The sequence below is a fragment of the Arachis hypogaea genome, chromosome 13 (assembly GCF_003086295.3).
Source record: "Arachis hypogaea cultivar Tifrunner chromosome 13, arahy.Tifrunner.gnm2.J5K5, whole genome shotgun sequence".
Taxonomy (NCBI): domain Eukaryota; kingdom Viridiplantae; phylum Streptophyta; class Magnoliopsida; order Fabales; family Fabaceae; genus Arachis; species Arachis hypogaea.
Window position 1 is genome coordinate 140,308,953 of NC_092048.1, and position 72,089 is coordinate 140,381,041.

The following is a 72,089-nucleotide window of genomic DNA, read 5'->3' on the forward strand; positions in this document are numbered from 1 at the left end:
GCAAGAAAACATACTAAAATAAAAATAAGCTGTAGCTAAGATACTTACCAAATGTGGTTAGATTTGGTGAGGTTATCTTGAGCTTTTCATGCTCAAAAATGGACATTGAAGATTCGGCCAAGAGAAGAGATCTTGGAGGCATGGCTTGTCTTTGATTCTGCTCAACCACCACAGGAAGTAGCTAGAGTGGCGAAGTGATGGAAGAGGCAGAGATTGAAGCAGATGAAGCCATCATCATCATGAAGCATCAAGGGCCAGAAATCCATCTTGGAGAGGAAGCCAAGGATGGAGCGCTCGGATTAATGAAGAGTGATGACCAAGGAAGGACTAGAGGTATTTGCATGTTGGTTTTTGCATGAGTTACCTCTTCTCTCTTTGTGGCCGAACCGGTTTTGTTGTGAAGGAAAAGAAGCTGAGCTCGGGTTTGTGTTTCAACTGTGAAGGCTTCACTTCTCTATAAAAGGGGTGAACAGTCATGGTTTGATTCAAGGAGTAAGATTTGAGAGTGCAAGGCACAGAGTTCTCAGAGCTACCTAAGCTAGCAGTTCTTCTTCTCCTTCAATGTTTTCTGTTTAATATTTTTTTGTTTAATTTTGTCATGTCTTGAGTCTCATGGAAAAAGGCAAACAGTGAGGTTTGTAAGAAAAAGCCATAGAGCGGAAAAAGGCAGAGAGTGCAAAATTAAAAGAAAAAGCCATAGATGTCTTAGAGTTCCTTTATACATCTATGTTGTGTTTCACGATTCTGTGGGAATCCCCTTGTAAGTTGGGTTAGCACTTTACAATTTGTAATCTGGATGATTATAGTGAAATTCCATCATTGTTGTGATGGAAACTGGATGTAGGCTGCACTGCACTTAGCAGCTGAACCAGGATATATCTGGGTGTAATCTTCTCTCTCTCTTCATACTTCAATTCTGTTTTTACTGTTCAGATGAAAAATCAAAAATGTCTCGTGTCAAGTGACGAGACAAAATGAAAATGTCTCGTGGCTAGGGACGAGGTAAAAACAGAAAAGTTTCTTCTAAGTCCAGCAAGTGTTAGCAAGCAAAAATGGGCTAAGATTCAACCCCCATTCTCTTAGCCACTGAAACCATCATTAAACAATTAAAATCATCTAATTTTTTTCCACTAGAGGATCACTTCTTTTATATGGAGGTAGAAAAGAAAGAAATAACGAAAGAACGATGTTAACTTTTTTTTGGCAAAGTTGGAAACTAAAATTGATCATAACTGTAATATGATAATAACTGTTCAATCCGTACAACAATTTGGAGTTAAAGAACATAGTAGAATCCTCCCTTCTGACATGGCTTGCACATGTGACATGTTACATCAATCATGTTCTGTTCCTCTTGTATTTAGCAGCTACACAAAAATAAGGCCAATTCAAAGAAAACAAGGCAATTTTCATTGTAAACAAGTGATCCTTTGTTTAAATCGACGCACGTTAATTCTTATCAATATCATACATGTGCTTTGTTAATAATATATACACACGCATGTTATTCAAACACAAAGTGAAATAATTTGAACATGAGCAAGCTTCTTGATCCCTCAACAGAAAGCCACATAGGCATTACTGAGGGAGAAGGTATAACAATGACATGGGAGAACTTGTGGGTCACTGTTTCTGATGGAAAGAAAACGAAACCAATTCTGGAAGGTCTTACCGGTTATGCACAACCAGGGAGGCTTTTGGCTATAATGGGACCTTCTGGTTGTGGCAAATCCACTCTTCTTGATGCCTTATCAGGTGATCATGCATGCCCCCATGCACTTCTTGTAATAATAATAGTAAAAAGACAAACTTTAATTGTTGAAAATTTGACTTATTTCTATCAGGAAGATTGAGCCCAAACATAAAGCATAAAGGGAAGATTCTAATAAATGGGCACAAACAAGAACTGGCTTATGGAATATCAGTAAGAAATATGTCCCAAAAGTTCTCAATCCTAAGAAAGAAGAACGGAACATTTAAGAAATGATTGATGAGTTTTGTTGTGATATCAGGGATATGTAACACAAGATGATGCTTTGCTTTCAACTTTAACAGCTCAGGAGACTTTATACTACTCAGCTCAGCTTCAGTTCTCTGATTCCATGCCCATATCAGAGAAGAAGGAAAGAGCTGATGTAACTCTCAGGGAAATGGGTCTGCAAAATGCCATTAACACAAGGGTTGGAGGATGGGGTTCTAAGGGACTCAGTGGGGGACAGAAGAGGAGACTAAGCATCTGCATTGAGATCTTAACACATCCAAGACTCTTGTTTCTTGATGAACCAACAAGTGGACTTGATAGTGCAGCTTCTTATTATGTCATGAGAAGAATTGCTAACCTTGTTCAGAAAGATGGCATTCAAAGGACTATTGTTGCATCTATTCATCAACCTAGTAGTGAAATTTTTGAACTCTTCCATCACCTTTGTCTTCTGTCTTCTGGTAAAACTGTATATTTTGGTCCTGCCTTTGATGCTAATCAGGTTTGGAACTAAAACTTCCTATGAAGCAACAAGCATACATTGATTGTATGCTTAACAATTAATACTTTCTTGTTTTGCTGCACAGTTTTTTGCTTCAAATGGTTTTCCTTGTCCAACACTCCATAACCCTTCTGATCATTACTTGAGGATCATAAACAAAGATTTTGAACAGGTATGCAGAATTTGTGAGTTCAGTGCAACATGTTAAATCTTGTGCTTAAGAAAATGAACTTGTACACTTTGTGAATTTGTATCATTGTTTTCATCAGGATGCTGAAGAAGGCTTTGGTAGTGGAATAACGGCAGAGGAAGCTATTAATATTCTTGTGAAGTCTTATAGCTTGTCTCAGATTAAAAACAAAGTCAATACAGAAGTGGCAAACATAAACCAAAGTGTAATGTTTAGTCAAATCCCAAAGAAGAAGAATTTTCCAAACAGAATCAAAAGACTAATATAACAATAACTTTTAATTTTTCATTCTTGTCTCTAGGATTCTGGAGCAGTAGAGAAGAAGAGGGTCCATGCTGCCTTCCTGACTCAGTGCCTTGTTCTTATAAGAAGATCTGCACTGAATTATTTCCGCGACTTGAGCAATTACTGGCTGCGCCTTGCTGTGTTTATTGCAATAGCTCTAAGCTTGGGCTCTATCTACTATGATATTGGCTTTGGTGCTGGATCTATTCAGGTTAACAAACATAGGAAATTAAGATATTCATTAATTATAGCTTTCAATAATCAAGGTTGATTAGTAACAGTCTTGTCATGCACTTGCTTCAGGCTAGAGGATCTCTGCTTACTTTTTTCATTTCCCTTTTGTCTTTCATGACACTTGTTGGTGGATTTGCTCCAATGCTAGAGGAAATCAAGGTAAATTGTTTAAGTATCCTTATCCTTTATTTCAATGTTAATTGAACTTTTTCCAAGTTTATTTCACTACATCATATGCAATATAACACTAATTGTGTACATAACAAGGTTGTCTGAGCCTTAAAATAGTTGACACTAATAGGACTCCAAATGTATCAGGTATTTGAAAGAGAGAGATTGAATGGACACTATGGAGTTACAGCATTTCTCACAGGGAACACATTTTCTGCTGTTCCATACATGCTAATAGTAACCATGGTTCCGGGAGTAATATCCTATTACCTTTGTGGACTCCACAAAGGACTATTCCACAATGGAGCAGAACACTTGATATACTTTGTATCAGTGCTATTTGCCATAGTTATGTGGGTTGAGAGCCTCATGCTTGTTGTAGGAAGTGTGTCCCCTAACTATGTTATAGGCATGTTCATTGCTGGTGGAGTCCAAGGAATCATGATCCTAGTTTGTGGATTCTATAGGTTACCAAATGATATTCCAAAACCTTTATGGAAATACCCTTTGTATTATCTGTCTTTTCAGAAGTATGCACTCCAAGGGTATTTCAAGAATGAATTTGAAGGCTTAACATTTGTGATTGGTCATAACATGAACATTAGTGGTAGGGAAATACTAAGAGAGACATGGCATGTGGAAATGGGACACTCTAAGTGGCTTGATCTTGGAATCTTGTTTGTAATGATTGTTGTGTACAGAATGCTGTTCTTAGCAATCACTAAGAGCAAGGAGAAGTTGAAGCCTGTTTTTGCTGCTATTACTGCTAGATGTTAGAAAATTAAATCAAGAATATTCAAGAAAGTAGTACAACTACAATATACTAGCACATTGAAGAAGTTCAAAATCAAATTGAATTGGAATTGAATGGAAGTTGCACTCATAACCTCCATACTAGAAGAATCATGAAGTGCATTCGAAGCTTCAAGATTGATGACTAAGCTTAATAAAAAATTTCAAGTATGTTCAAAGTTAAACAAGACTATATATTCTGGAAGCAAACATTTTTTTTATTTTCTGTTATTATTCAAGGATCATAGACAAATTTTGGTCACTTTTAAAATATTTAAATGCAAATAAACTTCATTTTGTGTGTATAATGAGTAAACTTATCAAATAATATGATTAGATAGTTACACCTTTAAGTTAGTGTGTAAAAAAAAAAAAAAACAGAAGTGTGTCTGTAAACTACAATCAAATTAATGATGATAAATTAGATATACAGAAATAAAATATTTTAAGTGTACAAATAATATTACATGTTTTGGCATGACTCATTTACACATGTATTCTATATAAAACCCAAAATTGAGTCAATTTTTTTATTGGGCTATATATTTTGTGGAACCTAAGCCCATCACACATAATGATTACGTTAACGTATACACAAAAAAAAAAAAGCACGTCTCATAATCTTTTATTATTCCATACCAAGCATGATACTCACACAAATTGAATAATCAATAGCAGCATTATCATTTTATATTTATGCATGTTTTTGTCATGTCAATAGAAGAAAAGTTTTTGTGGTGAATTATCAAATTGATTCAAGTTAAGCAACAACCTTTTTAACAAGCAAGTGGTCGTCCTCAACGATCATTCTCCGGGCATTTATTAGCACACTATTTTAATAACAAAAGATAATAAATAAAAGGATTGAGCTGTCTTAAGGCATATATTAAGGTTGTTAACTTGTTATTAATTAAACATTTTAAATTTTTTATTTTTATAATGCATAATAAATACATTAGAAATTCAATTTTATATCTTTCTCTATAAATTTATTTTCAATTAATAACTTCAACTTGTGTTTTTAGGCTACGTTTGAAAGAGAGATTAGGACAGAGAAATAAAAATCGAAAAACAAAGATTAAGGTAGCGTTTGTTTTGAGGTATTGAGACAGAGACTGAGAGACTCAGTATTGTGTTTGTTAGTTTAGAGATTGGTACTAAAATTTCTGTCTTTGTCTTTAAAATTTCAGTATTTCAGTATCTCCAAAAAGTAGAGACATAGGAGACTGAAATTTTTAGAGATGGAGACTAAAATTTTAATAACATTTTATACCTAAAATAATTTTATTCAATTAATTAATTCCAATTTTACCCTTTGTGCAAATTAAATTAGAGTTTCATTCTTGTTTCAATTCTTGTCTCCCATTTTGCACCAAACAGAATACTGAGATTTATTTCAATCCCTGTCTTTTAGTCTCTGTCTCTCAGTCTTAGTCTTTTCGTCTCTGTCTCTCCACCAAACACTATCTAAGAGACAGAAATTAAATTAAGTCTTTATATTATATTTGGTGTAAAATATATAAGAATAAATTATATCTCAATATCATATTTAGTTTAAGATAAATCTAGAGATTGAATGATAGATTTAGAATTTAAAAAGTTAAATGAGAGAATTTTTGAAAATAAATGTTATTAAAATTTCAGTTTACGTTACTAAAAATTTCAGTCTCATATATTCTCATTTTTTGAAAGTATTAAAAATACTGAAATTTTGTGTTTTAATATTAAAATTTTAGTTCTAACTTCTTATCACCAAATAAAATACTCAATCTCAATTTTTCAATTCTAATTTCAGACTTAGAAAACAAACACAATCTTAAAGTATATGTTAGCTAAATCTTAAATAAAATTATATTATTATTCTTTTATTATATTCACAAACATCAGTCACATACTTAAATAATATATATGTATGCAAAAATTCAACCACAAAATTAATAATTATATTTATTTGAACCTAGAATTTTCATAAAATAAGGTTAAGCAAAATTTTAAAGCTTTTATTTGGAAATTAAATCAAACATTAAAAATCGTTGGAATAAGAATTACCTATTTTAAAGCTTTTATTTAGGAATAAGAATTAAAGTTCACACTTAATTCTCTCTGATTTCTCCCATTTTTTCTCCTCTTTTAAATCAAACTTTTGAACACATTCCAAATCAAATAGTTGATAATTTCAAATTTTGGTTTAAGAAAAGGAATAAAAAAAGATTCTTGCTTTGCGTGTACTATAAAAATTTAGACATGGATAATACACATATATAAGTATTGTCTTATATTATTTTTTGGTTGCAGACGATATTTTTTAGATAGATGGAATAATAATTAATTTATTGTAAATTAGAGTTTTTTATTTAAGAGTTTGTTATTGATCAATGAATTATTGTATATACAAGACAAAATTTAAATTTTCATATTTATTTAAGTAAATTAGTGAGTTAACTTTTGTTATAAAATTACTCATCCCAAAATTTAAATTAATAGAAAGAGATAACATAAATAGTTATATCTTTAATACACTCTCTCAAACAAAAACTTATTTTGAATTTGTTTAATTTTTGTTAGGTCTTCTTTTCTTTTTTTTATACTATTTTTTTATTTTTTGAATTCACTAATAACCAAATTTTAAATTTTTTGAAGATAAAATTTTAATACTATATCATAAAATTATTTATTCATTCCAAAAATTTCAATTAATAGAAGAAGGCAATACCAATAATTACATCTATAATAATTTTTTACATTGGCTAATAAGTTGCCTTATATTGTGATTTAAAGTTAATTCGACAAATGTTTCAAATATTTTAATATGCATACTCTAATAAGATTTTATTCTAACAATCTCGAAAGAAAATAAAATAAAAGGACAGATGATCTATATGAAGATTTGAACTGAGGGTCGAGGTTATAACTTATGAGTTATGATAATGAATTGATGAGATAGACATTATTTGAATGAATAATTGAAAAGAAGAATGAAAATAATATTTTACTTACCCTTACCACCTTTCGAATACGAGGAATGCTAGAGCGACCAATTATTTTTGACTTTTTGGATCTAAAATTTTAATACTATATTATGATATCACTCATTTTAAAATTAAAGCTTAAACTGATGAAAAAATGTAACACTAATAATTATATCTTTAATATTGAATCGGACATCACTAAACCTCCATTGTATATATTGTATAGATATTTTATTGGCTCCCTATACTTTTTCTATTTTTAATGGTGTGAGATTTCATCCAACGGTGTAAAATTATTCACTTTTCTTTTACTAATTATATACTGGTCAAAATTTAATAAAGTTGTTGGTCCGCTAAACTTTTTCTCCGAATATTTTTTGAGTTTTTTTTTATTTTTTTAAAAGGCCATTCATTAATCATTATATTAAATATCTCATTATATTATATACGTATATAAACAAGATTGTATTATCCTATATATAGAGAGAGGTGTATTCTCCTTTTGTCAAGAGACAGTGTTATAGTAATCTCCTTGTGTTAGAGAAAAATTGTAATTCTCAAAAAAAATTATTCACTTATTTTTATATTTTATACAAATATCTAATTTTTTATTTTTATATTGTGCTGCATCATTTGTCTAGTGTCTAACAGGCACAACCGTAAAATGTCAAGTTTGAAACAGAGGCCACACTCCCCAAATTTAGGCCATACGTTGCACGGCTACATGAGGCAGTCCCCGTACCAAATGGGCTATCTTCAATGCTTCACTAGTCCTTCTTAATCATTCATTAATCTCTCCAACTTCAAGTATTTTGTTGGCGTAAGATTGAAGTTTTAAACTCATGATTTCAATTAAGCAAGGCACCAAGTTTTAAATTTCAATTACAAAAAAGATTGTTAGCTAATTAAGAGTCATTAAGGCTTAATTAATTAGGTTGGGTTTGATTTAGTTTTTTTTATTAGTTTGAATTCTGAAGTAGTTTTTAGGGTTAGTATAAATAGGACAGGAGCCACACACGTGAGTAAAATCTTTTTCTTTCTCTGTTGTTGCTTCTTTTTTTTTTTTTGCTTCTTTGCCAGTTTTGACCATTTATAATTTTTAGATTTTCTCTTGAAGCATGAGCCACTAATTTCTTTGATTAAGGTTAGGAGCTCTGATGATTTCTATAGATTAATATTCTAACTTTTCTACCTTTGATTAGTACATTAATATTTTTTTATGAAAAAATTTTCATTCTTCATTCAAAGAATTTGAATGTGTTGAAAAATAATTCTTCTCTTACTTGAATTTTTTTTAATATCTTGAAAAAAGTTAATTAATTGAATTAAACTTAAAATTTTTTTCTCACAATTCTTAAGTTTGAAAACTAAACTTGATAAGTGACATCGAATCAACTAGGAATAATTCTTGTAAATTGTGTGGTTCTTAAATCAGTGAAAGCGTTTCACCTCTTTTCTTAAATAATTGACTAAGAGATTAGCGATTACAACAACAATAACAACAACAAAGCCTTGTCCCACTAAGTGGGGTCGGCTACATGAATCAAACGACGCCATTGTGCTCTGTCATGTATCATGTCTACAGAGAGACCGTTTATATGTAGATCTCGTTTGACCACCTCATGGATGGTCTTCTTAGGTCTTCCTCTACCTTTCGCCCTTTGTCCATCTTCCATCTCATCCACCCTCCTGACTGGATGTTCTATCGGTCTTCTTCTCACATGTCCAAACCACCTGAGACGCAATTCAACCATCTTTTCCACAATGGGTACTACTCCAACTCTCTCCCTTATATCTTCATTCCTTATTTTATCCAATCGCGTATGACCACTCATCCATCTCAACATCTTCATCTCTGCCACACTCAGCTTATGTTTGTGCTCCCCTTTAGCCGCCCAACACTCCGTACCATACAGCATAGCCGGTCTTATAGCGGTGCGATAGAATTTACCTTTAAGTTTTAAAGGCACTTTTTTGTCGCATATAAAACCAGATGCACTCCGCCATTTTGACCAACCTGCTTGGATCCTATGATTTACATCATGTTCAATCTCTCCATTATCCTGTATGATGCACCCAAGATACTTAAAACTTTTAACTTTTCGTAGGATGTTCTCTCCAATTTTCACCTCTATATTGGAGTTTTCCCTTCTTAGACTAAACTTACATTCCATATATTCCGTCTTGCTATGGCTTATGCGCAGACCATACACTTCTAGAGATTCTCTCCATAACTCCAACTTCTTATTTAGGTCTTCCCTTGACTCTCCCATAAGGACGATATCATCGGCAAAAAGCATGCACCATGGCACAGGCTCTTGGATGTGCTCTGTGAGTACTTCCAAGACTAATATGAAAATGTATGGACTTAAGGATGATCCCTGGTGTAATCCTATACCAATAGAAAATTTCTCTGTCACACCACCTTGAGTCTTCACACTAGTTGTGGCCCCATCATACATGTCTTTAATTGCCCGAATATATGCGATCCTTACTCTCCTCTTTTCTAAAACCTTCCATAAGACCTCCCTTGGTACCCTATCATACGCTTTTTCCAAATCAATAAACACCATGTGTAGATCCCTTTTATTACTACGATACCTCTCCATCATCCTTCTTAATAGGTATATCGCTTCAGTGGTAGATCTACCTGGCATAAATCCAAATTGGTTCTCTATTACTTGTGTCTCTTTTCTCAACCTCCGTTCTATCACCATTTCCCATAACTTCATAGTATGACTCATAAGTTTAATCCCTCTATAGTTTTCGCAACTTTGTATATCCCCCTTATTCTTGTAGATAGGTACCAAGGTGCTCTTTCTCCACTCATCAGGCATCTTCTTTGACCTTAAAATCTCATTAAAAAGCTTGGTTAACCAGTTGATGCCTTTTCCTCCAAGACCCTTCCAAACCTCAATCGGGATATTATCAGGTCCTACTGCCCTGCCATTTTTCATCTGCTTTAGACCCTCTTTTACCTTGAAGTCTCGAATCCTTCAGTAGTAGTCAAAGTTTTGATCTTCTTCCCTTGTGCATAATCGACCAAGGCTCGGAAGAGTCTTCTGTCCCTCATTAAATAACTCGTAGAAGTAGCTCTTTCACCTTTCATTAATCTTCTCCTCTTGAGCCAACACCTCTCCATCCTTATCCTTTATGCACTTAACATGATCCAAATATCTCGTTTTTCTTTCCCGGCTCTTTGCGATTCTATATATACCTTTTTCTCCTTCTTTCGTGCCCAAAGATTGGTAGAGACCCTCATATGCTGTTGTTCTTGCTTCACTTACAGCCACTTTTGTCTCTTTCTTAGCCGCCTTATATTTTTCCCAGTTATCTGCATTGCGGCATAAAGACCACTCTTTAAAGCATTCCCTTTTTATATTTATCTTTTCTTGTATACTCGCATTCCACCACCAGGACTCCTTGTCTCTTGGTCCTATTCCTTTAGATTCACCAAAACTTTCTTTTGCTGTTCTTCTAATAACTTCTGCCATCTCCCTCCACATCTCTTCCGCGCTTCCATTCCCATCCCACTTTGCCTCTTCTCCTACCCGTCTTAGGAAGCTTCTTTGTTCCTCACCTTTCATCCGCCACCACCTCGTCCTTGGGTTCTTCGTATGATGTCTTTTCCTCAACGCGAAAATCCATGACGAGCACCCTATGTTGTGTTGTCAAACTCTCTCCCGGGATAATTTTACAGTTAATGCAAAATTTCCGATCGACTCTCCTCAACAAGAAGAAGTCGATTTGAGAGCTTGTCATGCCACTCTTATAGGTTATAAGATGTTCGTCTCTCTTTTTAAAACATGTATTTGCGATGAGAAGATCAAAAGTTGAGGAAAAGTCCAAAATAGTTTTACCCTCGGCATTGATCACCCCGAAACCATAGCCTCCGTGAATACTCCCATATCCAGTCACTTCTCTCCCAACATGGCCATTTAAATCTCCTCCTAAGAAAATCTTATCTCCCAAAGGTATGCCTTGAACCAAACTCTCTAGATCCTCCCAAAACCTTATCTTGTGTTGTTCGTCCGAACCCACTTGCGGTGCATAGGCGCTAATCACATGGAAAACACCTCCCTCCACCACAAGTTTGATAGAGATGATCCGATCTCCCATCCTCTTGACATCCACTACGTCTTTCTTCCACTGCTTATCCACAATTATTCCAACTCCATTCCTATTCTTCACCTTTCTTGTATACCAAAGTTTGAAACCAGAAGAATCCAACTCCCTAGCCTTTGCACCAACCCATTTCGTTTCTTGTAGGCACATAATGTTAATCTTCCTCCTTGTCATGGTGTCCACCACCTCCATGGATTTTTCTGTTAGAGTGCCTATGTTCCATGTCCCAAATCTCAACTTTCTGTCGCTTCGACATTTACCTTTTTCTTTGTGAACTAGCTTATTTACCCTCGTCCGTTCACGAAAATGCGAGAACCCTTGCTCATTTAACACTACATCCGGGCACCGATGCAGCGGCTCTTGCTTTGACACCGTACTCGAGCCATACGGCGCGTTGCTTCCGAGCAACGACCTAGCTTTAGTGCAATAATGTCTTTGATTCATGTCATGGGGGGTTAGGCTATATTTTATGTTGGTTGCCGAAGACCTAACACAACCCTCCTCCTTTATCCGGGCTTGGGACCGGCTATGTACCGCAAGTGTAACATAGGCGGAGTTACTAAGAGATTAGCGATTAATTAGGTTAAATAGAAATTGAATTACCAAGGGATTGGAGTTTGATTACTAATGATTTGGCATAGATATATCTTTACATGATAAAGGTGGAAAGTGAAAAATATTTTTTTCGGAAGTCTCAACATCTCTGAAACCTTAATTCTCTTAATCATATTACTTTTTCAACCAATTTTAGTTTGATCTTGTTTATCTCTGTTTTCATGCTATTTTCTATTGAAACTCTAAATTTGTGCTTGTCTGACTAGAATATTCAATTGACTATTACTTACTTAATTCGTTAATCCTCGTGGGAACGATAATCCACTTTTGTGGTATTACTTGGTACGACTCGGTGCACTTGCCAATCGTTTGTGGTTTTATAAAATCCGCATCAAGTTTTTGGCATCATTGCCGGGGATTAATTGCGATTGACAATTACCAGTTAATTGATTACCTATATTAAACATTTTTTTCTTTTTCAGTTTCTTTTAAAATTTTCTTTCTATTCTTTTCTCTTTAATTTTCTTTTTACTACATGGTGAGCTTAATTCAATTTGGTATTTTATGCCAAAAAAAAAATAATGGAGAGATACCACATGAGTTACTACTCACACTCAAAGAATGATTCATATTACTGTGGATGGAGGAATTATCCGAATTTTGGTTGGAAAAATTAAGAACAAGAAAACTTCCGTATTCCATATCTCATCCATCAAGAACCATCATCTCTTTATTCCTATCGGGAACCATCATCCAATTATTCATATCAAGAATTACCATTTCTCTATTCATATCAAGGATCATCATCTCTTGATCTTTCCATGAAAAAACTAGAGCAATCTCTTGCTAAATTTATACAAAAAGCTTCAACCTCACCTCCTAATTATCAATATCGAGAATCATCATCTTTTTATTCATACCAAGAACCATTATCTCTTTATTCGTATCAAACACCATTATCTCTTGAGTTTGTCATAAAAAAATTAGAAAACATTGTTGTTGAGTTTACTCAATACACTCAAAGTTGCACATGAGACAAAAATAAATATAAAAAATCTAAAAAATATATGTGGAATTGATTATTAAGCAAGTGACAGAGGAACAAATAAATTCTCTCCCAAGAGAAACAATGTAAAATCTTACAAAAAATGTGAGAAAATCAATCAAAAGTGTTTATACTCCAGTAAATTAAAGAGTTGCATGGGTTGATTTAATTCACCCATTAATATAAGAAGTTCTTGATGAATGGATCCTTTTAAACACTACACAACGCTTAAGTCCCGAAAAGGAAAAAGAAAAGGAAGAAGAACTAAAAGAAGTGAAGAAAATTGAGAAAAACACAGAAAGAAGGATTATGGTCAATGAACAAAAGACATACAATATTTGTGAGAAGGAGACGATCAACAAAAATCAATCCTACTTCTATCCTAAAAAGCAGTTTGAATCAAGTTAAAGATAGTAAAAGAATGCTTGTTGAGAGGAAACCAAATCGTATGATATCATTTTTCTCCTTTTTTCATTAAAATCTTTTCTCTTAACCAATTGGAAGAAGAGAAAGAGAATTCAAGTTTAGCAAGAACCACACGTCAAGTTAATGATATTAAAAGAGCGCTTGTTGGGAGACAACCCAATGTTAAATAACCTCTTTTTATCTTTCTTTTTGCGTTGCTTCATATTGCATATGTGTTTCATGGATTAAGTTTGGTGTTGCTATACCAACATGATGCTTGCTTTTTACGGGATACTTGGCCCAGCTTTTCATTGAGTGTGTCATACTAAGTTGGGTATTCTCACACCAAGTTTGGTGTTGCTACACTTTTCCCATGCAAACACATTAGCAACTTACTTATTTTAAGTGGTTGTGTCTTTAATTTCGTTTTGCTTTTAATTTTGTTTGTTTTATGTGAATAAGCTCTTGCATCACTTATTTGTTTTTACTAGCTAACCATGATTGTTCATAATTACATCACCACTGTTTTTCTTTATTATTTGAAGACAAGCAACTATTATAAGTTTAGTGTTGGAAGCTATACTCTACATAACCAAAAAGATGATAAAAAGGGAGGTGACTCTATCTTTAGAATTTTATTTCTTATATATATCTTACATCTGTTATGATAATCATGATTCAATCTTTCTCATTTCACCTCATTTTTGAAATTGCTTGCACCCAATATCCTTAAGCATGCAACAAAGAATTTTTGAATGGATAAAGTTGAAGAAAATTTTTAAAATTTGGAACAAGTAAAAATTAAGAGAAGTAGAGGTTCTGATAGTATGATTGTGTCATGAGATTATATGTTTGTGAAAACTTATAGGGAGAGCTTTAAGACATGGAATGAAGTTTAAAGAAGTATTATGGAGGTTTTTAAAAATCTATAAAATGATTAAAATCAAGAAGCAGCAAAAAAAGAAAAGAAAGAAAAATAAAAAGCAAGAGTCAAGTCTCTGAGCACCAATGGCTATGAAGGTAAAAAAGAACCAAAGCTCAAACAGTTATTTTTCTAGTTAAGTGCTTGTGGTGTGACTATGCCAAGAAAATTTTGAAACAGAATATTTAGAGTCAAAGTCAAGTGTAAATAAAAGAGAAATCAATGGCTCTGAGCACCAATAACTGGGAAGAATAAAAAGAAGCACGAATTCAAAGAATTTCTCAATTAAGTGTTTGTGGTGTTTCTGTGTCAAGCAAAACTTGAAACAAAACATTTAGAGTCGCGGCTAGGCTCAAGGTGCAAACCACTCAAGCAAAAAAAGGAAAAGTTGTCTTCAAGGTGAAAATATATAAAAAGACCTCCATAATATCATCCGAATGGAATTTCTAAGTCCTAAAACTTTCAATTGTAAGATTAGCAAGCATTGAAATCTATACATGATCACACAATTCGGAGTTCACCCCATTATCACTTGATCACTTCACTCACTGAAATGTCAAGCAATTCTTCAACCCACTCCAATTTAGAGGACTCCTTATGCATAGTTCTTTTCTTACTTAGGAACAAGCAAGATATTAAGTTTGGTGTTGTGATACATGAGCATCTTTAGTTATTTTTAGTTATTATTTATTTGAATAAAGTTAGTGATTTCCTTATTTTTATTAAGATTCTCATACTTTTAATCAATGTTTTTTGGAGTTACTTTGAACTTTGGTATGTATAGGAAAGTGTTGGAATCAAACACAAAACAAAAATTAAGAGATGCAAAAAGTGTATCATGCGTACACATCTGGCATGCGTACGCACAATAATACTAGCTATTGTACGCAGGAACCTTGCTGTGCAAAGCGAAGAGAGAAATAGAAGCTACTTGAGAGCAATCAAAGGGTGTCATGTGTATGTATCTAGCATGAGTACGTATCTAGCATGCGTTCGTACGACTAGCACCATAAAAAACTTCGTGCATACACATCTGGCATGCGTACGCATGATTTTACCAAGCCGTCAGACGTGAGAATTTACCGTGGGATTCCTAGGAGCAAACAGAGAGAAAATTTGAGCCTATAAAAGCAGTCGTGGGATGTGGGAGGCACAATCGTGGGACATCAAGCTTAAAACAGAGACCACACTCTCCAAATTTAGGCCATGTTGCACGGTTATATGAGGCACATCCACGTATCAAATGGACCACCTTTTAGGACCTTCGATGCTTTACTAATCCTTCATTAATCTCTCCAACTTCATCGTTTTGTTGCTAAGATTAAAGTTTCAAGCCAATGATTTCAACTAAGCAAGACACTAAATTTTTAATTTTAATTACAAAAAAGACTGTTAGTTAATTAAGAGTTATTAAGACTTAATTAGTTATATTGAATTTAATTTAGTTTCTTTTTTATTATTTTAAATTCTGAAGTAGTTTTAGTGTTAGCATAAATAGGAGAGGAGCCACACACATGAGTTGTCTTCTTCTTCCTCTGTTGTTGCTTCTTTCTTCTTCGCTTTTTTGGCAGTTTTGACCATTCATAATTTTTAAGTTTTTTCTTGAAGCATGAGCTACTAATCTCCTCAATTAAGGTTAAGAGTTCTGTTGATTTCTATGGATAAATATTCTAATTTTTTTACCTTTGATTAATGCATTGATGTTTTTTTAAGAAAAAATTTCCGTGCTTCATCCAAAGGATTTGAATGTGTTAAAAAACAATTCTTCTCTTACTTGAATTCTTTTATTATATTAGAAAAGTTAATTAATTGAATCAAGTTTAAAAACTTTTTCTCACGGTTCTTAATTTTGAAAACTAGATTTGATAAGTAACATCGAATCAACTAGGAATAATTCTTGTGAACTGTGTGATTCTTAAATCAGTGAAAGTGTTTCACCTCTTTTCTTAAATAATTGACTAAGAAATTAGCGATTAATTAGGTTAAAGAGAAATTGAATTATCAAAGAATTAGAGTTTGATTACTAATGATTTGTCATAGATACATTTTTGCATGATTAAGATAAAAAATGAAAAGCATTTTTTCGAAAGTCTCAACATCTATAAAACTTTAACTCTCTTAATCATATTATTTTTTTAACTAACTTTAGTTTACTCTTGTTTAATTTTCTGTTTTCATCCTATTCGCTATTGAAATTTTAAATTTGTGCTTATCTGACTAAAATAATCAATTGACTATTACTTTCTTAATCCATTAATTCGCATAGAAATAATAATCCATTCCTATAATATTACTTGATAAATCTTGATGTACTTACGGATTGTTTGTGGTTTTATAAAATTCATATCACGAGACTGCAAGATCATTCCAAGGTTCCATTCTCTTTAATTAGCTGGAGTAAAAACACAGACAAATGTTTATTTTTAATTAAATGATTTTTATGAAGTAAAAAATGCTATATTTTTTATTAATTAAATAAATATTATTTTTATATTATTATATTTTATATGAATAAATTATAGATTTTAAAGAATACTTTGTTAATTAACTTAACTATAGTTTTTTTTTAATAAAAGTCATAGTTTATTATTTTATTTATTATTTTTAATAACAAGTTATTTTTTAAAAAATATATCTAAAACACATTAACATTTGCTATAAATAAGTATTATGCTATTATTGAAGTTTCAATATATATATATATATATATATATATATATATATATATATATATATATATATATATAATATAAAACGATATTTTCTATTTAAGGGTGGTTGCTTATCAATGAGCTACTACACATAAAAAGTAGAATTTAAAATTTTTAACATTTACTTAAAACAAACGAATAAGTTAATTATTTGGCCAACTCATTTGTATAAAACAAATATATTATAATTGAAAATGTTGTTTCCTCGCTCTTATTGCATCTACTATATACTTTTCTAGTTAGCATCACATTCTCTGGCTCTCTGCGGTTCATTATTTTTGCTCATATTAATCAAATATAATGCGTTTTGATAATGAAACTCATAATAGTATCTCCCGGGAAAAATGTTAGGTATCCGCAAACCAAAATATTATTGTCATTTTTCCACTACCCAAAAAATATAGATTATTGTCATTTTTAAGTTTTGACACCAACAAAAATGAAAAACGATAGTCATAAAGATAAAATCTAAACGCTACTCATTGAATTGGAGAAAACTATGTGCACATAGAAGATTTCGTGGATTATATATTGTTAAGGTAATGTCATAAATGATGAGAGTTATCCATTTTAATTGACCTAACCGTTTGGGTTGGAATAAATAGTTTGTAAACACTGCTGTGTGTAAGATATTTCCCTATCATAATGGTATTCATCTAAATTACAATCTTAGCTTGTTGCCGCCGCCTGGATTCTCTATTTTCTTTTGACTCATTATAGTCATGGCCTTATGGGAGCATCTGGGCATGGGGCATTAATAATTAGTTAATTACATATCCTCTCATTTTCACTCTCGATTTGAAATTTATTGGAGACGTGGACCTAAAATATATTTGGATTGATATAATGAAATTATCCTCTCTTTTTAAAATAAGAATTTATCTTCACTTATATTCTATATTAATAATATTTAATCAATTTTGGAATAAGTGACGAGAAAAAATAAATTGACAAAGTAACTATTATCGGAGAATTATCATTATATTATGGTCAGAGTGGTTGCGGTACGGTTTAAATCGGTTTTAAGTTAAAAATTTATCTGATTCGAATACTAATTTTATTTACAGTACGGTTTAAATTGGATAATTTTTTTTTTAAATCTGATTTGAACCTATCAAATTTCAAGCGGTTTAGATTGGATTTAATTTGCTGTATGATTTTGTAAATTAAAAAAATTAAATACATATAATAAGTCTCAATATCAAATTTTAAATAATCAACAATGACATAATAAGTCTCAATAATATTTTAAAAAGCTAACGATAACATAACAATATAAATAAAATTGTAGATTCGCTAAAATAAATAAATAAATAATATTTTGAACATAAAATATTTATTAAATAATAATAATAATACATAAATAATATAAAAACGTATAATAAATTGAACATGTTATAAGTATAATTATAAATATAATAATAAAATAATAATATTATAACACATTGTGCGATTTTGATTGGATTGAATCGGTTATGAAAAGTAAATTTAAAATCCGATCCGATTCAACGGGTTACAAAAAATATAATCCAATCAAATCTGAATTAGTACAATTTTAATCGATTTTTTGTTTAAATTGAATTGAATAAACGGTTTAATTTAGATTGGTTTGAATTTAAACACCCCAATTATACTAGTCTAAAAAGTAATCTTGCAAATTCAATTTTAATTTTATAATTTCAACAACTTCTAATAATTTTTTATTTAAGTACATATTTAAAAGTGAACACTTACTAGAAATATAAGAGAGTATATATATCACCCTGAAATTGCTTTAAACTTTTTAAAATTTAAAATAGAGAACACACGATCAAATTAAATAAAAGTTAAGTTGCTAATTGCGGAGAAATAAATGTTGTTTAAATTGAAGTCGGTAGTAGAACCCACGTCTTAATTACTCATGTGACTATCATAATAATTTAGATCTTCTCTTCCTCAGATAGAAAGATGCATGACAGCCCTAGCTTAGCTTCGTGCAATGCAGAGATATTGAGCGTTGACCCGTGATTGTGGTTTGTGATATACAACAATACTACACTTTTTTTTAATTTTGATATTGGAACAAGTGTGGTGTATGTATAGTTCGATTATAGAAGTACAGGGTGTATAATTAAAGTGTGATGGCTATAATTAACAAATTGAACGGTTTAATTTGGAGGAGAGTAATCGAACCGTCTGAGGTATATAAATTGGACTGTTTAATTTGCGTACTATATGTTACGCATCAAATATCTATGCATTCTGTCCTCTATTTGTATATTCGGTGAAAATCTCATTTTTTTTGCTCTCATTTTACTCGTTTCTTATTTATCTCCAACTCCTTCTCTTCTTTTCTCTTATTGTTGATGCAGAAATCAGATTTAGGAAAAAAAAATTGGATCACCAGCTTTTAACAATGCCAAAAAAAATAAATAAATAAAAGACGTCAATCGTTTGGAACTCTATATTACTAATTATTTTGATCATCCTAATTATATAAGTTTTTATTATCAAATATTTTGATTTAATTAAAATAATAATGATAATATTAAAAATTAGTAGAAATATTGTAATAATAATTTTTATTAAGATTATAGGTATGATAATAAATTAATAATTATTAATTGTTATTAATAAATTTATTACAGTAATATTTTTTATTAAGATTATAGGTACGATAATAAAATAATTATTAGTAATTATTATTAATAAATTTATTGTAAATTTATTGGATCAAACTCTGATACAAAACATGTGAAAAGTTTTGGAAGAAGACCAAGTTCTATTACTACGAATAATAGCTGATCTGATGGATTCGTGTCAATCGGAAATAAGACCTACACCATCACGTGTCACCACATGTCATAAGTTACTAAGAAAAGAATGCTAAGTCTCAGATGTCTCTCTCTCTACTATCGTAAATACGATAGGCACGATATTGTTATTGACATTCTATAAAACTGTAACTAACGAACAATCCTTATATTTTTCATACGAATGAGTCCCGTCTATCTGCACTACTGGCTTACAATGTCTGAATGCTCTAATATAAGGGTAATAACTCCAAAAAACTCGGTGTAATACACGAATATTAGGAACTAAGTCATCCTCCTAGTACGCAGGTAGTGTTTCAAAATGAATGACTGTTGATGGCTCATTATGACACATGGCCTCAAATCATATGGACAAAGCTTATGAAGCTTTCCAACCTCCAAAAATTGACTCCACTGCCTTTTGCTTTGCTAACCATGTTTTGCGATAACTTATGGTATAGTTAAACTTTGACTGTACTTTCGCAATAATTGATTTCACCTTTATAAATGGGTCAATTTCTACCAACGACTTTTTTGCTTATGTAATTGTGTTAAAATTCAGTTTCGAATGATCTTGAGAAATGGTGGCCCTAGTATAGGTGTGACTACCATCGTACCTCCTTATCTCCCAACAATACTTCCTGAATATTTTGCTAACCCTGATCTGCCAATCATAACCTTCGTCGTATTTGGTACATTTAGCATAGAATGTCGTTAGTTCCGACTCATGCATTCGATAATCTACCTACGGATGGTATAATCTTTCATCGCCTTAATCACTACCTCTTTAGAACTAAATTCCATTCCAACGGTGGATTTACCATCCGTCACAACAGAAAGCTCTGCTGCAATCACACCACAAAATTTATATTTTGATAAATAATTTTTAAATACCTGCATTTATATATTAAAGAAACTCCGGTGCATACATGGCCTCCAAATCCAATGACTGCATGAAAGTCGATTCCTCAAACGGATGCTGGTTTGCTAGTGTATTTGTCATAGCCGCCACATCTGCCGTCATAGTGTCGTCAACTTGATATTCGTCTACACCCGAATCAACGACCTCATAGTTACTTTCAAACTCTTTCTCACTATCACTGTTATAATCTTCCAACTCAATATCTCGGTCCGTTGCAGATTGCTCGAACTCAATATACACCTCGATAAATGATATTTAGGACCGACTTTTAAGATATACTGAAAATATTTCTTACATGCTCGCTTCATTCGTCACGTATTTTGTTTGAAATTGAACGAACCCACCAAATACTGATATAGAATATCTGTATAAAATACACAACACTCTTCTACGTATTTGAGAATCCATCTTCTCACAAATCACACCTTTTAGTTCTTCAAAGGACATTGTGAATGGAATAATAATATCTAATGAATTTTCACATACAAATTTCACTCCTTCAAATGTTTGTAATAAAATTTGCCCATACATGATAATATACTTTTAACATAACTCTATCATCCATGATAATATACTCACATTGAACACTCTCAACTTTGATATTAATTTTTTTGAAACACCGGAGAAGAAGAAAAGGAGAAGAGAGGAGCTTCAGAAGATTTGAAGATTGTGATAAGAAGAATATGAAGTTGAGAGTTCGGTTAGGGAGTTAGTATATATAAACATTAAAATCGGACTATCTAACCACCTTTCTTATCGTTTCAAATTTTAAAAGAACTTAAATCGGATACTCCGATTAGAGTTACGTCGTAGCAAAAAAAATTTGCATACATAAAATCGGTAGGTCCGATTTCCTTGTCCAAAATATATATGCTCAACACAAATCGGACGGTCCGATTTATGTTCCCTTCTCTCTTTAAAGAAATCGGGTCGTCCAATTTTTTCGCCGTCAGTTCACCGACATCACAATAGTGTATAACACCCCTAACATCTATAACACTACGTTACACTACCCTATGTTTTATATCCAAAAAAATTAGCCACAATACTAAGTAATTATTAAATATTATTTTAGTTAATATTTAATTAATAATAATTTATATATATATTTATATTTATAAAAATTTATATACATAAAACACATCATTTATTATATCAATATTATTTTTTAAAATTTACATATATAAACATAAATTATACTCATATTTTAATAAATATATATATATATAAATTAATAAAATTTATTTATTAAAAATAATTTAATATTTATACGGATCATATATTAGTCAAAATTATTAAAAGCTGTGGGCTCTTATTACTTTTTCTGATGTGATATATAACAGAACGCGTAGGTTTCTTTTTCCATTTCTGGATGGCTAGTGCTAATATTTATCAATTTTAACTTTTAAGATTCGTCATCAGAATGATTATCATGCAGTCGATGATTTTAATGGATCCCAAATGGTCAAATGGACGTGATGGTTAACAGTTTACTCAACAAACCATTGCGTCCACCCATACCACCATTCATGACGGAGCGCTTTTTAATTAGTACTACTCCATTATTATTAGAACTTAGAAGAGAAAATTTCGACGGTAAGGAAAATTTATTATTTTAATAAGTAATCTAATAATTTAATAATATATTTTTAATGTATATATTTAAATATTAACAATTAGTTATTAGTAAAAAATATCAAATTTTATTAGCCTCTAATATTCTTCTTATTATAACATCTTATTTGTCAATTAATAATCTTAGCTTATTGTATTATTATTAATTAAAGTTTCATCCCAAAGATCTTCGGATAAAAAGAATATTTTGTATATATAGGGAGCTTCCTATTTATACGAATGGATAAATATAAAGTAGTCTAAATGGCATGGTTATCAGTGTATATATATATAGTAATGTTAGAGTCCAATAATTTTTGTGATTATTAGTCATCAATTAATTATCAATAATAATTTGATGATGTGAGATTGATGTAAAACTTTATTTAATGGCTCACATTTTTCTACTTGTTATATGTTGACCAAAATTCAATAAAATTACTGTGCCTAGACTTTTTCTATATATATATATATGGAAACATTTCAAGTACTCCAAAAAATATTGGTATACCATTTATTTTAATCGTTAATTTTAATTAATATATATTATATATATTTTTTATAATTTAGATTAACGATTAAAATAATTAGTGTATTAGTACTGCCGATGCACCTGAAATGCTTCATATATATATATATATATATATATATATATATATTGTTCCAGATCAGATGATAATTTGCATTGATCTAGCTCCCACAAGGGGTATTGTTGGAGGTTGTGCACGCGCAACGAGCTTTTCGCAGCAATGATATTAGGACATAACATTAGGAGCATTTAAGATTATTATTTACATAAAAATATGATAAAAATTTTAGTTAAAAATCATTGAATAATTTAATATATATTTAAATTAAACTATTTGACATATAATACGTATTTATATTTAACTAGATTGAGATCTGGTAAATTAATAATAATATAAAATATATTTTAATAGTATTATATTGTTTAAAAATTAATTAAAATATATAAAAATTAGTATTAAATTTTATGTATTTTTATTTAAAATATTTTATAATATATTTTTTATATTAAAGTTGTATAAAATTACATCTTTATTTGTTATTTTTATTTTTGTATTTGTTTTAATGAATGGACTTAGTCTTTTATATGGTATTTATTTATTTATTTATTTTGATTGTTGTTAGATTTGTTTCTTTTTTTTATATGTTCTTGTAAAGACATGTTCTTTCTAAACTGTTAACTTGTATATATTTTTTATTCTCTTTTGTTTCATCTTTATATGTATGTTCTTCGTCTAAAGATGTGCCTTGGATTCATTTATTTTTTTTTTAATCTCTTTATTGGTATATTATTTAGATCTGATCATATTAGTATTGGTAAAGTTGGTTATTATAATTAACAAAGAATATAAATGAGCAATATAAATGATGTTTTGAATAAATAAAATTTTTTAGTATTACCTGGTAGATTTATTGTAATAGATGGTTGAGTTTCAGTATTTTTTGTTGGGACAAATGTCTTAGTAACAATATATTGTTGAGAGCTTTTTTAAAAGTTAAAATCATTTACTTTGACTTTTAATATAAGTATGAGGTTGTATAAATTTTTCAATTGAGATGATGTTTTAGTGTCATTGGTAACTTTGAGTGTAATTAGATTTGAGACAGTCTAATAATTTTTTTATTTTTTTTATCAAATAGTACAAAAAATTATTGTAGCATTTTGATTTGTAATTTTTAATTTAATTTTGAATATATAATAATTATTAAGTTAGTAATTTATAATTTGATAATTTTTTTATAATAAGTATAATTTGATGGAATTTGATAGAATTTTTTATAATTTGAATTTGTAATAATTTTTCATGTTGTAGCACAAAACTTTATTTTTTGTATTTTTTTTTAGATTTTTTTTACATCTATTTGTTTTTCTTCTCTTATAAGTGTATATAAATTTTCAATGACATATAAAGTAAGAATAATAGAATTTTTTTATAATTTGAATTTATAATAATTTTTTATGTTGTAGCACGAAAATTTTATTTTTTGTATTTTTTAGATTTTTCTTTGATATTTACTTGTTTTTCTTTTTCTAATACGTATAGATTTTCAATTATATCTATAATAGTAAGTTTAGAATATTTATTGGCTTGTGTGTGTAATATATATTGAACAAGTTATTTTTAATAAGAATAATTTAAATAGTATAAAGTAAAAATATCTATTAATATTTTTTTAAATTCATTCTATCAGACAATGTCTCGAGCGATACAAATTCAAAATAATATTAAAAAAGATTAAAATTAATTCTTTGATTTAAATAACATATTAAAATAAGTATAATTATAAGAATCTTAAAATATAATTATATGTAAAGTACTACAAAAAGTTAAAAAAATTATAAATAGTAAAAATAATAAGAGTTTTTTTCGTAAATTTGTTTTTAAAATATAATAAATATTTTTATTTTGTAATTATCTAATAGAATCATTTTTAGGTAGATAGACTTTTCTTTATTTGTAATTGGTGTAAATATTTTTCATAGATAAATTACGAATTGTGAAATGAAGTAATAGTATTAAAAGTCTTATGTATGATATATAAATATATCAAATAGGATGGAATTTGATATTTTGTAACTTAAAATTTATTATGATAATATTATTATTATGATACTTTTAATGTAAATATTTATTACATTAAATGCTTTATATTTTTATTGAAAAATAATATGTAATAAGTTAATTAATTAATTATGCATGGGAGTTATAGTTTATCTACTAAAAGTTGATTGGTTAATTTTTAAGATTTTGTCAAATAATTAAAATTAATAACGCGACATCATTAAAAGAAGAAATATGACTTAAATATAAGGGAGCTACTCAAATGAAGATGCAAAAAACATCTTTTTATGAAGATGCTTTGTATAAAAGTGTGATTTATTGATTTGGCCACACTTCAAATAAAAACAACACTTTTATAACATATCAAAATCTAACCCTACACTCCATCATCTAAGGGTCAAAAAAAAAAATCATCACATGAAGACAATTATAATATCTTCATGGGAGTACCCACCTAAATATAATGTACAAAGAGTTAGTATCAATTTTTATATAATAAAAATAAATAGATAGATTATAATTTTCATTTGAGTAGTTATCTTATATGTATATATCAAATAATAATAATAATAATAATAATAATAATAGTAGTAGTAGTAGTAGTAGTAGTAGTAGTAGTAGTAGTAGTAGTAGTAGTAGTAGTAGTAGTAGTAGTAGTAGTAGTAGTAGTAGTAGTAGTGAGTATAAATATATTAAAGCTAAAGAAAGTTGGTATAAATAATAAAAATTTGAAACATATTTTAGAAGAATAATGATAGAAAAACATTATTTTTTTTATTTTTTTGTACTTGGGTTTGACTTTTGCTTGTTAAAATAAAACATGTTGTAAAGGAGACAGTGTTTGGTTGGTCATAAATTAGTTTGCAGCGGTGGAAGTGGAGAGTTGCAGGGCATATGCATGCATGCATGCAGCCTAGCTAGCTATAACTCTTTGTCCCAGCTAGCATTAACTGCTTCCACATCTATCAAACTCCGATCCAACATTTAAAGTTCCTTCATGCATGGCATCTAGTACGTACGTTATATAAGCCCATGCTCTTTCATATATTTATATCCCTAGCTACAACTAGAGTAGTAGTAGAGTAGCAATGGGAGGCACTCAGGGAGAAGAAAAGGAAGACGTAACAGTGACATGGCAGAATTTGTGGGTTACTGTTGCAGATGGAAACAAAAGGAAACCAATTCTGCAGGGTCTCACCGGTTATGCTCAACCGGGGAAACTTTTGGCCATAATGGGTCCTTCTGGCTGTGGCAAATCCACGCTTCTTGATGCCTTATCAGGTTATTATATATTTTATTGATTAGCAAATATATTATTAGGATCATCTGCTGCTGTGCATAATAACTTTCTTTTATCTCTTCCAGGGAGATTAAGCTCTAGCGTCAAACAGACGGGTAAAATTTTAATCAATGGCCACAAACAAGCACTGGCTTATGGAACTTCGGTAAACCAAACTACAATTTCCCCTTCCCATATATAAAATTATAACTAGTTAAGAGTTCAAATTCTTAGTAAAATAGTAACATTAGAGAAACAATATCTATCGATAAAGTTAACAAATTGTTGTTTAATTTATGAGAAATTAATTTTTAAACCTTTTTAATTTCAACAACAAAATTAATATATATAGACAAGACCGTTCCATTTAAGAAATCAGCACTTATAATTAATCATTCAAACATAATGTTTTTAATCCAGCAAGAGAGAGGAAGAATAAGTAAAAGCTAGAGAAAAGACACAGCTAGCTGAATTTTAGTTAAAAAAAATTAGTTACTTTAATTTTATCACTTTTTTTAAATCTTTCAAGTGTTTATTTGTTGTTTTTATATTTCAGACAAGAAATTTAAGAAATCAATTTTTGGCAATTTTTCTTTCAGGGATATGTAACACAAGATGATGCTATGCTGTCAACTTTGACCGCTGGGGAAACTTTATACTACTCAGCTCAGCTCCAGTTTCCAGATTCCATGTCCACTTCTGAGAAGAAGGAACGAGCTGATATAACACTGAGGGAAATGGGACTCCAAGATGCCATTGGTACAAGGGTTGGAGGATGGGGTTCTAAAGGCCTAAGTGGTGGACAAAAGAGGAGACTCAGCATCTGCATTGAGATCCTAACACGCCCAAAGCTTCTGTTTCTTGATGAACCAACAAGTGGACTTGATAGTGCAGCTTCCTATTATGTCATGAAAAGAATTGCAAGCCTAAGCCTAAGGGATGGCATCCAAAGAACTATTGTTGCTTCAATCCATCAACCAAGTAGTGAAGTCTTTGAACTCTTCCATGATCTCTGTCTTCTGTCTTCTGGTCAAGCAGTATATTTTGGTCAAGCGTCTCATGCTAATCAGGTTAGCCACCAAAATTCTTATGCAGAACCAACCAGATAGATATTAATATTATATAATGAGAATTCTTTTTTCATCCAAGTGCAGTTTTTTTCTTCAAATGGCTTTCCTTGCCCAGCTCTCCACAATCCCTCTGATCATTACTTAAGGATCATAAACAAAGATTTTGACCAAGTAAGCAAGTAACCTTTACTTCTGAGTTTTACCTCATCATTCTTGTTTGATACTATACTCAACTCTTGTCCTTCTTAAGATATTACATGGGTTTGAAAAAGGAAGAGATATAAAAATTTCTTGTTATTTATTCAGGATGTTGAAGAAGGTTTTGGATTCGGAGTTACTGCTGAAGTAGCAATTGACATCCTTGTAAAGTCTTATGGATCATCTGAGATTAAAAACCAAGTTAATAATGTAGTGGCAACAATAACTGAAAGTGTAAGTTCATGTTACATTCCTTACATATATCTCTATGCCAAATATGAAAAACTAACCTTTGCATACCTACAGAATTCAGGAGCAGTTGGGAAGAAGAGGGTCAACGCCACATTCCTCACTCAGTGCCTCGTTCTTATGAGAAGATCTTCGCTGCGATTGTTTCGCGACTTGAGCAATTACTGGCTGCTTCTTGTTGTCTTTATTGCAGTAGCTATTAGCATGGGTTCCATGTTCTATAACATTGGCTCAAGTAATGGATCAATTCAAGTAAGTAAACTATGAAAAGCAATTAACATTATGACTTGTAATGCACAAGGTTAAAAAGTTAACATAATATCTTCATGCATGGTTCAGGGAAGAGGGTCTCTGCTTACTTTTTTGATATCAACTCTGGCATTCATGGCTCTTATTGGAGGATTCGCTCCATTAATGGAGGAAATGAGGGTAAGATTGCTATGCTCCTGTACTTTCTTGTATAAATTAACTAACTCACTTGTGACTGAAAATATTTCCTCTGATTGTTGTAGGTATTTGAAAGAGAGAGACTAAATGGTCACTATGGTATTATTGCTTTTCTCACAGGCAAAATATTCTCAGCACTTCCATATATGCTAATGATATGTCTAATTCCTGGAGGAATAATATATTACCTCTCAGGGCTGCAGAGAGGTTTAGAACACTTTGTGTACTTTGCTTCTGTTCTGTTTGCCATTGTGCTTTGGGTTGAGAGCCTCATGATGGTTGTGGGGAGTATGTTTCCCAATTTCGTAACCGGCATGAGCATTGCCGGCGGAATTCAAGGACTAACCATCTTAACTGGTGGATTCTACAGGCTGCCAAACGATCTTCCAAAACCATTTTGGAAATACCCCTTTTACTACCTTTCATTCCTTAAGTATGCTTTCCAAGGATGTTTCAAGAATGAATTTGAAGGCTTAAAATTTTCCATGGAACAAGGTGGAAGTGCAAAAACCATTATTAGTGGTAGAGACATTTTGACAAACACATGGCAGGTGGAAATGGGGCATTCCAAGTGGGTTGATCTTGCCATCATGTTTGGGATGATTGTTGTATATAGGGTTGTGTATTTGGCTATTACAAAAAGCAAGGAGAAGTTGAAACCTCTTGCTGCTTCCATTAACAATCACCCAACAAAAGTTTTCACCAGAGAGATTAGAATTAATGATAGAGCAAGCCCTGTATCTGAAAACCATGGTATCTTAGAATAAGCTACTTGTGCTTGAGTTCAACCTATCTTGCTCAAGTAAATAAGCCTTTCGTTCTCAATGTTTAATTATGTTATATTATATTTTTGTCAACATAACAAGGATTTAGCTTCTCTTTCTCTTAATTCATGACTAAATTACACTCTAAAAACACGTTCTTGAAAAAATCGGATTCGTCCCCCGTTTTGTTGTTAGCTATTTTTTTTTTCGCTTTTGCCCTAACCTAATCAATGAAAACCCTACATTTCATTTAATGAGCACTAGATGTCGTAATTTAATTAAAAAAACTAAAAGAGACACTCTCCTATACAGATTGGAGTGGTATAGAGAGAGAATATAATTCATTTTATAGTTATTTTTTATTATTTTATTATTATTTAAAATGTAAGTCCTATCTTTATTAATATCTTTTTCATTCTATTAAAGGAAAAATCTGTAAACTTACATCTTTACCATATAATTCACCAAACTAAAATAGATAATAAAGAGAAAAGGACAAATCGATTTTTGATTTTTTGCTTTTGAAGATTTAAAAATACATTTAAGTATTTGACTTTTTTAAAATCTGAACATATCGATCCCTAAGTTAAATTTGTTCAATTTTAAAAACTTTTTCACATGTGCATTCGTATCAACCAGGTTAGTGCAATGGGAGTCATGTTTGATTTTTCGTTGAGTCTGACAGACCCAAGTGAATATGACTGTATGAAGGATCGATATGTCCAAATTTTAAAAAGGTCAGAGACTTAAATGTATTTTCAAATTTTTGAAAATTTCAATATCTACGTATCAAAAGGTTAAGGATTTATTTGTCTTTTTTTATAAATAAGAGGAAATTTGTACAAAATCTTCTTGTAGGTAAGATTTTTTTCTTTTTGGATAGCATGAAAATTGAGCAATTTTTTTCTCAAATCTAAACAATTAAAATGTGAATTTTTTTTTTGTTTTTCAAACATAAATCTCTTTTGAATTTATTTAATTTTTTTCATACACCTTCTTTTCTTATTTTATTTTTTTATGTTATTTTTTTACTTTTGGATTTACCAATAATCCAACACTATACTTTTCGGATATAAAGTTATTTTTTCAACCTGATAAATCAATAGATTTAAAATTTAAATATTTGTTTAAAAAGATAGTGAGTTTTTTTTTTTGGTCAGATAGACAGTGAGTTGATTACTAGACCAATTCAAGTTAGTTAATTTCTTATGTATTAAACTTGTTTTTTGGGATCCAAGTCTCTCTTATTGAAAGTTTGTTAAGTGAGGAGTGGGTTTGGGGTGTGGCCCAGAATTAACTGTGGATTCAAATACAACCAAACTTGATGAGCTACTGTTGGGTTTCATCATGGGACCACCTCCTAAGTTGTAATCAGGTAGGTTTTCTGGCTATAATTCACTCCCGGTTATAATACAAGCTGTAAATGATGTGTCTCCACTCCATTCCTGCTCTTCATAATAAGGATCATTTTATCTAATTTATGAATGAAGTAACGGTGGACCCTTCTACATGACTACAAACTTTCAACTAAGGAGGCCTATCTCTATCCCTATCCCTATATGTGTTAGGTTGGAGTAGATGAAAAAATGAGACAGAGAATTGTTTTCTAATTAATAATTTAATAATAAAAGTAATTCCATTAATCTATCTAGTGTTACAATATGAATCAATTTGTATACGCTTATCACCTGTACTAAGTTGTTTAAAGAGCCTCATTTACCTAAACCTTGTTTAGTTTTAAGTCAAGACAATATGTTTCATTGAAAATATGTGAGACAAATATGTTTAAGGAAAATGAAATTAAAAGAGAGAGTATTAGAATGTTTTCGGAAACATTAATAGATATATACATTATACTAGTTGTTAATTAACCCAAGTTTATTAATCAGGAAATAAGACCGAAAAAAGAGAAAAACTTGGTTGCTTCATCCATTACTGCTTCATGACGTGCTTATGACGTGACTATCTATGCTGGTCTTCATCACTTATTACTCTTACCAAACCAAAGTTGGTAGTATAAAGCTTATATATTCTCAGTTACAAAGAAATGTTATATATACATATCATCTTTGTATACATTTTTTATGAAGCATTTTATTGCATGGTAATTAGTGCATAGTGATTAATCTCAATAAACAGTAAATATAGTAAGAGAATTCTCCAATTCACATATCACAATAAGGAATCCAAGAATATATTGAAAGAACATTGAATTCTTTGACCTTCTAAGCTAACTCTGATCTCCATTATCATATTTTCACTTTCCTACTAGCAATTACTACATAACAGACAAAACATGTTACTATATAGTAGGTAGCCTTGGCAGATTCAGTGTACCATATTCTCCTACCTTCCCCTATAGTGCACACTCTTCATCACTCTCACACTAACACATACACCCTTCCATATTACTCTGATCTCACAATGAGCTCTATTCTTCAGCCTCATGCTAGTGATTGTGAATTACCAAACAACATGCTACCCGTTTTGTTGGAATATGAGACCACATTTGAGGTGGAAGCCATGAATGAGGTGGATCATCAAGAGGAGAAGGGGGTTTTCATAACATGGGAGGATCTATGGGTGACAGTCTCAGATGGCAAGAATGGAAGGAAAGCAATACTTCAGGGCCTGAAAGGTTATGCCAAACCAGGGCAACTCTTGGCTATAATGGGTCCTTCTGGTTGTGGAAAGTCTACTCTTCTTGATGCCTTAGCAGGTAATCCTTTTTTCATATCAACATTTGGTTTTGTGCCTTCAATTTTTTAAATCATTTCCACTCTAACATCTAAAATCTTATTTTTCACTTTTAAATCAAGTTAAGTATCTAGTTAATACTTACTTTTGAGTATACAAATAACATGACTCTTTCATAGTTTACTAGCAAACCAAACTAAATATCAGACTTTGATATTATAACATGCATGCACTTGACTTTATGAGTCATTTGATTGTGAAATTATAACATGCTACTACTATTCATCATGAAGCCTTAAATGGTTGACATTCTTAAGTCAAATTTACTATAATTGTCCACAACTAATGACACTTTTAGCATGCTGATGTCACAGTCAGTCAGTCACATATAACACTTTCAAGCCACTCAAAATCTTTCACTTTTAGCATTTTCCCTTTTTTTTTCTTAAGTTCCAGTTATAAAATGAAAGAGGTAAATACTAAATTGGTATTCGAAAGCTTCTGGTACTAACAAAATGATACCTAACTTTTGTTATTGACAAAATAGCTCCTAAAAAATTTTAAAATTTGACAAAATTACCCAACGTAAAAGGATGACGTCACAGTAAACGAAAAACGCTGATGTGGCCGCCAAAAGAAAGCTCCGATGATGGCCATGCTTCCAGTGCCGTTTCTAGCGACCTTCTTCTTCGTGTTTGCTGCTTCTTCTTCATGAACATGCCGCTGCGTCCCCTTCCACCATGGCAGCTGAAAAAGAAGACTACAATGGTATGCCACTGCACCTTGTCGCATTCTTTGTGTTCGCCGATTCTTCTTCTTCAACACGCCGCTGCGTTCCCTTTCGCGTCCCCTTCTGCCAGACCACCAAGAAGAAACTGAAAACGTCGCCAGAACTCTCTGCCATCATCGTCAGAGCTCTCTTCCGACGGCCAGTGTTTTTTGTTTATTGTGATGTCATCCTGTTGTTATGGTTGGGTGATTTTGTCAAAATTTAAAATTTTTCAGTGACTATTTTATCAATAACAAAAGTCAAGTACTATTTTGTCGCTAGAATCTTTCGGATACCAATTTGGTATTTACCTCAAAATGAAATTAACTAAAGTATTCTCATGTGTTGCAGGGAGATTAGGTTCAAAGTCAAAGCAGACTGGGATGATCCTAATCAATGGCCGCAAACAAGCACTGGCATATGGAACATCTGTAAGAATAATGTTCTAGTCTTTGTTAGAAAATATAAACTTATTTTTTTATACATACTATTAAAGAAATATCTATATATATTAATCTTTTGTTTTTACTCTAACTATATGAAATCAAATCAGGCATATGTCACAGAAGATGATACTATCTTGACAACACTGACAGTTGGAGAAGCTGTATACTACTCAGCCCAGCTCCAATTACCAGATTCCATGTCCAAATCAGAGAAGAAGGAGAGAGCAGAGTTCACAATAAGAGAAATGGGCCTGCAAGATGCCATCAACACAAGAATTGGAGGGTGGGGATCTAAGGGAATTAGTGGTGGACAAAAGAGGAGAGTTAGCATTTGCATTGAGATCTTAACACATCCAAGACTCTTGTTTCTTGATGAACCAACAAGTGGACTTGATAGTGCAGCCTCTTATTATGTTATGAGTAGAATTGCAAGCTTAAATAAAAAAAATGGAATTCAAATGACTATTATTGCATCAATCCATCAACCAAGTAATGAAATCTTTCAGCTTTTCAACAATCTCTGTCTCCTCTCTTCTGGTAAAACAGTCTACTTCGGACCTGTCTCAGCTGCCAATAAGGTTAGAAATCAGTATCGTTTGTCCATATATGTATTTGTTGCTGCAAATCAATGGCTTATTGAATTCTGTTTTTGGCTGCAGTTTTTCTCATCAAATGGTTTTCCTTGCCCAAGTCTCCAGAATCCTCCTGATCACTTTGTAAAAATTATTAACAAGGATTTTGAACAGGTAGGTAGAATATGAATCACTCTAAGATCTTTACTGAACAGCAATTTATTTTAAAGGTTACAATGATAGATTACAAAGAAACTTAACCAATTTATCTCTTTGTTTCAGGAGGAGGACCCTGAGAAAGGATTAGCTAGAGGGCTAACCACAGAAGAAGCAATTCATATACTTGTTGAATCATATGATTCATCTAAAATTAGTCACCAAGTTCATAAAGAAATATCTCAAATGAAAAAAAGGGTGAGTACAATTTTTTGAAAATGGATCTAATGTCCATATGCAGTACAAATTGTACAAGTGCTGAAAGTCTTAATAATGGATGCAGGACTCAGATGCAATGGAGAAGAAAAGTCATGCTGATTTTTTAACACAGTGCATGGTCCTTACTAGGAGATCTTTTGTGAACATGTATCGTGAAGTAGGCTACCACTGGTTGCGCCTACTTATCTATGGTGCTCTGGCTTTAAGTCTTGGTACCATGTTTTTTCACATTGGCTCAAGCAGTGAATCAATTCAGGTACACAAATCAACCTTGAGACACATAATGCACAAAATTCAGCAATCATAGCTACATTATTTGCAGCAAAAAATTTAATAAACCTAATGTTAAAGACTTAAATCTTAATTTATTTGATGTCAGGCCAGAGCTTCACTGCTTGTGTTTGTTGTTACATTCCTTACCTTCATTACTGTTGGTGCATTCCCTTCTTTTGTGGAAGATATGAAGGTAAAGTACTATTTCTGTTACAAACAAACTATGTAACATAATTATCACCACCTTATTATGCACACTTACATACTATTTATCCACTATTGAATATGATCATGTCAAATTACTGAATATGTTGGTGAAATGATCCATAATTAGGTGTTTGAAAGAGAAAGACTGAATGGACATTATGGGGTAACTGCATACACCATTGGCAACACATTATCTTCAGTTCCATTCTTGCTATTGATGTCACTCATCCCTGGAGCAGTGGTTTATTACTTGGTTGGACTTCACCAAGGACACAAAGAATTCATCTACTTTACATCTGTACTCTTTGTTTCTGTCTTTTTGGTTGAGGGTCTCATGATGATTGTTGCAAGCATTGTCCCCAATTTCCTGCTAGGCATAATCTTCGGCACCGGAATATTGGGAGTGATGATGTTGGATGGTGGATTCTATAGGCTTCCAAGCGATATCCCTAAACCGTTTTGGAGATACCCTTTGCATTACATTTCATTCCACAAGTATGCATACCAAGGATTGTTCAAGAACGAGTTTCAAGGCCTAACATTCACCGGCAATAATCAAGATGGAGGAGCTATGATAAACATTAGTGGGGAAGAGATACTTAGAAACTTGTGGCAAGTGGAAATTGGTTACTCAAAATGGAATGATGTTGCTATATTGATAGGAATGGCAGTGACATACAGATTGTTGTTCTTGGTGATCATCAAGAGCTTTGAGAAAGTGAAGCCTATTATTGTGACAGCAATGAATAATTGCCCGCAAGCAAAGTTCAGGTTCACTAAGGTGACTAGACTAGGAGCAATGGCATGATTCATTTGCTTGCTTGCCTTGCAGAACCATAATAATATATAATATAATCATATATTTGCTTAGTATATTAATGTGTGAACTGAGGTTATTATAATACTTGAGAAGAACTGTATATAATTATTTCTTTTTTAAGGATATCAAATACTGAGTAATAGTGATTATGATTATCGTATGGATTACAAGATTGCATTACCCTTCGACGAGGGAACTGATTATTCGACCAACCTAAATTGGTTTACAAGACAATACTTATGTACCAATCAACAACAATATATATACAAATTAAAATCACCAAAGAAATCACAAACCTAGCTACTATAGATTTAATTTGAAAATAATTATAAGCATACAGTTAGATTTAGTTTTGGGTTTATGCTTGATGACTTAGTGCAGAGTTATCATCATTATTTTCCATCACTAGTGTTGCTCGCTTGGGAGACCCTGAAATGAATGACAAAAAAAAATGGCTTCAACTTCTCCGTAATCTTGATGATCAAGAAGAACAACACTCGATACACCAAAATTATCCCAAGCAAGATTCCAAGATCGACCCACTTGGAGTAACTCATGTCAACTTGCCACGTGTTCCTGAGAACCGAAGGGAATAGCGGTTCGGACAGACGTTGAAACTTGAAAGTCCAATGTTCTGAAAACCGGATCGGACCGACCGGTCGTACCGGTTTAATCTCGAACCGAAAGTGTTAACGGTCTGGTCAGGCATATAAAACCGTTAATCAGAAAACAGACAAAAAACCATTGAACCGGACGGGAACCGATCGGTCAGATCGAACCGGAACCCGGCCGGTTTGCACAAAAGAGGGTAGCTAATTCGTTTCTTTCTCCCGTTCTCCCTTTCTTTCTTTCAGTCAGAGAAATCACACCAACGCAACCACAAAACCCCAGCACTGTAAGCCTACACCACCGCCACAAGGAGTGGCATACTGCCGCCGTCCGTCGCACTCAAAGTTCGCCATCCGTCATCTAGCTTCCCTCGTGCTCCAAGTCTTCAACCCCTGTTCGCTGTCACCGATCGCGGTTGCTTCCTCGAGCTCGGCGTCCGTCGTCTTTGTCTGCTCAGCCGCGCTTCCGTCGCCGTTTGTTTGCCGTTCACGTTCGCGTCTTCGTTCGCGTTCGCTCGGCGTTCACCGTTCGCGTTCACTCGCTGTTCACCGTTCGAGTTCGCGTTCGTCTGGAAGCCACGTTGCTCTGCTTCAAACTCTGCGACCAACCCGCGCCTCCACTCAGCCGTCCAACTGCTCTCTGTTGTCCCCGCCGTGAGTTTCCTAAACCCGCCACCAGACAATACACTCACACAACACCAATACTCTTCTTCAAACTCTGCAACTTCTGATTTCTATTAAAATAAGTAATTATTTGATTTGGTAGTGGTTTGGATTTTTTCATAGACTAAATTAAAGTTACAATAGTTATGTTCTCTTCTCTATCACATTGAAATTAAGCATTGAATTCTCTTATTTCGTTTTAATTTTACCGCACTCAACATGTTTGATGAAATGCTTTAACCATATTTCTGGTTGGTTTTATAATTTCTAGATTTTAGAAACTTACTAAGTTGATTGCATGTGAAATTAGAATAATTGGATCATAGTAATTAGGAAATTTTAGCTGTACAAATAGCATCTTTGCAGAAAACATATTAGCATGATGATTCCACTTGCATTAGTGTTCTTCTGGTAAATTTTTTAACTGTTATTGTGAACTTGTTAATTTGCTAATTGTTCTTGTGTTCTTCTGTTACTTTTAATTTTTTTTGTTTTGTTGTGATTTTCTGTTCTTGAATTTGTTAAGTTGATAATTTGGTAAATTGTTGGGCTGCTGTTGTTTTAATTTGTCAAATTGTCAGGTTGCTGCGACTTAATTTGTTGGATTTTCTATTTAGGTCTTGTTCTTGTTTATTTGCTAAATTGTTGTTGTGTATTTATTGTTTATTTGCTGGATATTGGTGATCATTGTCTTTGAGATTATTTACTATGCAGGTTTTGTGTCATCGCTGTTTTGGAATGTTTTATAATGTACTCATGTTTGTTGCTGTTTTGTAATTGCTGGTTGCAGGTTTAGTGTGATTATTGGTTAATGTTTTGTAATGTTTGGTGCTGAATGCTTATTGTTGAGTTCAGATATGGTTGTTTATTTTGACTTAGGTAAAGGGACTTGTGGTCATTTTTTCCTGCCTTACACCGATTCAGATGATTATTTTCAGAGGATGAGCACTTATTTATGTATCTTGAGAAACTGTCTTTCTGTGTGTTATGAGCATTTGGTGAAGCCTGTATTGTACCTATTCAAAGCTTAGTTTTACCAAATGGTCTTCAAAACAACTCATCCAAAATGCTACTGCACAAATCCAAGTCTATTGTCTCTAAAAGCCTGTATGCACCTTCATTTGGTGAAGCCTTTCTAGCACTAGTCCACTACCAACTTTGTTATTAATAATGTTATCAAATTTATTTATCCGAGTACTATGTTTATTTTTTAGTTTGATTTATGATAATTCATTTGATATTCTTCCTATTCTTGTCAGATATTTCTTTTAACATTTTGTGTACTGATGAGGGATTGTACTTACTTGGTATCATGCTTTCATCTGGCAATTTTGCATTTAATATAAAAAAAGGAAAATCCTAAGAGAGTAATTCACCACTCCATTAGAAAAACTTCATACTACCTTATACCCTCAACTTAATACTTGCATATTTATAATTTATTTATTATTTTAAAACGGTTTTTCTGGTTGAACCACCGGTTAGACCGGTTGGACCAGTAAACAGAAGATTTGATGACCAGTAAACCAGTAAACAGAAAACCAGTAACTAAAGCGGTTTGATGACCAGTCCGGTTCTCAGAACCTTGCTTGAAACAGAAGATTTGAAAAATCGACGTTGGATCATCGAACCCGCCGGAAACCGGTCGGTTGGATCCGGCCGATTTTTTAAATTTTGCAAAACGCCATTGTTTTGCTGGGATGCCCCAGCCAATTACCCAACCCAGCAACCTTAGCTCCACACAACGGCTAAACGCAAACCCATCCTTCCCATCACCCTCGAGCTCCTCCTTCCTCTCACCGTCATTGATCTCACTCCCTCACCTCCGTCCATCTCCCGCCGCCGTTGCCGAAACGAGCTTCGAAGCCACCGTCGTTATCGTGCAGCTTTGTTCCACCATCGTGCAGCTACTGTTTCAGCTTTGAAAGCACCGTCGCGCAGCTCTGTTCCATCGTCGCCGGCGCTATCTCTGTTCCACCTGTCATCCCTTCAGCCGTGCTCTTGTCCCCCTCTTGCTCAGGATCTGCTCTGCTCTGTTCTAGGGCTTCTAGCTTCTAGGTATTTTTTTTAATAACAATTATTGAATAATTGTTGTTAGTTAATTTGTGAACTTGTTATGGGTTAAATAATTTTTGAATAAGTGTTAATTAATCTGTGAATCTTGCTGTTTTTACTGTGAATTACTCCATTGTTAATGATTCTGATCATTCATCTGCAGAAGATAATGGGGTCTTCAAGCTTGAATCCTTTGAAACTAAGTGTTGCACGTGGGGTATGCCTGTTTTGTGCTGCTGTGCTCTGTTGACTGTTGTGCAGTGTTTCTGTGTTCAATTAAAATTTTTCTTTGAGAACTTAGCTTTGCTATACTTGATAAATTGTGCCAATTATGCATTTCTTGAAATTGGTATGCCTCTGTAGATTCTAAATAGTGCGTTTCATGTTTCTGATTTTGATAATTTGAGTAGTTTATGAAGCATAGTTCACTGTTATTGCAAATGATTTGGGACTGCTTTTGAGGAGTGTATGAAGTAGATTACTTGCTGTGTTTGGAGTTGTTTATTAATTAAATTGGTTAATTTGTTATTTGAGCCATGTTACAGCTTGTTGTTAAATAAAGTTTAAAGCTCCAATATCCATTTGTTTGTTGGCAATGTTAATATTATTAATAATATTAATAATAATACTAATCACAAAGTGGAGAGGGATTGTAGAATTTGTCACATAGGTTTGGAGAGTGATAGTTCTGAGTCTGGTGTTCCAATTGAATTGGGTTGTGCTTGTAAAGATGATTTTGTTGCTGCTCACAAAGTATGTGCTGAGACATGGTTTAAGATTAAGGAGAATTTGAGTATAATTCCATCTTTACTTTATTCTGTTTAACTGCAAAATTTGGTTTTTGATATTTTTTAATGCTGAATTTGATTGATTCTATGGATATTTTAGACACCCTTTTGTTTATGATTCATGGAATTGAGAATTGGATTGTTTGGTACTGTTCTATATGTATAGTTGTTCTGAGTTTGACAAATATTCTCAATTACTTACAGCTATGGTTTCCTTCTTGGATGGGATTTTATTTTTCCAAAAGAAATCATAGAGAATTAGGGTTGTGAATTGTTTAGAAAAAAAACTTGAGTTTGTATTTTGATAAGATCATATGGTTTTGATTTGATATTTTTTAATGCTGAATTTGATTGATTCTATGGATATTTTAGACACCCTTTTGTTTATGATTCATGGAATTGAGAATTGGATTGTTTGGTACTGTTCTATATGTATAGTTGTTCTGAGTTTGACAAATATTCTCAATTACTTACAGCTATGGTTTCCTTCTTGGATGGGATTTTATTTTTCCAAAAGAAATCATAGAGAATTAGGGTTGTGAATTGTTTAGAAAAAAAACTTGAGTTTGTATTTTGATAAGATCATATGGTTTTGATTTATGACATTTCATGTAGTGTTTTAAATTTAGAAGATATTTTAAGATTTATATTAGACTATAATTATATTTTAGTATGTATATTTGTAATTTATTTATTATTTTATTCTAAAACGGTTTTTCCGGTTGAATTACAGTTAGACCAGTTGGACCAATAATCTAGTGAACCAGTGACTAGAACGGTTCGATGACCGGTTCGGTTCTCAGATACTTGCTTTGTACAACTCCAATATCGAAATCTTTTGTACTATAAATTATTTTAAACAAAATACCTTTTAAATTTAACTTTAGTTTACCCATATTTAATTTAATTCTACAAAACAGCCATTTTTAATATTTATTATATACTATCATTAATTTACTGTCCGCGCATCGCGTGGGTCTCATTCTAGTTATTTTAATGTCTATTCTGATTGATGAGAGCACAATAACACAAGTTTTACGTCCCAAAGCCCAAACACCACCATCTTTTCCACACCATGAAGAAGCTGTTCCTCCTTGGCACCTGGAAGTGCAACTGCTGGAAGCAAAGAGTTCCGACTTTTCACCACCCTTTTGGAAGATTTGGATACCCCTTGTCTCCGTCACGTGATCGCCACCAACATTTCCATTAGCAGGAGAGTTAAATCCGGCAAACCTGAATTAGCACGCCACCTCTTCGATGATATGCCGCTTCGAACTGTTTCCACTTGGAATACTATGATTTCTGGATATTCGCAATGGGGCTGCTACGTTGAAGCTCTGGCCCTTGCTTCCCTCATGCACCACTCTTGCGTCAAGCTTGACGAGGTCTCTTTCTCTTCGGTGTTGAGCGCATGCTCACGTTATGGGTCACTTGTTCATGGGAAGCAAGTTCATGCATTGCTTTTGAGGTCTGGATACGAGAGATTTGGCCTTGTGGGGAGTGCTCTGTTGTATTTTTACGTTCAGTGTTGTGGAATTGGAGAAGCTAAGGTAGTTTTTGAGGAGCTTCATGGCGGGAATGATGTGTTATGGAGCTTGATGCTTGCGGGTTATGTGCAGCATGACAATATGGGTGAGGCTCTGGACATGTTTGAAAAGATGCCTGATCGTGATGTTGTGGCTTGGACCACGTTGATCTCTGGGTATGCGAAGAGGGAAGATGGGCGTGAGAGGGCTTTGGATTTGTTTTGGTGTATGAGGAATTCTGGAGTGTTGCCTAATGAGGTCACGTTGTGCTCTGTTGTGAGAGTTTGCACTAGACTGAGGGCTCTATGGCAGGGGAAGGTTGTTCATGGGCATTGCATCAAGGAAGGGTTTGCTTTTGATAATGCGATTGGTGGCGGGTTGATTGAGTTTTATTGTGATTGTGAAGCCATAGGTGATGCCAAGAGAGTTCATGAGAGCATGAGAGGAGAAACTTATTTGAATGTGACTAACTTGTTGATTGGTTGCCTTATCTCCGCGGGGAAGATTGAAGAAGCTGAGATGATATTTTACAGGTTGAGAGAGACGAATCACGTATCATATAATTTGATGATTAAAGGTTATGCTATGATTGGTCATTTTGAGAAGTCAAAGAAATTATTCAATCAAATGAGTCTCAAGGATTTAACTTCCTTAAATACCATGATATCTGTGTACTCCAAAAACGGTGAACTTGATGAAGCTGTGAAGCTTTTTGACAAAATTAAAGATGAGAAAAACCCTGTGACATGGAATTTGATGATGTCTGGTTGTATTCAAAATGGCCAGTACATGAAGGCATTAAAAATATACGTGAAGATGCGTAGGTTATCAGTTGATTATAGCAGATCGACGTTCTCTGTTTTATTTCGTGCATGTTCATCTCTTGGTTCTTTTCAGCAAGGACGGTTGCTTCATGGCCACTTAACCAAGACACCGTTCCAAGCAAATGTTTATGTTGGGACTGCCCTTATAGACTTCTACTCCAAATGTGGTCGCTTGGCTGATGCTCAAAGGTCATTCCTCAGCATTTTTTCACCCAATGTAGCAGCATGGACAGCTCTTATTAATGGGTATGCATATCATGGACTTGGATCCGAGGCAATTTTACTCTTCCACTCGATGTTAGTTCAAGGAGTTGTGCCAAATGCAGCTACTTTTGTTGGCATTCTTTCTGCCTGCTCCCATGCCGGTCTAGTTGCTGAAGGTTTGAAAATCTTCCACTCGATGGAGGAACTTTACAAAGTAACCCCAAGCATAGAACATTACACATGTGTGGTGGATCTTCTTGGTCGATCAGGCCATGTAAGAGAAGCTGAAGAGTTTATTAGAAAGATGCCTATTGAAGCAGATAGGGTGATTTGGGGAGCTTTACTGCATGCATGTTGGTTCTGGAAGGACATGGAAGTAGGGGAGAAAGCCGCTGAAAAGTTGTTCAGCTTGGATCCGAACCCAACAGTGCCTTTGGTAATTCTGTCAAATATGTATGCGGTGCTAGGTAGATGGGGGCAGAAGTCAATTCTTAGGAAGAGATTGCAGAGTGTAAAATTGAGAAAAGATCCAGGGTGCAGCTGGATTGAATTAAACAATATTCATCTGTTCTTGGTAGAGGATAAAACACATCCTTATTCTGATGTTATTTATGCAACTGTAGAGCATTTAGCAGCAACCATTAATTCTAGCATACCCTTCAATTATCTCTATAGCAGCAACGGCAAACATCATGAATAATGCAAAGTTTCAAACTGCAGATCCTATGTTACTTCAGATTTGGTCACTGAACTGAATATTTCTCGAGAGACCATTGAGCTTTAACTATTTTAGCATCGATCATGCGAAGGATCAATATATCATGGTTTGCCTCTAAATCAATAATGAAATTACTTGATTGTGTTAATCATTTAACATATTTTATGCTTTCATCAGAAGTAGCTGATGTGAGTGACGGAGAACTAACCAGCTACCATTAAACATATTACTGCTGAATCTCATTGCCTCATAGGGTTCTTTAACACTTCAATTTGAAAGACAGCAATTGGGAAAATCCGGCATGGGGCCTGTGATTTCCTTTTAACTTCTATGAATACTATCCGATATTTCTTTATCTACAGCAAATGTATTATTTGGCAAGATAGCATTATTACTTTTGAGTTATATGAATTTAATTTATTTTTCAATGCTACCATGCTAGATTGCAAAGAAACTCAACTGATTCACCTCTTTGTTTCAGGAGGAGGACCCTGAGAAAGGATTAGCTAGAGGGCTAACCACAGAAGAATCCATTCATATACTTGTTGAATCGAATGATTCATCTGAAATTAGTCACCAAGTTCATAAAGAAATAGTTCAAATAAAAAAAAAAGGTGAGTACTACTTGTTGAAAAAATTGATTTAATATCCATATGCAGTAGAAATTGTACAATTGCTGAAGGTCTTAATAATGGATGCAGGACTCAGATGCAATAGAGAAGAAAAGTCATGCTGATTTTTTATAACAGTGCATGGTCCTTACCAGGGGATCTTTTGTGAACATGTAAAGTAAAGTAGGCTATCACTGGTTGCGCCTACTTATCTATGGTGCTCTGGCTTTAAGTCTTGGTACCATGTTCTTTGACATTGGCTCAAGCAGTGAATCAATTCAGGTACACAAATCAACCTTGAGACGCATAATGCACAAAATTCAGCAATCATAGCTACATTAATTGCAGCAAAAATTTTAATAAACCTAATGTTAAAGGCTTAAATCTTAATTTATTTGATGTCAGGCCAGAGCTTCACTGCTTGTATTTGTTGTTACATTCCTTACCTTCATTACTGTTGGTGCATTCCCTTATTTTGTGGAAGATATGAAGGAAAACTACTATTTCTGTTAAGAACAAACTATATGACATAATTATCACCACCCTGTTATGCGCACTTACGTACTATTCATCCACTATTGAATGGGGCGTGAGCTCTGCCTATATTGGAACTCACGCCCCATCCAACGTGGATGAACAATATTTAGGCAGAGAGCGCAATAATGACTGTATTCAAGAAACATTCTAAATATGATCATGTCAAATTACTGAATATGTTGGTGAAATGATCCATAATTAGGTGTTTGAAAGAAAAAGACCGAATGGACATTATGGGGTAACTGCATACACCATTGGCAACACATTATCTTCAGTTCCATTCTTGCTATTGATGTCACTGATCCCTGGAGCAGTGGTTTATTACCTAGTTGGACTTCACCAAGGACACCAAGAATTCATCTACTTTACATCTATACTCTTTGTTTCTGTCTTTTTGGTTGAGGGTCTCATGATGATTGTTGCAAGCATTGTCCCCAATTTCCTGCTAGGCATAATCTTAGGCACCGGAATATTGGGAGTGATGATGTTGGATGGTGGATTCTATAGGCTTCCAAGCGATATCCCTTAACCGTTTTGGAGATATCCTTTGCATTACATTTCATTCCACAAGTATGCATACCAAGGATTGTTCAAGAACGAGTTTCAAGGCCTAACATTCACCGGCAATAATCAAGATGGAGGAGCTATGAAAAACATTAGTGGGGAAGAGATACTTAGAAACTTGTGGCAAGTGGAAATTGGTTACTCAAAATGGAATGATGTTGTTATATTGATAGGAATGGCAGTGACATACAGCATTTTGTTCTTGGTGATCATCAAGAGCTTTGAGAAAGTGAAGCCTATTGTTGTGACAGCAATGAATAATTGCCCGCAAGCAAAGTTCAGGTTCACTAAGGTGACTAGACTGGGAGCAATGGCATGATTCATTTGCTTGCTTGCCTTGCAGAACCATAATAACATATAATAGAATCATATATTTGCTTAGTATATTAATGTGTGAACTGAGGTTATTATAATACTTGAGAAGAACTGCATATAATTATTTCTTTTTTAAGGAGATCAGATACTGAGTAATAGTGGTTATGATTATCGTATGGATTACAAGATTGCATTGCCCTTGGATGAATAAATCTGAAGCTTGCCTTCAACACTCGAGCATAATTCCTGAACTAATCGGATGAGGAACTGATTATTCGACCAACCTAAATTGGTTTACAAGACAATACTTATGTACCAATCAACAACAATATATATACAAATTAAAATCATCAAAATAAATCACAAACCTAGCTACTATAGATTTAATTTGAAAATAATTATAAGCATACAGTTAGATTTATGTTTGGTTTATGCTTGATGACTTAGTGCAGAGTTATCATTATTCTCCATCACTAGTGTTGCTCGCTTGGGAGACCCTGAAATGAATGACACAAAAAATGGCTTCAACTTCTCCGTAATCTTGATGATCAAGAAGAACAACACTCGATACACCAAAATCATCCCAAGCAAGATTCCAAGATCGACCCACTTGGAGTAACTCATGTCAACTTGCCACGTGTCCCTGAGAATCTCATCACCACTAATGTAGGAGCCATTTCCATCATTTGTTGCAAAGCTTAGCCCTTGAAACTCGTTCTTGTACAATCCTTGGAATGCAAATCTATGAAATGCAACATAGAACATTGGGTATCTCCAAAATGGTTTAGGAAGATCATTGGGCAATCTGAAGAACCCTCCGGCCAGCATCATGATTCCTTGGATTCCGGCGCCGCTTATGATTCCCATTAGATAGTTTGGGACTATGCTTGCAACTATCATCATTAGGCTTTCAACCAACATGAGGCAAGAAAACAGAACACATATGAAGTAAACAAAATGGTCGAATCCTCTTTGAAGATGAGGAAGGTAATAAGCCATGGCTCCTGGAATCACTGATACTAGAACCAAGTATGGCACACTAGATACTGTGTTCCCAATTACAAATGCCACAACACCATAATGCCCATTTAATCTTTCTCGTTCAAATACCTACGTATATATATAACAACAATTCAATTCTCAAGAAATGGATCTAGTATATATTGTGGAGTTTAATTTTGATGCACTGACAATCTAAAATGTTTTACATAGTCGTCCAGTCACTTAGATTGAATGCATGTGCAAAACGGTTTTACACCCACGGTGCATCAAGATTAAATTCTATATTGTGATGAATAATTCTTTAAATTACCTTCATGACCTCCACAAAGGAAGGGAATCCACCAATGGTCATGAAAGTTATGAATGAAGATTCAAACATAAGAAGTGCTCCTCTGTCCTGAATTGTGCTGAAACTTGTACCTAGATCATAGAAAACTGTGGCAGTGGCTATGGCCAATGCAATGTATATTCCAAGACGTAACCAATAATAGCCTAGATCACGAAACATGTTCACGCATGATATTTTGGTAAGAACAATGCACTGGTTAAGGAAACCAGCACGCCTTCTCTTCTTATGATCTACTGATCTAGTCTCCTGAAACATAAATTGAGTTATGGATCAATGCTTTTATTATAGCTTATGAATGCACGCAATAGACATGAAATGAAAGAAACCTGGTTAGATAGCATTGCAACTTCTTGTTGAACTTGTTGCTTAATTTCAGATGATTCATATGCGCTTATAAGGATTCTAATTGCTTCTTCTGTAGGCACTGTTCTAGTGCCAGATAAACCCATGTCAGTATCCTGAAATAGTAGTTAATTAAAAATACCATCAAATTATTTCTGAATGCTCAAGTATCTTCAAGTGAAGCTAAGCTTAGTTACCTGATCAAAATCCTTGTTTATAGTTTTCAGTAAATGATCAGAAGGGTTTTGGAGTGCAGGACATGGAAAACCATTGGAAGCAAAAAACTACATACATTGAAACAAAACCAGAGTTTAATATTATAACTAAAACTAAATGAATTAGAAGAAGAAAAAAAGATACGAACCTGAGTAGCAGTTGAGGCAGGTCCAAAGTAAACAGTTGTACCAGAAGACATAAGACAGAGGTTATGGAAAAGTTGAAAGACTTCAGTGCTTGGTTGATGTATTGAAGCAATAACGGTTCTTTGAATGCCATCTTTCTGAACAAGGTTTGCAATTCTTTTCATGACATAATAGGAAGCAGCACTGTCAAGTCCACTTGTTGGTTCATCAAGAAACAAGAGCCTTGGGCGTGTTAGGATCTCAATGCAGATGCTCACACGTCTCTTCTGACCACCACTGATTCCTTTAATGCCCCAACCTCCAATTCTTGTGTTAATGGCATCTTGCAGACCCATTTCTCTTATTGTAATCTCTGCTCTCTCTCTCTTCTCTGCCTTGGACATGGAATCTGGTAGTTGGAGTTGAGCTGAGTAGTGCACTGCTTCCCTCACCGTTAAGGTTGTTAATAAGGTATCATCTTGTGTCACATATGCCTATGCCATACATTCAAACTCTTGCTAATTATTCAAATTAATTAAGACTACTTAATCAATAATCATTATTCAGGTCAGTAATTTCTAGTATTTTTTATCATTATTTAATCAATGCAAATACTAAATTGGTTTTAACAAGTAAATTTTACTAATTCATTCATGTGTGTGAATTTTAAAAAATATGACTGAAAAGTAAAAATTGTATTGATCTATGTGTACAAATTCTGGTAAATATAAATGTAAACTTTATGCTTCTTGTATGCAAAACTCATGTAAATATGAATGCGAATTATTACTGACCAAATATTGGTAAAAAATGATAATATTTGCGTAACATTGCTTATAAAACAATTTTGTTTATGTTAAGTATTATAGTGTATGGTTTTGTACCGAGATTCCATAGGCCAGCGCTTCTTTGCGACCGTTGATGAGAATCTCTCCTGTTTGTCTTGTGTTTGAATCTAATCTACCTGAAATGAGTTCAAACATATAGCTCATTATTAATAATGCATTTACATATATCTTAATATTATAATTCTTTTGACAAATATATATTATTAAGTATATATGATTGCATTAGAAAAGGTATATAACTCAGTTATTCACAATCTTATATTCTTTTAGTAAGTACAGACATTTTATTATAATGATTACAATGTAAAACTTTGTATTATTAATTCTTAATTAACATTTCTAGGATAAATTTAAATGTATTCTATGGTTACGTGTGTGTTGTATTTTAAATTTGATATCCCATCATGTAATCTTCTTTAAATAATGTCACTCGATCGAGGGATAGCACATGATTTAAAAAAAATGGAAAGGTGTTAAAATTTGTTCTTAGTTTATCTTAAATAATATAATGTCAATAAAAATATCAATCAGGAGTTTCAATGATGGGTTCATTATAGTTCAATTATTTCTAATTATCTTCGTGTGAAGTTAATAGTTAAAAATCGTTCAGATAATTTAAAAAATTTGACTAAATTATCATCTAATAATTATCAATTATTAACTTTACATGAAGACATAAAAATTTTCATCTTTATTTTATTCCATCTTAGATCCATGTACCTAAAAATACAGAATTAAAATTAAATACATATCGCTGCATGTCTGTTTTTAAGTATTTTTTAAAATCATATATGAGTTATTAACTAAATATTTTTGTTCATATATATTAAATCATTTTATATTTGTGTAAATTTTTTTTGGATACTAATAGATATCAAAATTAATTAATTTTTTATTTAAATTCTTAAAATAAATCTTTTAAATACGGACAATTAAAATAATTTATTTGAGTTTATTATTTTTGTTAATCATTTAAATAGTGAATCAAAAAATAGTTATTTTTATAAATATAACAATATAAGATTATATAAGAAGAGAACTGTAGTGAGTTTTTACCAAATTAAAATGTATTCCGATCCTTTGAATGAAATGAAAAAGGAATATGAAATACCTGCTAAGGCATCAAGAAGGGTAGACTTGCCAGAACCAGAAGGACCCATTATGGCCAATAGCTGGCCCGGTTTGGCATAACCGGTTAGACCGGCAAGAATTGGTTTGCTTCCTTTGTTTCCCATTGATGCAGTCACCCACACATCCTTCCATGTCATACACATACACATACCCTCCTTCTCCTCTTTCTCTTCGTTTCTCTTATTATTCCCCTTCTCATCATCATTATTATCATGCTCAATCTCTACTACCATGGTTTCAGATGCCATTATTCTTATGCCTGCCAATTTCAGCTTCTACTCCCATCTTCCCACGTTCCTTATTTATACACGCAATGTGTCGTTTTTCTTGAATGTCTTTAATTAAGACTTCCACTTCTTAATTACTTGTTCAAGGTCTAACTTCAATCGCCATAATAAATTTCAACGTGTTTTAATAGACAAGTATATAACTAATTCTTACCCACTTTCATTTATTTTATTTTGTGGAATAAAATTTTGTTTTAATTTTACCGTATCATTATTAAAGTAATAAATATATTTTATTCATAATTTTATTTGAACATTATAATTTTATTAAAGAATAATGTATTGTTTTTGTCCCTAACGTTTGGCGTAAATCTTATTTGTTTTTCTAACGTTTAAATCGTCTTATTTGTATTTCTAACGTTTATAAAAGTGATTCAATGTTATCCTACTATCGATTATACTAACAAATCAGATTATATTTTTCAATTATTCTCACTTGGATGTATTCATTTTCAATTAGATCTCAATTGGATGTATTCGATTTTAATATTATACACACTATTTGTATTTAGATTCAATTATGTTCCTAGAAAAGTGAATTATGTAAATGTTGTAGAAATTAGTTTTAACTTTTAATGAATTATTTTTTGGAGTGGATCATCGATTTTATCACAGACATTTATATTCTAATTTCAAGAAAATATTTTTAAAACTAAAACTAAAGCGTTCATGTGTAATTGACGGCAGAATAACATTGAATCACTTTTACAAACGTTAAGAATACAAATAAAACAATTTAAACATTAATAACACAAATAACATTGAATCACTTTTACAAACGTTAAGAATGCAAATAAAACGATTTAAACATTAAGAACACAAATAAAATTTATCCAAAAAATTGAAGATAAAAATAATATTTTACTCTTTATTAAAAAGAGAAAATGGAACAAGAGGCTCAAAAGCCGCCGTAGTCCACGTTATATGAATCCAATTTTTTTAAATATAAATTTAATATCGCCCCGCGGCCTTAATGCCTTATCATACAAAACGGTGGGTTCTGCAGATGCAACTTGTTTAAATAATGAATAGTGGGTATAATTTCAGTATAATTTATTATTTTAATTAATAATTAATTATTAATATTTAAAAGTATAAAATAAAAATATAAAATTAGGTTATTAAACTAAAAATATAAACTATTAAAAATATTAGTCAATATAATTAAAATTTTGACTGTTGAATTTTTTTTCCTTAAATAATATTTGGATTAATTGCAAAAGAGTTTGTGTGTGAAAGCTATATGTGCGAATGCAAGAAATACTCTCAACCCGAGAAAGGGATACTACAAAAATATTACATAAATTTTTGAATGGTTTTAATTTTATTTCAGATAATGCTATTAATTATATCAAATTTTGATAAATATTAATTTTAATTATTGATGTTCTGCAATATTGTATTATAACATAGAAAAAGTTATTTAAAAAACAAAATATGTATCAAAAAATAAATGACACGTGACATATTGTTAGGCTCTTGACTTGTAGGTTAGTGTTGTTAATTTTATTTTATTTTATTTTTTTATTTAAATATAAATTTTAAAGTATCTTTTATTGGTATTATTTTAGTCTGTAAAGTTAGGATTATTGTTGTACTAAGAACATAATTTAAAGGCCTAGCTTATTAGGTTTGTAATCGGTGCTAGCTATTTTTAAGGATTTACTGTACTGTTAGTTAATCAAATATCTGTTTTTATATAAATTTGTTTTTTAAAAGAAAATTGTAGTCTCTGTTATAAAAATATTGGGATCGCACTCAAACAAAATCCCTTTATCACTGTTCTTGATGTGAGATTAGGATACACACTGACAAATACATATTTATTACTCGCCATTCTTAAGAAAATTATTAAAAGAATTTAGAAGAAGTAGTGAAATTTATGTGAGGAAAGCTACTAAATAAACCTCCTTATATAGATGCAAAAAATTGTTGTTTTACATCACGTTTATACTGAAAATAATAAGTTGATTATTAAACATATATCTTATTTATATTATAAATAAAATGATAGCACATATATCTCGTTTAATTATAAATGACATATGTACATTTCAATATTTATCACGTATTTTGTTTGTATCTATTTTGGATTAATAAAATTTGTGTCTTGTCGAGTTTACTGTATAAATAAGATATATGTATTTAATTAACTCGTTTGCAATATAAATAGGATAAGTAATAGAATATAAATTGATAAATAAAAATGCTATTTATTTGCATATTAAAATTAACTGCTATATAATTGTGTACAAATAAATATATATATATATATATATATTGTATATTTTATTTTTAATTTGTATTTTGTATTTTACATAAATTTTATACTAGTAATTAATTTTAATATACATCTAATATAATAATTGATTGATAACTATATCTTGTAAAATAAGAACGTTTATGGATACAGATAATTTGATCAAAATTGATCTAATCTAATTATATTAATTCTGTACTCAATAGATAATTCAGTGCGATCGAATTAAACCCAATTAAAACCGAAGTCAAATATCAGTTTTAGACCACCCGAATCAATCCGATTTTTCAATAAATTTATATTAATTTAGAAGAATAAAATATAATAATATATATGTAACTTTATCCTCCTCTATACCAAATTATGATCTTTATTAAAGTGTAATTTTGATGATGTATTACTCTCTATCTTTTTATAACAAAAAGAATGATAATTTAATTTTTTTTTACGGTATCTTCAATTCGATAAGTTAAGAACTAATTTGTCATAGATTTAAATTTTATTTAAAATTTTATTGTTAGTCAATACAAGATAAAATACGAATTCCATTATTTATTTAAACGGACTAATAAGTAACCACAAAATCAACTTGACTTAATTATCTTTTTTTATTTTAATATTAATTAAAATTTTAAAATTATGTTTTTTATTTTGTCTTGGTATTATAATAGGCTGGAGTCCGAGAAAGAAAGAACATTAGATTTAAAAAAAAAAAAAAAGAAGAAGCGACATTAAACCGAACTACAATAGGCCTAGACAAGATTTTTGTTCATATTCTTATAGGTACATATAATTTAAAATTAAATTAAACATAATTTTAAAAGGTGTCATGCAAGCTCCACACGCAAAAGAGTAGCATTGGGATTTTCGATGTCTTAAATTATTTGTTTGGGAGACAACAGTTTGAAGGATCCAATAATAGGGCTTCACCTTTTGGGTAGTCTTTATGATAACCAAAAACATAACACGATACACAACAATCATTCCTACCAAGATTGCAAGATCAACCCACTTTGAATAACTCATGTCTGTTTGTCACATGTCCCTCATACTCATAATTCTCTTTACCTGTAATGTACTTATAATGGTTTACATAAAAAATTGTAAAATTTTGCAAGTTGTAGCAATTTATATAGAAAGAAAATTACACTCACATATAAAATATTCTCAATTATTGTAATCGTGTAATTTTGAGTGTCAATTGATTTATTTATTTATTTATTCTCAATTAAAGTTACATATAATTTAAAATTAAATTAAACATAATTTTAAAAGGTGTCATACAAGCTCCACATACAAAGGAGTAGCATTGGGATTTTCGATGTCATAAACTGTTTGTTTGGGAGACAATAGGTTGAAGGATCCAACATTAGGCTTCATCTTTTGGGTAGTCTTTATGATAACCAGAAACATAGCACAATACACAACAATCATTCCTACTAATATTGCAAGATCAACCCACTTTGAGTGACTCATGTCTGTTTGTCACGTGTCCGTCACAATCTCTTCACCTATAATGTACTTGTAGTGGTTTACATGAAAATTTGAAAAATCTTGCAAGTTGTAGAAGTTTATATAAAAAAAAAAATTACAGTTACATATAAAGCATTTTCAGTTGTTGTAATCGTCTAGGTGTCAATTGATTTATTTATGTAATTTGTCCTGCATAAAGTGGTACATATAATTAAAAAGGCCACATCTCTTGTGGCTACATTTATTATAATAACTTTTGGTGGCTAAGAATTGGCTAACTAATGAAGAGAAGACATATGGCATTGCTTAATGTTATAGTTATTGTACATTTTACTGCTAATAAATTTAGTTGCGGATATTTGAAAATTTTTAAATGCATAGGTATTTTTGAAATCAATAAAAGTTCAGTTTGAGTAAATAGCTTAATTAAGTTTTTTTTTAAAAATAATTTAAATAATAAATTACTATATTAAAAGTAATTTATAAATAAGTTATTTTGTATTTAAATTTTTAACTTTAAAAGTATTTATTTTATAAAAATGTGATAAAAAAATATTAGTATTATAAGAAAAGTTATTTTTTTAAATTCTCTATAAATTCTTAAATAACTTCTTAGAAAACAACAATTTGATTTTAAAAATTATATCAGACATTAATACTACTACTTTTCATAAATCAAAAATTAAAAAAAATACTTTTAAAACTTTTCGAACGAACCTAAATTATAAGTGCAAAAGTAATTTTATTTTTCTATAACTTTTTATTTTTCTATAAGTCCTCTCTTGTAAAGAGTTGTCAATCCAGATTGTATCTTCTTGGAACTGAGCTCGACTGGAATTGGCCTGGATGTAGAGGCCTCAATTTGTTTATTTGTTTAATTATGTAAATCAAACACTCTCCAAGCATTTACCTTGTTGCATTATTAAAAAACCAAAAATAATCTTCTTTTTCTCTTGGTATTACAATGGGCCGGAGTCCAAAACAAAGAATATTAGATTTTGAAAACAAAAAAATAACAATAGAAGAAACGACATTAAACCGAACTACAATAGGCCTGGGCTAGATTTTTGTTTATATTCTTAACAGTTACATATAATATAAAATTAAATTCAACATAATTTTGAAAGGTGTCATACAAGCTCCACATGCAAAGGAGTAGCATTGGGATTTTCGACGACATAAATTGTTTGTTTGGGAGACCTCAGCTTGAAGGATCCAACAATAGGCTTCACCTTCTCAGTAATCTTTATGATAACCAAAAACATAACACGATACACACCAATCATCCCTACTAATATTGCAAGATCAACCCACTTTGAGTAACTCATGTCTGTTTGCCACGTGTCCCTCATAATCTCTTCACCCGTAATGTACTTGTGTGATGACCCTCCATGGAATTTCAAGCCTTCATATTCGTTCTTGAACAATCCTTGGAATGCATAAGTGTGGAATGCTATGTAATGCAAAGGGTATCTCCAAAATGGCTTAGGAATGGTGCTTGGCAGTTTGAAGAAGCCAGCAACTAAGATCATGATGCCTTGGATTCCAGAGCCGGTTATGATTCCCATTAGGTAGTTTGGAACCACGCTTGCAACTATCATCATGAGGCTCTCCACTAACATGAGACAAGAAAATAGAACACAAATGAAGTAAAGGAAGTGGTCGCATCCACTCTGGAGACCAGGGAGGTAGTATGCTATAGCTCCCGGAATGAAAGAAACTAGCAACACAAATGGGATGGCTGATAAGGTATTTCCTATCACAAACGCACTCACACCATAATGCCCATTTAGCCTTTCTCTTTCGAATACCTTCATATCTTCCACAAAGGAAGGGAATCCACCAATGCTCATGAAAGTTATGAAAGTGGATACAAATGCAAGAAGTGACCCTCTATCCTGAAATAATAATTAATAGTTATATCAAAAGTGGAAGCAAAATTAATCCTTGAAACATTACACAGAGGTAAACTTTAAGTCTACCTTTAGTTCGAGAATAAAATAAGACGAGACGGTAAGAACAGAATACAAAAAATAGAGATATATTTATATTTTGTTTGGTTATAAATTAAAATAAATTATAAAAATTTAATTTATTTTTTTTATTAAAAAAATTCAGAAACAAAAATATAATAATAATAAATAAATTTTTTTTCATAGAAATGCTAAAATAATAATTACTTTTCTTCTATTTAAAAAATGTATACTCTCTTTCCTTTTAATTTTTAAAAAATTTTTCTTTAATCTATTTTAAATTTTTTGTATTAATTAACATTAACTTTATCTATTTTTTAAGAAAAAATTAATTTTTTTTACAAAAATATCTTTTAATAAAAAAATAAATTTTTTTGTGATTAAATTTTATTTACTAAAATATTCTTTAACAAATTAGTTTTCTATTGGTTAAATTGTATTTTTACTAAAATATTCTTTTTAAATTTTTTAATGATTAAATTATTTTTTTTAAATATCTTTCAATAATTATAAAAATTAATAAAAATAATAAAATAATAGATAAATTGTATTTTTTTATTAGTGACTGTGTTTTTTTCTGTTAAAATGGATATAAAATATACTAATTTAGTATTTATAGACACAATATATCTATATATATCTTATCTATCAAATACAATTTTGTGTAATCACAACAAAAAATGATTTTGTATTTCTGTGTCCCTGTCTCAATGTTCCGTAAACAAACTTAGGCTAGCTAATGTTGGTCTTACCTTAATTGAAGCATAACTTGTGTCTAAATGATAGAAGATAGTGGCTAAACTTATAGCCAAGGCAATATATATAGCAAGGCGCAGCCAATAATAGCCTAGATCGCGGGACATGTTCACAAATGATCTTTTTGTAAGAACAATGCACTGCCTAAGGAAGCTTGCATGTCCTCTCTTCTTCTCTACGTACCTAATTTCCTGAAATCAATAAACATTGGATTTTGGTTGCTACTATTTATTCTTGCACAATAAGCTAAGACATCTATTCACTTGGATTGAACAATACCATTTTAGATATGGCAGTTACTTCCGTTTGAACTTGTTCGTTTATTTCTGAGGCTTTGTATGCGTTCACAAGGATTCCGATTGCTGCTTCTGCCGGTAATGCTCCTCCACTCGTCCCGGCTAAACCTACCTCCATTTCCTACCATATTATATAATTCACTTTTTAATTTAGGGGTGAAAAGGAGAATGGTGCAGGATGCAACTATGGAGAGTATAGATGCTTTACACAACTGTGGTGTTAAAGAGCAAAAATCGGATCATCCGATTTTTAGGTACACAAGTCGGAAGGTCCGATTACCTTAGGCAAAATTTACATTTTCTCTTTCATACTAATCGGACTGTTCGATTAGTAGGCTTAATTTTTTTACAAAAAAATGGGATCCTTGTTTAAGAAAAAACTGTCCCACATCCATGTCTAACACTTACATCCTCCACAACAACACACAACACACACATACATCTCATATAAAAAAAAAAGAGCCTATATAATTAAGTATCTCATTAAGAAAATTAAAACAATAAGAACAAACTTAAAATAAAGAGTAATTAGCATTTACCTGATCAAAGTCCTTGTTTATAGTTTTCAACAAGTGATCAGATGGATTTTGAAGAGAGGGACAAGGAAAACCATTTGAGGCGAAGAACTGCACTCACTCAAAATCAATAGTTAATTAGCAAACATAATATTACAAAAACAAACATTATAGTGATTTAGTTAGTTAGTAACCTGAATTGCATCAGAAGCAGGTCCAAAGTAAACTGTTTTTCCAGCAGAGAGCAAACAGAGATTATCAAAGAATTGGAAAACTTCAGCACTTGGTTGATGAATTGACGCTATGATAGTCCTTTGAATACCATCTTTATGATCAAGGGATTTGATTCTTTTCATGACATAGTAAGAGGCAGCACTGTCAAGTCCACTTGTTGGTTCATCAAGAAACAAGAGCCTTGGGCGTGTTAATATCTCAATGCAGATGCTTACACGTCTCTTCTGACCACCGCTGATTCCTTTGCAACCCCAGCCACCAATTCTAGTGTTGATGGCATCTTGCAAACCCATCTCTCTGATTGTGAACTCTGCTCTCTCTTTCTTCTCTGCCTTTGACATGGAATCAGGTAACTGAAGCTGAGCTGAATAGTACACTGCTTCTCTCACTGTTAATGATGTTATTAAGCTATCATCTTGTGTCACGTATGCCTATATAAATGCACACAAGTAACAGTCATGCATGTGATGACTAATAATAATTAGAAGAAGCTGAATTTTAATTATCATGCTGTTGAAACTAATAAGGATTTAAGATTTTGTACCGTGCTTCCATAAGCCAGTGATTGTTTGTGACCATTGACAAGAATCTCTCCAGTTTGTCTTGTGTTTGAACCCAATCTACCTGAATTATTATAAATTTCAACATGTGGATCAAGTGTAAAAACATACCTTTAGTTTTTTTTTTTTTCAAAAAATCATGATATTTAGTAGTCATTCATTTTTCTTATAAATAAATACAATCTTTGACAAAAGAAAAATGAATTTTCTTTATTTATATAATAGTGTTATGGTTCTATTATTGAAATTGATTGGACTATTTTATTAGTTAGTAATAATATATAACTTTACTCTCTCAATACATATAAAACTAATTCATGTGAAAAATGTAAATATATTTTATCAATGACTTCAAATTTTTAATGAAAAAGTTTCCTTGTTTAATTAAAGTAAAGATGATGAGTAAAAGAATTTATGAAGATATATAATTAATTAATGAATAAGTAATAACTCAAATCTATTTTCAAAAACTTTTTAGTTTTGGTTAAACATTTTAATTCTTAATATAACTTTAATCATAAAATTAATTTTTAATATTTTATTTTGTTAAACAAATCAACTCACATCTTAAAAATTTAGTATAAAATTAGATAAATCAATCTGTATAACTTTGTAATAAAGATGCATTAACTTTTAAGAATTTTAAAATTTTCAGACAAATAATTCTTTGTATATATAAACCAACATATAATATGATGTAAAATTGATTTGTTTAATAAAATAAAAATTTGGTGAGTAATTTATTGATTAAAATTTATTTAAAATAAAAATATCTTGATTAAAGATTTCTTAGTGACTTGAAGGGTATCACTACTCTTAAGTCTTAACTAATTTGTTATATATACCTGCTAAAGTATCAAGAAGTGTTGACTTGCCACAACCAGAAGGACCCATAATGGCCAAGAGCTGACCCGGTTTGGCATAACCGGTTAGCCCCTGAAGGATAGCTTTGGTCCCTTTCTTCCCCATGGAAGCATTCACCCAAAGATCCTTCCATGTCAAACAGATAGGATTGCTCTTCTCTTCTCCATTGCTCTTTCTTGAAACCTCCTCCATATGTGCCACAGCACTAGTAGTAGTGATGGTCTCATCCTGATGAATCTCTAGAACAATTGAATTGTTGGGTTTGGCTTCAGAATATGGAAGAGGGTGATGATGAAGAGAAGCCATCAACTAATATTTGAGAGTAATGAGTAAGATAGGAACTAAAAATAATAGTAGTAGGAATGGCTCCGATCTCTGCATAATAATTTGTATGGAATCGTGACAACTTATATAGAGACTCTTCGTACGTGGTTTCACACTTTATAATATATAATAAAAAGTTTTTACTTTTTTTTTTTAATGTATTCAGTAGTGTAAATATAAAAAAATATTTTTCAATAATTTTTAATAAAATTTATTTTTGATAGTGTTATTATAAAATATATTTATACGTACATCTAATTATGTAACATTGCGTAAATTAAAGCAATTACTTTTTATATTAAATGAGTAAATAATTTCTTTTACAATTAATAATGTTATAAATAAATTTTTAACAAGTGAGATTTATAAAATTTTGGTGAAAATGATTGATGTGTCTAGAAATATTTTTCTTGGGTGAACAGGACGGATTCAAGCGGCAAATAGTGGCCTTGTTTCCTAACAAATTTTAATTTTTTTTATTAAAGATAAGGAGACTTAAATTCACCACCTCTTAGATGAGTATAGAAAGATTATGTCATTTGAGTTATAATTCATTGACAACAAATTTTAAACTCATATACTATTATAATAAATACATTGTATACAGTAAAATTTAATAGTGTAATGATAATAAAAAGAGTTAGTATCTTTATGTATTAGGATTCAAAATTTTTTACATAAATTTATATTATTTATATTTTTTTATTTGATTTAAAAAATTTTTTTGAATTTTTTAAAATTAATTTTAACATCTATAATTATATAAAAAATATTTGAATATTATTTATAATAATATTATTCTTTTTCTAATTTTATTTAGTTGTTTTTTTATTGATTTTTACTCCTATTATATAAAAATATTTTAAAATATTTTAAATTTACATAACAAAATTATTAGTGTAATTAATTTATATTATTTTATGTTATATTTTTAATAATATAAAACATAAAAATATAATTTATTGTCACATAAATACTTAATAAAATAAATTAATTAACAAAATATTTAAAAATAGATTATTTTATATTTTATTAGATGTAAAATCATAAAAAATTATAAAAAAATTATAAAAATTGAGATATTTTTTTATTTGACAAGTATTTATTAATTTTTTTAATTAAAAAATTAATTATAATTATATCTATTATTAAACATATGACCTTATATTTGATTATACAATATTTTAATTTTTGATCCCTTCACTCTTAGATTCTTAGATTTGTTTTTGGTATATGAAATTGATAATCGAAAATTGTTAATTAGATAATTTGACTAAATTATTATTATCTAATGGAAAAGTCTAGGGGACCAGCAATTTTATTGAATTTTGGCCGGCATATAACCAGCAGAGAAATGTGAGCCATTGGATGAAATCTCACACCAATCTCACACCATCAAATTATGATTGATGGCTAATTGATGGCTAACAATCATAAAAATTACTGGCCCCTAGCATTGCTCTTATCTAATAATTATCAACTATCAATTTCACATAAAAATACTTATACTTGGTTTTATCTTTTCATTAACTTATGACAAAATGCAAATAGCCAAATATATATCACATTCTTAAATAGTTATTATTTCGAAGGAAAAAAAAAAAACATATGCCTACGGGTCCATATAAACGGCCTCCTCTTTTAATTCCTTTCTTCCTTCGGGTCCAGTTTTAATTCTGTATGCAAAAGGAAGGAGACTGAGATGGAGGAGACGGGGTTGGGAACATATTTATCTCGTGCATGTTGCTGATATGTCACATGTAACATGCATGCACAAAACTATATAATAGTCAGCATTTATTATGAAGACAAGGAGAGCCAAACCGTATTCTGTGGCTGTTAAATGGAAACTGGTGTCTTCCACATATATATGATACTATTATTGGCTAAATTTTTTTATATATATGCAGGAAATTGGCGGGGAATGCATCTAAAAATTTGATTTTGGTGAGATATATAAATTTAAGAATCAGATTTATCATTTGTGTATTAAAAATTTAAAAAAGAAATTAAAATATACAAATCTAAGAATTAAATTTATATTTGAAGTGATAAATCTAATATTCTAATTTTTGTTATCCACATCCTGATGTCTATAACATTGTAAAATACCATTTTTTTTTAATATTAAAAATAAAAAACGACTATTATTTGTATGTTTAAATTTATTTCATATTATATTTTTATATATTTATTGATATAGTCATATAGGGGAGCCACGTATCCAAATTGAAGTTTCTAAAATCCAAAGTCATCATTATCAGCGCAACGTGACAATTACAGTATTAACTATTAAACAACCCTTACTTTGTCGGGATGTGGATATGCTCAAAAAAGTAGAGGAGGAAGAATGAAGACGTAGTGCATCTTGAGAATCATTGTCATGGTTTACTCTTATAGATGTTGCAATTAATTTAGTTTAGTTTTTTCAAATATCAAATTGAGTTAGTGTTATGTTTTTTTAGCATATATAAAATGAGATTCAAACTTCGGACACTTGTTGAATTCAAATTGTAGATCGAAATTTTATTTAAAAATTTATTGTTAGCCAATAAATCACTATATATATATATATATAAAGTGAAATTCGAATATTCGATACTTACAAAAACAAACTAGTGATATTAATATATAGCTGATATAATGATATTAATAGTCTGTTAACAGTATCAAACACTAAGCAGGTTGGTGAAAATAAGACCAAATTGTGGAACACATTTTCAAAAGAAAAAATAAGACCATACATAACTATTTATATGGCAAAATTTTAATACAAAGTATATTTTGTGGAACACAATAAACAAAAGGGATATCCAAACCCCTGCTGATTATCTCTGGGTATATGGGAAAGATCACCTTCACAGTCATATAAGTTAAAGACTAAATTTAATCAACATTATATGTCTCCATATTTTCCATGATAATAAGCACATACATGACCCGTTGAAGAGTGAAGACGTCTTCAAGTATAGTGATGTAGCATACGATTTGTACAAATCTAAAAGGACATTAAAATTAATTGCACCCAACTACACAGGAGAGGTTGCTGAATTTTTCATTGAAATTTCCATTAAAAGTTGTTAGAGGGATAAAGGGTTGCGTTCTGACTTAAGAAAGTTTCTGTTAATGTATTCGGAAAGGTTGGATAATCAAAAAGAGTTAGCTAATTAACAGTAGTCGGAATTTATCTTATTCAAAAATATTTATTAATTATTATAATAATTAATAAATATTAAATAAGATAAATTTAATATTTTTGTCTCTTTAATATTATTATTTTGTTTTCATAAATAATCATTGTTCTTCTTATTTTGTGAATTTCTCGTTCCTTCATTATTTAAAGTTGGTATATTTAAATAGAGTTAAGAATTTGTTTGAATGTGATTAAATTATTAAACAAAAAAATTATTAAAAAAATTGTAATGAGATTTTTTTTAATGTATTTGATAAAATTTTGATAATAAAAATAAAAATAAAAATACTATTTTTTTGTTAAAAACTATAATTTATATTTTTTACTTAAAAATATTTTTAATATAATAAATAAAATTATTTTTATATTATTGTATTTAAATATAATTATTAAATAAAAAGATATTTTTATATGAGATATTTAAATATAAAATTATTTTTATTTTTTTAAGAGATTTTTAGTAGAAATTCATCCATAAATAAATAAATTATGTTTTTAAAAAATAAGTTAAAAAAGATAAATATTTAAGTACAATTAGAATTTATTATTTTTAACCATCACTTTTAATCATTAATTTAATTTTTTTAGTCTAGTAATCTATGACGTATTTATGGACACCAACACAGATATAGACACGACATGATACGGGTACGTAGACACACAAATTTAAAATTCTTATAAGATACAGGAACACAACATATATATAAAATATAAAGTATTGTTTAGATAAATTGTGGTTATATTTTGATATTTTATTGATATTAAAAAATAAATTAATTTTTATTTTTTTTAATTATATAAAGTATTTAAAATATTTTTTGTTTTAATAATTAATACTATATACTATTTCTAAACTCATCTAAAAAATACATATTGAAAATAAGGTTGGACACGCTAACACATGATAATATTTAGATGTGTTTAAACGTATTCGGATAAAAATTTTTATTTTTTATTAAAATACGATTGGCCACAGAAGATACGCGTGTGACTGTGTAAGTGTCGTGTCTGATATGGAGACACAGCAAATAAAAAAATATGATGTCCGTATTTCATAGCTAGTAATTTAATAACATACTATTAGCACATATTTTTAAACATTGATAATTAACTGATGATCAAAAATAATAAATTCTAATAACTTTTTAATATTTTAAAAAAAATCAACAAAAAGATTTAAAAAAAAAACTCACCTAAATAAATTCTAGATTAAATTAATCTATAACTCGTAACAAATGAAAAATCTAAAATTGTTTATTTGTAGTAGCATATCTTAAAAATACTTTTTTCCCTCACCTAAAATCATAAAATCATGTTAAATTTATATAAAATATATATTAAAATATAAAATAAATATATAAAATATGTAAATAAATATATATTTATAAAATATTATTTATACATTAAAATTAATTACTAAAATTAATTATTTTATATTTAATTTAATTTATTTTTAATATATATTTTATATTTTAAATTTTTAATACATATTTTATTCTAATAATTAATTTTAATGTATATCTATCATTGTTAATATATTAATACAGAAATACATAATATACGAAATTGGTGGATAATTAAACGCGTTGCCACTTTATCAATGACACAACTTGAAATGGCATCTATGGATGCCATCTACTCATCCAGGGATATACCATTAATTATATGCGATAAATCTAATAACCACGATGAAATAAGAAATCAATTGCACCACCCAGTACGCACAGACAATAAAAATCAGTTAAAATATATCTTATTTTACATTTAAGTTAAATTTTAAAATAATATTTAAAATTTGTGTCATCTATCAAAATCGTTTTTGATATTTTAATTACATTAATTATATCTGTAAATATTAAAAGCAAGACAGTAATTAAAAAAAGATTATTTATTATTGAATGAGTTAAAAAATAATACAATATACAAAATGATATATAGATACTAAAAAATCAAAATAATAAAAGCCTTATAAATATATAGATATATTAAATAATTATAATTGATGCTAATTGATCTAATTCTAATTATACTCTAATATCTTCTTTCAAACTCAAGTGGGAGCTAAAGATACCATCTTGAGTTTGGACACTAAAATCCAAAAACGAGTAGGATAATGGGCATTCGTGAAGATATCGCAATTTGAACCAGAGTTCCAACAGCTACGAGATGAGCAACATCAATAAAAAGACGTTGCCAAACAAAATGACAATCAATTTCAATGTATTTGGTGTATTCATGAAAAATATCATTATGAGCAATCTGAATAGCACTGCAGTTGTCGCAATAAACACTAGTTGAGGACAACTGAGGGGCACCCAAGTCTTTGAGAAGCCAACGAATCGAGACAACCTCAACAGTGGTGTCAGCGAGAGCATGGTATTCAATTTCGGTGCTTGATCGAGCAATGAACGTTTGTTTTTGGCTCGCCAGAAAATGAGAGTCACCAAAAAACAAATAATAATCAGTAGTAGAATGACGATCAGTTGGATCACCAGCTCAATCAGCATTTGAATACGCTTGAAGGATTAAGGATGAATGGACAGAAAAATGAAGACCATGAAATATAGTTCCTTTGATGTCGCGAAGAATTGTAGCATAGTAAGTAGTATGAAGAGCTAACAAGAATTGGCTAAGAACATGAACTGGATAGGCGATGTCTAGTCGTGTGACAGTCAAGTAGACGAGACCTCTAACTAACTGTCGTAAAGAATAGGATTATCAAAAAGAGTGTCATACATAGGAGTAAATTGAACATTAGGCTCAAGAAGAGTAGACTCAGTGCGACTATGTGTAACTTTGACTCGAGCAAGAAGATCAGAAACATACTTAGCTTGAGAGAGATAGATGCCGACATTGAAGGATATGACTTCAAGGCCAAGAAAACAACTCAGAGAATCAAGATCTTTCATCTCAAAAGTGTGGTGAAGGGATACGTTAAGATCAGAGATACCATCGATATCATATCTAGTAATGATCATGTCATCGACATACAAAAATAAAAGAACAACCCACGTTCACTTTTACAAATAAAGAGAACATTCTCATAAGGGTTGCAAGTGAAATCGAGATTGCATCTAGTGGTGCTGAACTTTTCAAACCATTCACGAGGAGCTTGCTTATGACCATAAAGTGTCTTACGAAAAAAACTGACTTCGCTAGAAGGACAAGGATATTCCGGAGGTGATTTTATATAGACCTTCTTTTTCAAATCTCCATGAAGAAATACATTCATCACATCCATCTGACTGAGAGACTATTTTCTTACCGCAACAATGGCAAGGAGAGCGCAAACATATGTAGGACGAGCAACATGAGCAGACGTCTCTTCATAATTAATACCATACTCTTGAGTACATCCTTGAGCAACCAATCGTGCCTTATAATGGTCAATAGAACCATTAAAGCGAGTCTTGATCTTATATATCCATCTACTACCCACAATTTCATGATCAGAAGGAGGATCAACCAAGTCCCAAGTGTATGTTTTTTCAAGTGTCTGGATTTCTTCCTGCATTGCTTGCTGCCAATTTGAATTTGTGGAGGTTTCTCGGAATAACTTAGGTTCATGATAAAGAATAGTAGAAAAATAATGATAATTAATAATATGAAAAAGTGGATTTCTTACCCTAAAAGAACAATTGGAGGAAGAAGGCATGATAATAGAAGCGGCAGTATTACCAGAAAAAGAGAAAAGTTACTTAAGAAAAGACTCAATATCAGATAGAGAGACAAGAGACGAGTTGAGAGATAGAGCTGGTAGATTTAGTAGTAGCAGCAGCAACAAAAGCAGGCACATTCTTGGAGAAGTTAGGAAGAGAATGATACTTGATCTGTTCAGGACGTGGTGTGACAAGAAGTAATCAAATGTCTTGAGAGCTTACAATAATGACAAAACAATATTGTGCAATTGAAGTCAATGTGTCCTTTCTGCTTGCATTTTTGACATTCAATAGAAGGGCAATCTTGGAATATGTGACCAAAAAACGATGACAGTTTCGGCAAAATTTACTCTTCCTATCTGTAGGCTAAAAAATATCTGATTTTTTATAATAACAGATACAAAAAGAGAGAAAACTGCAAAATCGGGACAAAAATAAAAAAAAAAACAGAAGGCAAAATCCAAAAGAGCTCATTAAAAAATCTTAGGGAGGGTCCTACTGTATGCCACGTCAACAATGAAAGATACATGGCAACATCTGAGTGGAGGAGGAAAAACACAGCAGGCGTGGGTCAACAAACAGGCCAGTTTGGGTCAACACACGGATCTAGACGCGGGTTGAATGCGAATCTGTGGGATGCGCGGGTTGTGACACGTGGAGACTTCTGTGCTGTTGATTTGGTGTCGAATCCAAGGTGCTGGATGCGTCTGGAGAGGAGAAGAAAATAGCAGGAACTTGCGGCGGTGCGTCTGGATGTCTCTAGCGATGGGGTTGGGGTTCGTTGGACTCGTGAGGACGAGACGAACACAGTAGGAAGGATAGTGACGAACCAAAACGTCGGAAACACATCGAAAATCAAAGACAAAAAACACTGCTGGAAGAAAAAACAAAACGGCTATAAACTAATTTCTATAGAGAAAAGAAAAACCTATACTCTTAATACTATTTTAGAAACAAAACAGTAATATAAAAAAAGGGTGTCTATTATTGAGTAAGTTGAAGAATAACATAATATACAAGGTTGTATATAGATCCTAGAAGAATCAACGTAATACAAGCATAACAAATATATAGATATGCTAAATAATTATAGTTGATGCTAATTGATCTAATCCTAATTATACTCTAATAGTAAGATTGGCAAAAGTGTACTGCATTAGTCCTTAACTTATTTTCTGCTAACGGTGTACTTACATGATTTGATGATATAAATCATTAGTGACATGTGTCACTTCATAGTTTGGCCACATATAATAATTTGATGACTAGTAGATTGTGCCATATTTTCAGCAACACATGACATGCTAACATAGACGATTGTGCTACGTGTCATGATACTATTTGGTTATGTGTCATTTTGTGCCACATGTCACAATATTATTTGTCCACGTATGATCAACTATATTATTATTGCAGATGCACTAAATTAGTCCTTGAACTTGTAATAAGTGGCTCATTTTAGTCTATAAAATTAAATGTTGTGTATTTAATTAATCTTTTGACTATTTTTTTATTTTTTTATAAATTTAAAATTTTTAATTTTTTCAGATGTACTAATTTTAATAACTAATTTTTATATATAAATAATATTTTTTATAAAAAAAATTGAAAAGAGAAATATATATTATCTAAATCCGAATTTGGTGAACCCTTTCCCGCAAAAGTGTAATGACTTGTTCATCCTAAACGAGAATGGTTGTTTATTTGTCCTATAATAATAATAATAATAATAATAATAATGATAATAATAATAATAAGTGTCTGCATTCTGAAATCTGAACACAACGAGAATGGTTGTTTATTTGTCCTATAATAATAATAATAATAATAATAATAATAATAATAAGCGTCTACATTCTGAAATCTGAACACATCTTTGGCTGCAATAATGAAAAATCGCATAACACCAAATAAACACCCATTATGAGTTCATGACAGAAAAATGCTAATTCTTTCTGACTTTCACAGATTTTTGCTGGAGAGCTGAAAAAGACCATTATTTGGATAAAATCCCTATATTTATTGAGGCAATTCTTGAATGCTTGATAAAGGAATAATTTTTCTTTCATAACATCCATATATATTGTTCCTGTCTTGTAATTTGAGCCGAGGTATAACTCCTTCTAGTGTCGAGATATAACTCCTTCTTCTGTGTGTATGGAATTTTCTGTCCTAAGAGCACAGATGTCGAGCTATACTTCAGCCGTCAAGGAACACCGGAAGAGGTTGGGACCTGCAAAGAGACTCCAACGCTCAAGTTAATAAGATCAGAGTATAAGATGAATATCAAATAACTCAGAATGAATAGTGTTGTGTACCTAAGATTGGAGGTGGACGTATTTATAGAATTGTTGTAGTACTGATATTGTGGAGCTGTTATTTACTGCTCTTTAGTGAGCAAATTTGCGGAGAGATTACTGTGCCATCTGGGTTGACACGTAGTTATATGATTGTATATGATAAGTTCGTTAGGAGAGCAAAACACGTACTCTCTACGTACTCTGCACGTGTGTATTTAGTTTTAACCAGATTGATTCCAATTTATAGTCCTGAGCGGAATTATAGCCAACAGACGAATCATATATATATCCAGTGTTAAATATTTTTCTCAGTGTAATGATAAATATTTGCCTCATAAATTTTATTTTTCACATATTATTTAAATTTATTTTTAATAAATAGGTTAAAAATTTTAGTTTTAATCATATAAACTCTTTATAATATTTTAATATTGATAACTACACAAAATGAACTAATTAACTCATCTTGCAATAATGAAAAAATCAAGCATACTTTAGATAAGATTATTAACTCGTATGACTAAATTATCATCTCTCTTTTTAAATATTCTAATAAATTTAGGTATTTCTCAACTTAATTCTTACATATCTGAAAAAAAATATGTTTAATCAATCATATAATTTTTTTGAAAATAATATACTTATATATTATAAAATTTATCATGTTAAATTATTGTAAAAAAATATATAATTAAAACTAAAATCTTAAAAATATATGACAAAAGCATTTGTTTTTAAAAGATATATAAAAAATAGAATTGAAATTAGTAAATTTAAATATACTGAGAATTTTAAATTTACAAAAAAGGTAAATCGATTAAGTTAGTGTACAACATTCAATTTCAGGAGTTAAAATGAATTATTTAATGCAAAGTTAGATACCAAAGTGCATATACAATAATGGACTAAATCCTCAAAGTGGTCTCTGTGTACCAATTACGTTTCTGAGATTGAAAAAATTGCACCATATTAATCATTGACCCATTTTTCGTTAATGACACACTGACATAGCTTGATGACGTGGATCTTAGGTGACACGTGTCACCTCATGTTTTGACCACGTGTAATGGTATGATGACGTGTTGGTCAACAACACGTGACATGATGATGTGGATGGTTATGCCACGTGTCACAATGCTATTTTGTCACGTGTTGGATTATGTCACATGTCACAATGTTATTTGTCCACATCATTTACTATGTCATAATTATATATGCATCAAATTGGTCTCTTATTTTGCATCAAATGACTCATTTTAGTCTCTGAAATTAAATGTCGTGCACTAAATTAGTCCCTTCATAAGTTTTTTTTTTATTTTTTTTGTAAATTTAAAATTCTCATTATATCTTTGAATACATTAATTTTAATTTTATCTTTTCACAAGTTATTTAAATATAATTGCTTTTATAAAATATTTTTTAAATTTTAGTTTTAATTATATAAATTTTTTTTACAATATTTTATTAAAAGAATTATATGAGATATTGATATTGATTTAATAAAGAGTGTAAGTTAAGAGTATAATAATATTTATTAATACAATTTTTAAATATTTAACAACTTAATAAATATTTTAAGAATACTTTATAAGACACTAGTTAACTAATAATATAAATTCATTATTTTCATCCGTTTTAAGAATGTCAGATTCCCCATATAATTGACTTCTCACTAAATTAATAAAATAGATTTATATTGTCAATTATAATAATTCATTTTACATTTTCATATATTACACTATTAATCAATATAAGTACTTATTATAACCATGACTTGAACAGTATTAAAACAGATACAAATAAACACAAGAGGCAATAATAAAGTTTTAGTTTTAGTTAACATATGCTCTAATGATACAAGTTAAAATTATTAATTAAAAAATTTATTATAAAAAATTGTATAATAAAAAATATAATTAAAATTAGTGTAAAAAAATATTGAGAATTTTAAATTTACAAAAAAAATGAAAAAAAACTTATGAATGGACTAATTTAGTGTACAATATTTAATTTCAGGGACTAAATGAGTCATTTGATGCAACTAAGGGACAATTTGGTAAATATGTAATGATGACATAATGGATGACAGGTGAACAAATAACATTGTGACGCGTGACATAATCTGACACATGGCAAAATAATATTGTGACACGTGGCATAACAATCCGCATCAACATGCCACGTGTCGTTGGCGACACGTCATCATACCGTTACACGTAGTCAAATCATGAGTGACACGTGTCACCAAAGATCCACGTCAGCGCATTGTTAACAGAAAACAAATCAGGTATTAATATGGTGTAATTTTTCCAATCTCAAAGACGTAAATGGTGCAATTGAAATATCAGAAATGATTTTAGTGTACGGCATTAATTTCAGTAACCACTTTGGAGATTTAGTCTACAATAATGACATAGCGAGTGACAGGTAAATGAATAATATTGTAACATATGATACAACTGTCTATGTTAACATGTCACATATGATTGAACGACTCATTATTGTACCTTTATATGTGATCAATAATTATCTTTTAAATAAATATATAACATTAAATATAATAAATATATAATTTTAGATGCATCTTATATATAAAATGATAGATATTAAATTAAATAAGATAATTTTAGATTATTATTTACATAACATTACTCCCTACTCTACTCTGCATGCCATTCATCAAAAGATATAGGGGCTGATCGAGGTTCAACAGATTCATGAACCACAGAATATACAAAAACTTGGATTCATATATGAGAAATACTATTAGTGAGTATGTAAGTTTTAAATAATTCAACATTAACAATTTAAAAGGGTTTCAAAAACGCTAACCAGTAGTTTAATTTTAAATAATCGTCTTCATATATATATGATTATACTTATAGAAGGTAGTGTCCGTGGGTAGGAGGGGTGGCATTTGGATTTTCCATGACATGTATTGTTTTCTTGGGAGACACCAGTTTGAAGGATGCAACAAAAGGCTTAACCTTCTCCGTACCCTTAATGATTACCAAAAACAGAACTCGATACAAAACAAGCATCCCCACCAACACTGATAGATCAACCCACTTTGAGTAACTGTTGTCCACTTCAAATGTATCCCTCAGAATCTCCTCACCAGTAATAACATTGTTGTTTTTGGTACCAAACTTTAGGCCTTGAAATTCATTCTTGAACAATCCTTGAAAGGCATATCGATGGAAAGCGATGTAGTGCAAAGGGTATTTCCAAAGTGGCCTAGGAATGTCACTGGGCAATTTAAAGAAGCCAGCAAGGAGAATCATGAGTCCTTGGATTGCAGAACCTGTCATGATTCCCAATAGGTAGTTTGGGACTATGGCAGCAATTATCATCATGAGGCTTTCCACTAACATAACACAAGATAACAAGACGCTCAAGAAGTAAAGAACGTGCTCGTATCCATGTTGAAGGCCAGCTAGGTAATATGCAATTATTCCCGGAATCAATGAAACTAGTAATACGAATGGGATGCCGGAAAATGTGTTTCCAATTACAAAGGCGCACACACCATAATGCCCATTTAGCCTTTCTCGTTCAAATACCTTTCATTTGCCATAACAATTATTAGTTAGGCTTTTTTTTTTTTTTGAAATTAGAAACACATATGTTTAAAGTACCTTCATATCTTCTACAAAGGAAGGGAATCCACCGATGCTCATGAAAGTCATGAATGTAGACACAAATGTAAGAAATGAACCTCTGTCCTGTAATAATCAAAAGTGAAGGTATGTAAGAATTTTTTTAGTTTACTTCTAAATGAGTTGAATGATTAAGTCCGATAAGACTTTAAACTAAAAAAAGTGACTAAATAATGTACTTTGAATTTTGGACATGTATTATTGGGCTTTAGAGCCTGATGATTAATGTATATAATAATACGAAATATTAAAATCTCTTCGATCTTATAAGTATCGTACAAAATTTTATCAATTAAATTATTTTTTCAAAAAATACGAGACATCTAAGTCATAAAAGTAAAGTAATCTATTTCTTTTTCGATTCAATACACTTTCATATGAATAAATTAAAAGCTTTTATATAAAAAGAAAAAAATGGTGATAAAAAAAAGTTATAGTAACAAAAGCTATTGAAATTTTTAATTTATACATTAGAAGAATCCATTTTTATTATTAATAAACTGGACCAAAAAAAAAATCAAATTGTTATTCTTCAAAGTATCATTTATTTAATGATCAGAATTAAACGAAGGTATATAATTCAAAAATTAAGGACAAAAATTCGTTTATTTATATTAATCTTTTGGGACTCATTCAAGACTTACTTGAACTATTAATTATGATCCATATTCCTATTTAATTTTCTTCACGGCTAAGAAATTCATGAGTGTCACTTTTGAAGAGATTAGATAGTGTTTTCGCCTACTATTATCCATAAAGCACTGTATTTGAACTCATTCATAACACTAATCGGCCATAACTTGCAACAAGTATGCATTATTATTAATCTATATCGAGAATGCTATTTATACACCAAAACAGCTATTATGTATTTGTATATAAATATATGTGTAGTTTAACTCATTTTTAATACAAATCTATTAAAATGTAACACATAGAGCTAATGATGCAGTTTTTAATTATATAAAGAGAGAAATAATGTTACCTTAATTGAGTTATTGGTGGTTCTTATATCATAGAAGACAGTTCCTAAACAAATAGCCATCCCCATATATGCGACAAGGCGTATCCAGTAATAGCCTAAATCACGAAACATGTTTATGAATGATCTTTTGCTCAGAACAATGCACTGACTAATAAACCCAGCATGACTTCTTTTCTTGTCTTGGCAAATACTTTCCTGCACCAACTCATTCAAATCTCATTTGTACATAAAACAAAGAATATCTTCAACTGTGGTATTTATCATTAAGTTATGAAAAAATTTATACCGTTTCA

The 72,089-nt window shown here is 31.1% G+C and overlaps 7 protein-coding genes across 9 annotated transcripts in view; 4 read left to right on the top strand and 3 right to left on the bottom strand.

The window, feature by feature from the left end:
* Positions 1–1,535: 1,535 nt before the first annotated feature.
* On the top strand, positions 1,536–4,140 carry LOC114924102 (ABC transporter G family member 1-like). Its single transcript, XM_029297491.1, has 8 exons — positions 1,536–1,755; positions 1,845–1,924; positions 2,013–2,483; positions 2,569–2,655; positions 2,753–2,878; positions 2,975–3,169; positions 3,262–3,351; positions 3,511–4,140. Exons 1-8 carry the CDS (start codon positions 1,536–1,538, stop codon positions 4,138–4,140), a joined length of 1,899 nt encoding a protein of 632 aa, XP_029153324.1.
* A 21,615-nt stretch (positions 4,141–25,755) lies between these two features.
* On the top strand, positions 25,756–28,926 carry LOC112783599 (ABC transporter G family member 1). The gene is made up of 8 exons (XM_029297296.2): positions 25,756–26,087; positions 26,172–26,251; positions 26,685–27,155; positions 27,240–27,326; positions 27,462–27,587; positions 27,660–27,854; positions 27,942–28,031; positions 28,115–28,926. Exons 1-8 carry the CDS (start codon positions 25,895–25,897, stop codon positions 28,814–28,816), a joined length of 1,944 nt encoding a protein of 647 aa, XP_029153129.1. The 5' UTR covers positions 25,756–25,894; the 3' UTR covers positions 28,817–28,926.
* A 1,936-nt stretch (positions 28,927–30,862) lies between these two features.
* Positions 30,863–35,187, top strand: LOC112792224 (ABC transporter G family member 1). Of its 2 annotated transcripts, XM_025835386.2 has the most exons (8): positions 30,863–31,532; positions 32,631–32,710; positions 32,833–33,303; positions 33,385–33,471; positions 33,580–33,711; positions 33,797–33,988; positions 34,112–34,198; positions 34,340–35,187. In XM_025835386.2, exons 1-8 carry the CDS (start codon positions 31,238–31,240, stop codon positions 35,018–35,020), a joined length of 2,025 nt encoding a protein of 674 aa, XP_025691171.1. In that variant the 5' UTR covers positions 30,863–31,237; the 3' UTR covers positions 35,021–35,187. The 2 variants fall into 2 exon arrangements, with proteins under 2 accessions (XP_025691171.1, XP_025691170.1); XM_025835385.2 differs by having other exon boundaries at positions 31,141–31,532; positions 32,833–33,471.
* Positions 35,188–35,861: 674 nt separating this feature from the next.
* LOC112783604 (pentatricopeptide repeat-containing protein At4g13650) lies at positions 35,862–44,675 on the top strand. Of its 2 annotated transcripts, none has more exons than XM_029297300.2 (5): positions 35,862–36,294; positions 39,880–42,524; positions 42,900–43,032; positions 43,120–43,311; positions 43,769–44,675. In XM_029297300.2, the coding sequence occupies exon 2, from the start codon at positions 40,409–40,411 to the stop codon at positions 42,398–42,400; it is 1,992 nt and encodes a 663-aa protein (XP_029153133.1). In that variant the 5' UTR covers positions 35,862–36,294; positions 39,880–40,408; the 3' UTR covers positions 42,401–42,524; positions 42,900–43,032; positions 43,120–43,311; positions 43,769–44,675. The 2 variants fall into 2 exon arrangements, with proteins under 2 accessions (XP_029153133.1, XP_025682416.2); XM_025826631.3 differs by having other exon boundaries at positions 35,885–38,361.
* On the bottom strand, positions 44,547–48,886 carry LOC114927436 (ABC transporter G family member 1). The gene is made up of 7 exons (XM_029297298.2): positions 48,439–48,886; positions 47,364–47,443; positions 46,503–46,973; positions 46,336–46,422; positions 46,123–46,254; positions 45,758–46,042; positions 44,547–45,555 (listed from the first exon to the last, which is right to left on the bottom strand). Exons 1-7 carry the CDS (start codon positions 48,704–48,706, stop codon positions 44,875–44,877), a joined length of 2,004 nt encoding a protein of 667 aa, XP_029153131.1. The 5' UTR covers positions 48,707–48,886; the 3' UTR covers positions 44,547–44,874.
* A 4,625-nt stretch (positions 48,887–53,511) lies between these two features.
* On the bottom strand, positions 53,512–58,089 carry LOC112783612 (ABC transporter G family member 1). The gene is made up of 7 exons (XM_029297297.2): positions 57,658–58,089; positions 56,797–56,876; positions 56,213–56,683; positions 56,043–56,129; positions 55,487–55,624; positions 55,204–55,398; positions 53,512–54,376 (listed from the first exon to the last, which is right to left on the bottom strand). Exons 1-7 carry the CDS (start codon positions 57,980–57,982, stop codon positions 53,609–53,611), a joined length of 2,064 nt encoding a protein of 687 aa, XP_029153130.1. The 5' UTR covers positions 57,983–58,089; the 3' UTR covers positions 53,512–53,608.
* An 11,762-nt stretch (positions 58,090–69,851) lies between these two features.
* Positions 69,852–72,089, bottom strand: part of LOC112792227 (ABC transporter G family member 1) — a 5,556-nt gene continuing 3,318 nt past the window's right edge. The window contains exons 5-8 of the mRNA XM_025835387.2: positions 72,083–72,089; positions 71,797–71,991; positions 70,791–70,877; positions 69,852–70,715 (exon numbers count right to left, since the gene is read on the bottom strand). The exon at positions 72,083–72,089 is cut by the window's right edge and continues 131 nt beyond it. Coding sequence (XP_025691172.1) covers positions 70,032–70,715; positions 70,791–70,877; positions 71,797–71,991; positions 72,083–72,089 — 973 coding nt within the window. The 3' untranslated portion in view covers positions 69,852–70,031. The remainder of the gene's footprint in view (positions 70,716–70,790; positions 70,878–71,796; positions 71,992–72,082) is intronic.

Excerpts from the sequence above, each read along its gene's own strand:
- LOC114927436 (XM_029297298.2), bottom strand. The coding sequence starts at position 48,706 with ATGGCATCTGAAACCATGGTAGTAGAGATTGAGCATGATAATAATGAT. Across the intron at positions 46,974-47,363 it reads CGCTGGCCTATGGAATCTCG|GCATATGTGACACAAGATGA; the intron begins GTACAAAACCAT and ends TGTATGGCATAG. Across the intron at positions 46,255-46,335 it reads TAAACAAGGATTTTGATCAG|GATACTGACATGGGTTTATC; the intron begins GTAACTAAGCTT and ends CTACTATTTCAG.
- LOC114924102 (XM_029297491.1), top strand. The coding sequence starts at position 1,536 with ATGAGCAAGCTTCTTGATCCCTCAACAGAAAGCCACATAGGCATTACT. Across the intron at positions 1,925-2,012 it reads AACTGGCTTATGGAATATCA|GGATATGTAACACAAGATGA; the intron begins GTAAGAAATATG and ends TTGTGATATCAG. Across the intron at positions 2,484-2,568 it reads CTGCCTTTGATGCTAATCAG|TTTTTTGCTTCAAATGGTTT; the intron begins GTTTGGAACTAA and ends TTTGCTGCACAG.
- LOC112783599 (XM_029297296.2), top strand. The coding sequence starts at position 25,895 with ATGGGAGGCACTCAGGGAGAAGAAAAGGAAGACGTAACAGTGACATGG. Across the intron at positions 27,156-27,239 it reads AAGCGTCTCATGCTAATCAG|TTTTTTTCTTCAAATGGCTT; the intron begins GTTAGCCACCAA and ends ATCCAAGTGCAG. Across the intron at positions 27,327-27,461 it reads TAAACAAAGATTTTGACCAA|GATGTTGAAGAAGGTTTTGG; the intron begins GTAAGCAAGTAA and ends TTATTTATTCAG.
- LOC112783612 (XM_029297297.2), bottom strand. The coding sequence starts at position 57,982 with ATGGCTTCTCTTCATCATCACCCTCTTCCATATTCTGAAGCCAAACCC. Across the intron at positions 55,625-56,042 it reads TAAACAAGGACTTTGATCAG|GAAATGGAGGTAGGTTTAGC; the intron begins GTAAATGCTAAT and ends ATAATATGGTAG. Across the intron at positions 55,399-55,486 it reads TAACTGCCATATCTAAAATG|GAAATTAGGTACGTAGAGAA; the intron begins GTATTGTTCAAT and ends TATTGATTTCAG.
- LOC112783604 (XM_029297300.2), top strand. The coding sequence starts at position 40,409 with ATGCCGCTTCGAACTGTTTCCACTTGGAATACTATGATTTCTGGATAT.
- LOC112792224 (XM_025835385.2), top strand. The coding sequence starts at position 31,238 with ATGAGCTCTATTCTTCAGCCTCATGCTAGTGATTGTGAATTACCAAAC. Across the intron at positions 31,533-32,630 it reads TCTTCTTGATGCCTTAGCAG|GGAGATTAGGTTCAAAGTCA; the intron begins GTAATCCTTTTT and ends CATGTGTTGCAG. Across the intron at positions 33,472-33,579 it reads TTAACAAGGATTTTGAACAG|GAGGAGGACCCTGAGAAAGG; the intron begins GTAGGTAGAATA and ends TCTTTGTTTCAG.